Consider the following 72,089-nt stretch of genomic DNA (forward strand, 5'->3'; position numbering starts at 1 on the left):
GCTCTTCAACAACAAGCACCACCATATATCATTGAACTTTTACAGCCCTATGCCCCTAGTAGGTCTCTGAGGTCGAGTAGTCAGGGCCTACTTGTCATTCAGTATACGAGACTGAAAACTAGGGGTGATAGAGCTTTTGCTACTGTGGCCGCCAGACTGTGGAATTCCCTTCCTCAGGACTTACGATCCGCTGATTCATTGATTACTTTTAAAAAACAGCTAAAAACACATCTTTTTAAAACTGCCTTTTGCTAACTTTGTTTGTATTTTGTCTTTTTAATCTGTTATATCTTGTAAAGCACTTTGTGATCTCTATCTAGAAATGTGCTATACAAATAAAATTTTACTTACTTACTTACTTACTAAATAACTGTGATCTATCCTACATTATGGAAATAACAAATATACAGGTTAAAGTAACAGCATTTATTATGTTTCTCATTTCAGTGTCATTTAATTAACGTAACAAACCTTTACAATTCACAGTTCTATGATGCTCACTAGAGAAAGCAATATGACATTTCCCCAATGTCGTAGTTGCAGAAAAGTAAAAAAGTTCGTCAGGGATGAACTGTATGATGTACCAAAGACATAATGGGCCCTAAAGAGTTCATCAAGGGCTCCTACAGAACCTGTCGCATTACATGGAAGTGCATGCTTCTCAATCACAATGAAGCTGTGAATGCTGCTTCTTGTGGATCCCTGAGTAAGAAGGTAGGGCTGACTGCTTCGGGTGATGTTGTCTAGATGCTGCTGTACACTGGTTCCAGCCTACAACAACACATTAAACAACAGTATTAAGTGACTATCCTCTGACAGTAGATTAGCTCAACTCACTGTCCATGAAAATAGAGGTGATGGAAAGTATATTTTAAACAACATACCTTTGGGAATTTGATGAGGTTATTGACAGCTTGAGATGCAGACATCTTTCCTGGTCTCTTTCGCCCTTGTGCAGATGGTGGTAGCAGATGTAGCAGCAGCAAGATAGTAGACAAGTCACTGTCCCAGCCTACAGACGAATAAATAAAGAATTATTCCAAAAATACATTGAATTGACAGAATTACCTATATAACCAACAATGGCAAATAAAAACAGTCACAATCATACCATTCTCAACTTCAGTACCTGACTCAGCATTGCACATTAACTCCAAGAGCTCTGAGGTGGGGACAAGTCCATGACTTTTCTTTACAACCTTTGCTTTGAGATTGGTGAGCCACCTCTCCAAGAATTTGCTCCCAGTGACCTCACAAAACAGGAGTCGGAAATCTTGTTCTATCAGTACATCAGTATCATTTAAATGATAAGTGAACTTACTTTTGGGAGATTTGCAAACTGAGACGCTTCTTTCCTCCACAGCTTTTCGTTGAATGGTCTTCAACCGCCATGCAATGTATCCTGAACTGCTCTCTGGATCGTAGTAATGTTTCTATGTAATTAAATAAATGAAGAAGGACTATGTTATCAACATTTCTGAGGGCAATTATGTATTTAATGTTGAAAAGTTCCCTTTACTTACATATCCATGTTGTGAATATGGGTCTTCCAGATATGGAGACAGAGCAACAATGCCCTGCGCATACATCACTCTTACGCTTTTAGGGGGAGATGTCCTAGTGTATAAATTCAATAATTGGCATTAAACATCACAATTAAAAATAATACAATGTTTAAAATGTTTCTTTATATCTTACATTTTTGATTCTTACCCATGTCATTCTGTCATCTCAGCCTCAAGTATGTTTCTCATCCGTCTTCTGGTTGCATCTCTCAGAGATTTGGTTTTTGCGTACTCTTAAACGTTTCTATAAAATAGAAACATTACTTAATATTACTTAACATGTCATTAACATTGCTATCAGTTAATTTACACAAAATACATATTTCTTACTAAATAATGAGCAAAACTCTAAAGTAGTGTATGCCTTTGGCATTTGCTTAAAATAATATAAACCAGTAAAGTTAACTTTATGGTAATGTTACCCACTTTTTCTGAAAGTATGTTCGCTTATGTAAGCTAATTAGCGATTATTAGCTTACTGATAAACGGCAATTTAGTTGTTCAAACTGTGCGATTTGACATGTGACAATGATATTATTTAGACAGCATTTAGAAGAAATACATAGTTAAAATGTTTTAGGTTCATATTAACGCAGTGAGAAGATAACAAACATCTAAACTTTTAGCAACTGCTAGCATGTAGCTACTGGAATGCCATTAAAGCACAGCGTCTTACCAGTAGTTTTCTTGGTGACTGTGGTACCTACTACTTTCTGATCATTAAGAAGCTCTTAGCTTCTCACCAAGCTTCTTAATGATGGTATTGTAGTCCATTTCAGCCAAGTTTAAAGTCCCTGACAGCCAATCGTGGAACTCAGAATTCTGGCTGGGTTGTAGGGGATCAAACTCCTGATTTCACTCAGTGACATGCAGGTCAGTTTATACCTTTTCTTTAATGTGGTTTTTTTTTTTTGTTCTGGATTTTTGGTTGCTATTCTGTCTCTCTTCATTATAATTATACAATAAAAAAAGAGAGGCTTTATTTCCATTTGTTTGAAAGTGAGCAAGCTTATAAATTCATAAATAAATTCAGCAGGGGATAAACAATAATTCCCAATTTATCACAGCATAAACCAAACCCACTAAAATCCCCAAACCAACTTTTGCCACAGAGCTCCTCTGTTATCCATGCATGATTAAGGCCATGCCAAAACGGACTAGCTGACATTCTCCTTCATTATAATGAACATGACACATTCACCATCATGCTGCCAGAAAAAAACCCTCACCAGAATATCAAATATGTATTAATCCATGACCAAAAATAGTCCTTCAAATGTCCTTTTTCTTTGTTTTTCTTTCTTTTCTTGTTCTTAAAAACTGCAGCACCCAGCTGTTACAGGAAGGCTTTCAATGCTAATACAGGTTAAAAAATAAAGTGTGGACTCTGATTTGTGCTGTAACTTTGCATGCATGAGTGTTTTGCACAGAAAAAAATAATTTATATACAGTATTATGTACTAAAGTAGTCTTCAGGAGTCGTTCTCCAGATGTCTTGAAAAAGCCCACCTTTGAAAGATGGCTGTTCTATTTTCTGTCCAAATGATCCCACACTAAATCTTGTGCTGATGAACTCAGTCCTATATTTCAGGTTATTTTTAACAAATCCTTGCAAACACAACATGTGCCCTCTCTTTGGAAAGAAGCAGTCGTGGTTCCTGTCCCTAAATCTAGTCGTCCAAAAATTCTAAACGACTTCAGGCCTGTTGCCCTCACTTCAGTTGTCATGAAAGTCTTTGAAAAAATCATCAGAAATGTGATTATGAAAGAGACTGAAGGTCAGCTGGATCCAATGCAGTTTGCATACAGGCCCAACAGAGGAGTGGAGGACGCACTTTTGACTTTACTAAATCTAATTCTTAAACATGTAGAGAGTAAAGGGACTTTTGCAAGACTTCTTTTCATTGATTTTTCTTCGGCTTTTAATACAATACAGCCCCATATTTTAATTAAAAGACTTTTAGAACAGTTTGAAATCAGGAAAAACCTGGTGGGCTGGATTTTAGATTTTCTAACTGACAGGTCACAAAGAGTGAGAATAAATGGGGTTCTGTCTGACCCAGTGTTCTCCTCCACAGGTTCTCCTCAAGGCTGCGTCCTATCGCCCTTATTATTCACTCTCTATACAAACATGTGTCAGGGCAGACATGAAAACAGGGTCATTATTAAATATGCAGATGACTCTGTTATTGTCAGCTTACTGAAAGAGGGTGAAATTAACCACGGTCCAGTCATTGATGACTTTGTTCAGTGGTGTGAGGAGTCTTATCTCCAGCTGAACATATCTAAAACAAAAGACATGGTTGTTGATTTTAGGAAACAACAAAATGGGCAAGCAGTCACTTTAATTAAAGGTCAGAAAATAGAGCAAGTACAATCATATAAATATCTTGGGACCATAATCAATGAAAAACTGAACTTTGATCAAAATTGCAAATCAGTTTGTAAAAAGGGTCACCAGCACCTTTATTGCCTTAGGAAACTTGTTCATTTCCACATTGACCAAAAAATTTTAACTTTGTTTTATCGTTCTTTTATTGAGTCTGTTTTATCCTTTTGTTTGGTGGCATGGTTTGGTCAGACCTCTGTCACAGAGAAAAACTCTCTAAATCAGATAGTGAGATGGTCCAGTCGTCTGATAGGTGAGCCACAGTCTTGTTTAGCCTCCCTGTACTCTAAGCAGGTACAGAGGATGGCTTTATCAATCCTTAAAAATGGTTCCCATCCTCTAAGGGGTGAATTTCAGCTTCTTCCCTCAGGACGGAGGTTTCTATTTCCAAGATGCAGGACAAAGCGTTATAAAAATAGCTTTGTCCCCGTTGCTGTCACTGAATTAAATAAGAACTGTTTTTGATTCGAAATATTAAAGTATGTGTCACAGTGAGTTTTATATATTTACTAGGTATGTGTGTTTTTAAAGGGATGTCAAATGCTGTCATTTTTCTGTAAAGCAAATTTACCTTGCCTTTAGGTATAAATAAAGTTACCTTACCTTACCTTACCTTACACTGCTTCAATAATGTCGTTCCAACGAGCAACACCTGCAGTTGTGTGCTTTGTGTTTACATTTAAATAAGTGTATTTATGTCAATTCTCTTGGTAAGATTATCGTGGTAGTGCTTCTTTGGACATATCTGGTTGTTTGTCATGTTGGCCTTGTCTCACTTTGACATCAATTTATGCTCCTCTATTTGTAAAAATGTTGTTAAAAATAAATACATTTTATCTCAGGTTGTTCTTCTGTTTGCTTGGGACTTGTGGCCGATGGATGCCTTTAATGATGTTTCTTGGTCACCTCTAGAGGGGGCATAACACAAACAACTGTAAGATTTGTCAGTGGAGTCAGTCAAGAATCACATATTTGCTTGGCCTTGATTATTCTTCCTTTGGCTGAGATTTCTGAGGTTTAGTTATGATATAGATTTTGCTGTGTGAGCAATGACAGAAACCTACTTTTTCTTTAAACTTACACTACATAAAAGTCTGTGGGATGGCTGTCTGATGTATACATTACCTGACTTTACAGGGTTTGAGACAGAAAATATGGGATGAGCTTGTAAAATGTGCAAGAGAAGCATTAATGAATTAAAAATGCTCTCAAACCATTTGTGTGTTCCTTAGTTAACTTACAAAATGGTAAAACTCTGCCTATATTAGCTGTTAAACCAGTTTAAATTTACACATAGTAAATTTAAACAAGTACAGCGGTCCCTCGTTTATCGCGAGAGTTACGTTCTAAAAATAACCCGTGATAGGTGAAATATACGAAGTAGCCAGCTTTATTTTTTAGAGTTATTATAGATGTTTTAAGGCTGTAAAACCTCTCACTACACATTTTATACAATTTTCTCAGACAGGCATGAACATTTTCACACTTTTCTCTCTTGTTTAAACTCTCAAAGTTCAAACCTTCGCAGAAAAATAAGTCCAGTATTATAGAATGAAACCAAAGATCAAACCCTGTTTTAGGTCCAGAACATGGGAATAGAGCAGCTGCCAGAGAATTCAACATTAGTTAATCAATGGTACGAAAGTAGAGGAAGCTGAGTAAAGTTTGACTTATCTGACTGTTTTGTTTCGCTTAATGCACCTTATAATCCCGAAAAGTAACTTCTACCTTCCTTTAGCATGTCCAGAAGTCCAACTTTTTGTGCGATGGTTATCATCTTCCTCTGCCTTTTGGGAGCTACCGCAGGCGCCTTTGACGGTGCAAAATGTTTCGTCGACATTGTTGTGTTTGTTGGGGAGAAAACTGACAAACATACAGTGCAGCACTTCAGAGTCACACTGCTAGCGATCAAAGAGTTATGTACATTTGACAAGCTGAACGCATTCTGTACTGGACAGAAGACATGGCAGTAGACTGATTGACTATGGTCTACAGCCAATCAGGACTCAGAAAACAATGCGCTGTTAAAAAAAACAAAAAACAAGCAAAGTTGCACAAAAAAATCCACGAAACAGCGAGGCCGCGAAAGGTGAACCGTGTTATAGCGAAGGACCGCTGTAGGTGTTTAAGAAAACTGCATGTAATCTTCTGCAAAATCCACAGTCACACATTGAGGCATCTAGAGGTCTGTACACGTGACAGAGAAAACAATGATTTTGATATAGCTCGCAGCTTTTGCCAAACATGAAAGACTTTTGAAAATAAGCATTTTGATAGTTTTCAAAGCGCTCAAGAAGCAAAACTGGTAAAAACCACTGTTAGATCATTCAAAGCTTCCCCCTCTGAAGCCTCTGAAATATTTAGCTCAAAATGGACACACAAAGTGTTTTGTGAGGTTTTGGATAAGGCCAGAATGGTGCAGCACTGGGGACAGTTTATTTGCTTTTCATAAAGTCAGAATCAAATCTAAAGTCTCCACTGGTTCAACGTTGTATTTGAAACCACCATAATTGAAGTTTATGTTTATGTTACTTTAAATAAGGGTCCATGATTAGTGTTTTCATGTCGTCTGGTGATCTCTGGTAAGAAAACAGACTGCAGGGCCCAGAGCTAAAGTTGTTGTGTAATCCCTGGAGAGCTGAGTAATGAGCATGGACTTCAGTCAGCCTTTAGTTCTGTTGCTCCTGAAACACTGACTGCAACAATAGCCTGTATATCACAAATGGATGCACGTTTTAGATGTTAACTAAAATGAAGTTGTGTAGTTTAAAAGTTTAAAATATTTAATTGCTATACTTACCGTAGCTATATCACAAATTGAATTTCTTCAACAGGTTTAGCCTTGTGCTGCCTCCTCCACCACCACACACCCTACACTATCCTCACTGGTCTCTCTAATCCCCAGTCACAGACGGCTGGCTACCACAGTCTGAAATAGGATAAGATGCTGGTATTATAGAAAACACGCTGTCTAGTTCCTATACCAAACATGCTGACACCATCTGAGTTTAAGAAACTATCAATCAGTTACTCTCACATTGTATGTGATCAAAGTGCTGGAGAGACTCCAGGTGAAAACATCTCCTGAACCCTTCTCATTTTTTTATACAGAGCAAATCGGTGAATGAATGAAGCAGCCATCCTGCAGAGAGCTTATGCTTATTTATTTTAGGTAGTAACAGCTGCACGATCCAGGTCACCTTCTTTGAGTTCTTAAGTGTATTTTACTAGGTGGGACCACATCCTCGTTTTAAAGTTGACAGTATTTGTAGTAGCTAATGGCTGATGGCATGAGTATGAATTGCAGTTGCGGTTTGAGGAAGGCCTCAGAGGGGAATGGTGATGGCTCCTGGCTAAACTATCTCCAATTAACACAAGAGAGAGAAGCAGCAGGAAACATCAGGAAACACATGGATGAACCATCTCATGGATCACTGACTACCAGACAGACAGACTGCACTGTGTGAGATTGGGCTGTTTGATTTGGTGATGTGCAGTTCAGGAGCTACACGGGGAACTGTGGTGTCTCCATTCCTGTTCACCTTGCACACCTCAGACTTTAAGACTCGTACCACTGACAGAAATGAGCAAGGCACTAGTGTGGTTGACGAGTTGACAATGACATTGTTTTTTTTTTTTTTATCTGTAACGTTATTAGCTCATCCAGCAGGCATGTCCATCTTTTAGATACAGTCTGTGGTTTAAAACTACAGAGAATGTGAAAAGCTAGATGAATTAATGACATAAACTGAAGTTATACACACGCCGTTTTTAATCGATCCTTTCCCCCCTTTTTGTTCCGATTTGATCTAAAATTGTGCTTTCGTTTGTTTTCACGTGTTTTTACACACTTATTACGAATTTTAATTTCATGCACAGAAAAATAAGATATTCATCCAACAATTAACTTGTGTAAGTTATAAATCAACAAATCCATTTTTGGATCACATATTTAAATGTGTTCATTCTATGTAAAATCCCATGTGGAAAAGGAACAACGGAGGTTTGTTTCATGTGTTTTATATCCTCTTGCATTTAAATGACCTGAGAACAAGTAGATGAATGGATGGATGGATGGATGGATGGGTGAATTTAGTGTTAGAGGTAACGGGGCTCTTGATATATTTTCTGGAATGGATAACCCATCATTTGACCAAATGCACTGAATGATGCACTTGGCTCATTTTTAGGTATTCTCTCTCAGTGCCCCATCCAATGACCTCTGGCTGCTTATGGACTTTGAAAATATAATGAGCACCCTCTCGAGCAAACTAAATGCCAGGATCACCTGAGCTGCACTTTAGATTCATTTAATTTGCGGTGGAAAAAATGCACAAAGATGAATTAAAATGACCCCAAAATTGAAAGTAATAAATGTAATGAGAAAATGCCCAAAGAAAAGCAGAACAGAAAAATTCTGTTAAGTTCACAGAATAGAGCCATATCTGTACTTTGAACAAAACTAATTATGATGTGACTGGTTGCATAAAGGTAACATGTTGCTGTTTGGCAGGTTTGGTTTTTGATCATTTGATTATAGACAAAGGCATGAAATTGACAATGTCTCATTGCAGCTTGAAGAGACGACTGATGAAATCACTTGAGATAATCTCTCGAAACATTTAGAAGAAGAACATGCAAAACCTGCAAAAATTGAAAAAGGAATGTTTTTCATTATTCATTGCATCTTTAAAGTTTCATTGAGCTTTTGCTGTTAAATGTCATCTTTACACGTGCCAAGTCAGTGCTACCATATGTAGAAGCGTCACTGTGCTCCTTTCAGATTAATCCTGTGGATTGAGGTCAAATGACCCAGATCGGGTGTGTTTGATGTCGGCCGTTTTGTACACACAAGAACATTTTAGAGAAAGACTAAAACCCTCACATCACAGAAAAAACAAAGGTCCCTGTATGCAGTAAATCAACCCTCCACTAATTTCAACTTGAGTTATTTAGTCATGTCTTACGTTCTTCTTTTTAGAATAATGGAATTCCACAAAAAACTATATATTATTTGATATAAACTTTTACAGATTATTCATAAACTGACATTTTTGGATTCCTTCCTCAGATTTTGGGTATATTTTTGAGGCTTTTCATCAGTACCAACACTTCCACTCCCCTCAGTAGTGACAGATATCAGCTTCTTCAGACACTGCCATTTTTAATGCCCATTGACTCTGGAACTGTTTTTCTATTGTCTCTTCAATTTGATCCACTAGTGTTGCTGATTTCAAGACCTTTGCATGCACATTTTCTGCAGTGAGCATACTTTTGTAACGTTTTGGGATTTTGTAAGATTGTCTCTCTTACAGGCTGCACAGAAAAATGAAGGGAACACTAAAACAGCTTCTAGGAGCCTGGTGAAAGCAATGTTAAAGTTAAAAATTTTTACTGATACAGAGCAAAATGTTTTAACAAAAGTTCAAATCTGAAATCACAGACCAAGCCTGTTCAGTTGTGTTCATATATGCCTGACAGCCCCTGAGCATGTTTCTGATGAGACAGTGGACGGTGTCCTGGGGAATCTCCCAGAATATTTGGCAGGGTTGACACACTGAGGCCTTTCCCTTAGAGAGAGAGCAAAGAGTTCAGTCATTTGGGAGGGTTTTAGAGTAGAGCCGTTATTGGTCCACATTGAAAGGAGGAACCATCTCAACTACCCCTGCGATCTGGCCCCCGGATAAGAGCAAGAAACTCCGGTTACACGAGGCCAGGCATTGCCCTTTGTCGGGAATCCAGGGCCCACTGCATTAGCATAAACTCTCGATGATGGATTCCATCCCAGCACCGTCGAGTACTTTACGGTGGCACCGACCTGTGAGCACTAAATGCCACCCTCATGGATTCTGTATCTGACAGTTTATTTGAATCAGGCACCTGAGTAGCCTGCTGGAGGCCATATTGTAGGTCTCTGGCAGTGCTCCCCCTGTTCCCCCCACAGTTATTACAGTTTGAAAATGTTAAGCTTTAGTTTAGCGTCTATTAGTTTGAGTCTTAGTTTTAGGCTTTAATGATTATTTTTGTATGCAGGGAATATATCAGAGGCAAAATAGTACAGGTATTACAATAAAAACACACAACCTTTTGAACGCAGTTGACTAAAAGTGTTGCAGACGTCCAAAGTCTCAATAAATATATCTGTCAAAGCCTCACCAGGCAAGTTTTAATACATGTTTTATTTATGTATTTATTTATACCAAATTAATTAAATCATTTCAGTCCAAAATTCAAAATTTTATTTGTATTTTAGTTAACAATTTTAAAAAATATATATAATTTTAGTTTTTAGTTTAGTTGTAGTTAACTGTAATAACCTTGGCTCCTCCTCACACCAAAGAGCAGAGAATGGTCCTGCTGGTGGTGACAGTAGGACAATAATGGTACATCTGATCAAACATCTTCCAGTTTCAAACTACCTGCAGGAACACAGCATTTAAACACACATCTGTGATGTATTTTATTTGTCTGCTAATTTGAAATCCAAAGGTTTGTACATATGTTTAATTATCTGTGTGTGCACTGCACTGAGCAGAGGGTGAGGACTTGGCAGTGCCTGCAAGACTGTTGGGCACATGACTGCCACCTCCCTTATCACGGCCACCACAGACTGCTTTTCTTTACAATCCTTCAAAGGGCCAGAAACTTAGTCAGTTGACAGTTCTCAAAGAAGATCAGCCATAGAGTCAATTGGAATCTATTTGTTCTAGATGTTAGTAAAACTATACAAATCTAACAAATTAACTTTTCAATCATCACTATTTCTGAATACCAGTATGTGCATCATAGGTTAGTACTTACTGTGCTATATCATCATTTTCGAATGCTTGCTTACAGTCAGCTTAAGTTGTATCAGGTAACATCAGGTAGTTTTAAATGTTAAACCATACAGTGGTAAATGGTAAGATAATGAACTGTGCTCATTTGTGTCTTTTTTAAATGATCTGTTCCCAAACTTTCTGTCAGGTCCCTTTCATCACTGCAATTTTTAAAAAAGCCAACCAAACCTAAAAACCACTGTATGCTGTAACTTCTGTTATTGGCTCTACAGTTCACCTGTTGTCATTTTCATTTGCACCTTCATTCAAATGGACATGCATGAGCTTTCTTTTTTAAAATTTTATTTTTAGGATGTAGAGCTCTTCTCTTCCTCATTCCATGTCTCCTCCATCAAAGTGACCTTTAGACTGACACAATCTGTAAGTCTTAAGAAGTCAAAGTCCCAATTCCTAAAATGCGTCTGAAGGAAAGAGGGCGCAATGGTGTTATCCTTAGCAAAACTCTTTTCAGCACTACCAGTTATAAAAGAGGCGTGACTTGCAAATGTAAATGTATAAGTAATAATTATATAAAATGATTTAACATTTCTGTTACCGGTGGTAGAACAATCCAAATATCGATAGTAGCAATACTGATGGTGTTGGTGTTGAATTGATCCAAGCACGATAGGATCAATACTTTGTCTGTCCCACTGAATTGTGTTAAGTAAATTATTTTAGGGGGAATTAAAAAATATACCTCACGCATTCATTCTGAAAAATGCCGCCTGCATCTTTTTGTGATGTCATGTCTATTTTATTTGTAGCCTGTAGCAGTTTGAACAACAGAGGTTCACCCGAAGTGTTTTAGAGACATGTACATTTACATTCCAGAGCTTCAAAGAAACAAAACCCTGTTTTAGAATACATGAATAACTGGAAGGAGTGTTTTATTCTTTGTTGTGTTGTCTATTGTGGATTTAGTGGTCATTAAAATGTGTTCAGAAACTGATGACAACTCATGTAATAAGTCCTGCCACTCTGATCTCCCCAACACAAGCTGCTTATGATGGTTATCAGTATTGGTACTGGCAATACTTACTTCAGTACTTGGCATAGATCATGCCAATATTTGCAGTAACCCACAGCACTACTCTTATCCTTCTTTGTGTGTGTGTTTGTAATAAACACACAAAAATGTATAACATCCTCATTTTTTCCTTACATTACAAAGAGGAAATATAATTAAAGCTAAATTCATAACAATGCCAAGCTCATCTGACAGAGATTAAAGTGCAGCAGTAGACCAGACAGACATTTTCAGAAGCAATCCATATGAATTTAATATAATTAAATTATAACTAATTATTAATTATAATGAATTATTAAAATATTATATAACTATTAAATTATTATATTAAAGACATGTACTTTGTTTAAACGCTTAAAACGCCAGAATCTATTGTCTTTTTCTCCGCTGTGGTGTTTCCACGCCACTCCAAATCAGGGTCTAGGGATGGTGACAAAAAACAAAAAAGCTGGGCTGCTCGGATCACGATCTAAAACGGAGACGGGGCAGGCAGCGCCGCCCTCTGTGGTGCGCAACAGCTCAACGTCAGGCAGCGGCTCACTCAGGAAATTCAAATAGCGATCTGTCCACAACACAGCCGCACGCATCTTTATGCTCCAAGGTCATCGCAGCCGGCAGCCCGCGGAGGACACGCACGCACGCACAGCCTCCTTCAGAAGGTAAAGTAACATCCAGTGGCCGGTTGTCATTGACTGCAGTGAAGGACGCGCCGACGTTGCCGGTGAGCCCGAGGATTAACCGAGCGATGCAGGGATTCGTGTGCGCTGCGGTGAATGAGCGCTGTAGCCTGTCAAGACAGCGGCTTGCGGCGCTGCAAGTGTCCCAGTCGGATGGGTGACCGCATTTTATGATGCGTTCAGGAGCCTTTGAAGAGAGGAGAGAAGGGAAACCCATCTGCCGCTTTTCTGTCAGTTGTCGCAGGTGGAAGAGCTGAGGTGCACAGTCCTAAAATATATTTGCACTGATTTTTGGGCTGTTTTGAAGCATCCGGTTTAGCAGGCCGTGAGCATTAAGACTGGCTTCATCCGGTCAATATCCGGTCTCAATCAGCAGCATCATATGATTAGGCTGCAGTGCTGAGGAATCACTCTCCGGTTCCTGCGCCTTTCCAGCTATAGGCATTACTGATCGAGTCGAACTTTGAAAGAGAAAAAAGTATATTATTATCTTAGGATGTCACAAGTATTTATGTCCACGTCAGGTCTGGTTCACTCCTGCTCAGTTGGTGATCTGTATGAATAACTTCACATTCTGCATGTGATGAATACCCTATGTGTATTTAGCTTAAATGGCAAAAAGCTTACACGACCCCAGTTTTAGGTTTGAGTAGAAGTGAAAAAATGAAGTCTGTAGTTTGTAATCTATGATCCTGTCGTGCAAGTTGGCTGTGACAGAGCATCTTAGCAGGTTATCAAATATGTGGTTGTAACAGCGCCCTCCGTGGTGAGATGCTAAAATGCTAAAGCACAGGCAGAGTTGTAAACTGAAGATCATTAAGTTCTAGGTGGCTTACAGTAGCTAGTATAAACCGGATTTATCAAACCACTTGTGGCCATAGGAGCAGAACTGAAATGTTCTGAGTCGAGTTTCAGTGTGTTAAATGTCTCATGAGTACAACTTTTCAGTCACAATTTGTTATTAAAAAGTAACGTCATTTTAATGACATTTTGCTAGCAGATGAAAAGGTCTTTTGCATCCATTATTTATTTGCATTAGATTTACATGGGACTATGCATAAACTTTAAAAAAAAAAAACTTTAAAAAGCTCACAATTTTTGGAAATACTGTTTTTAACTTTCTTGCTGAGAGTCTGATAATAATATTGTTACCCGCACCAAAAAAATGAAACTACCATCAGCAGCTAGTTAGCTTAGTATAGCATATAAACTGGTCAGCAGCTAGCTTGCTTTGTACCAAAGGAAAGAAAAATAAAACATGCTTCAGCTCCTCCAAAGCTCACCAGTTAACATGTCAAATCTGTACATCTGTGTTGTTTTATGAGGAGATGTGTGGGACAGTTTTTTGACCAGGTGCAAGCACGGCTAACCAGCGAAAACTTATAATTGCTATAAAGTAATACGTGTGATATTAGTCATCTGTGCTCCTTTAACTTACTTTACTGATATGTCCGGAATTTTCTTATGATTAGAATTTCCATTTTAGCTTTTTTTTAATATCCTAAGTTTGTCATATCATGCCCTTCCATCAGAAACGAAGTTAGCATTTTTCTCTATTTAGTCTCCGTCCTATTTTTGTTGCTTTTAATGTTGTCTTGTCTGTAGATTTAACCTAAACAGTCTGCAGTTGACAATGTCCACACTGTTTGTTTCTCCGAAAGCAGTGACCTTTCTGACCATGTGGGCAGAAATCTTAAAATGTGTGTTGTTGTTTGTTTTTAACTAAGTTACTCTTTGGCTAGCATTTATGTCTTTGCCCGAGGAGATTGTTGTTGTAAATGTTATACTTACAGTTGTGGTCAGAAGTTTACATTCACTCTTCATGAGCATGAATGTCATGGTAATTTATTTGAACTTTTTTTCTGGGTGGAATGATTGTACAGCATATATCTTTAATGTCTTTTAAGAAAAACAAGAATCAGGTGAACAAATTTGAATTCATTTTATATTTGTCTCTAATGCACACAGGGCCAGTATTCATAAAGACTCAAATATATAGATTCATTTAAATCAATTAATAATTGAATTGGTTCTAGGGCTAGGTTTCAAAGGCTTATTCAGTTTATCTTTGCGAGCATAAAACGTATTTGTTTGACAGCATTCCAATACTCAAAACAATGGGGAAGTCCAGCTAACTCCACAATTTTCAAACTGACACAAATTAGGAAAGTCTCTTGAGGTTCATAAGTACAAGTTGTTTTTATGTGTCATCACTTTTCCAAAATCTGCATGAAGAGCTAAACCGTCAATCTAAGGTGAGAGGAAATTGGTTAGGAGAACCAGAAACAATCCAGGAATCACCACGGCTCCGGCTTGCCATGAATTGAAAAGTGCTGAAACCCCACCATAACTGTCCACATAGAAGTGAGTTTTAGATGGACATGGGCCAAGGGTGCTAACCAGCAAAAGAAACCCTTGCTCCAAAATACACAACTTCAAGCTCAATTGAAATTTGCAGCTATACACATAAAAAACAAAATGCCTATTATAGCTTTTTTTTTTTTTGGTCACATTAACAAGAGGTACAGTATGTTTGAATGGTGTCACGGTCCTGGGTCTTATGACCCAGTGTTTTGAGTTTCAGTTCTTTTGATGTTCATAGTGTATGTTTAAGCTTATCAGGTTTCCTAAGTTTATTTGTTATCATGCCTAAGTGTTTCTAGTTCTTATTATTTCCCCCTCGTGTTCCAACTATGTTAAATCTCCCTTGCCCTTCGTGTGTTTCATGTCTGTTGTCTTATGTTGTTATGTCTGCCTCTCATGTTCCTGTTTCATTTTGGAGAGATCTCGTGTTTTTATATTATGGATTATGTTTTGAGTCCTTTGTGGTACTGTTTCGTGTTTCCCTAGATCTCAGTTATGGTTATCTTAGGTTTTGCTCTTTGGCTTCGTCATATGGCTTCCCTGTGTTCCATGTTATGTCCACTGTGATGGTTTTGTACCATATTTCAGGTTCCTATATTCTGTCTCCCCAGTTGCTGTTAAGTTTGCATGTTTAGAATTCAGTCAGTGTGTTTCCTGTTTTACTTTGAAGGTCCATGTCTCATGTGAGTGTTTCTAGTTTTGCTTCCCTTGCCTCGTCCTGCTTTATTACCCTCAGCTGTTCCTCCATGTGTTCCCACTTCCCCTAATCACCTCCTGTGTATTTAAGTCCTCTGTTTTCAGTGTGTGATTGTCAGGTCGTCTGTTGTCCACGCCATGTTTCCCATGCCATGCTTCCAAGTTTCTTGCCTAGGTTTTTCTTATTGCTTGTTTAGATTCCCCAGTTTAGGTTTGTGTTAATTTTGCTTCAGTTTGCCTTGCCCTTTGTTTGTACCTCTTCTACTAGCCTTATTAAACGGCTCGCCTTTTGTTAACATTTCAAGTTCTGTTCCCTGTTCCTTGGCGTCTGCGTTTTGGGTCCTTTTTCAATTCATACAGTCTGCCCTCGCCAGACTGTGACAAATGGAGTTAAGGTGAGGCTGTCAAACCTGAGAACACTGTTCCAACTGGGATGATCTGATATCCTCGTGTCGATGTTGTTCCCAAATCATCATAATAAATGTTGTTCCAGGTTCAACATTGCAAGTGACCAATCACATTGTTGTGACGTCCCCCTTTTGTGCCTTTGAAAAATACTGCCTTAAAAAAATCTACTTCACTTGTGACAGGAGAAACCGCTTCTGTCCGCCGATCCAGGAACTTGAATTCTTTGCATTTCAGGATACTTTCCTTTAATAAACGGTAAGCATTATACATATTGTCCTTACAGAGGCGGTTTCTCTTCCCGCAAGTGAAGTAGATTTTTTGAAGGCGTTTGTTTTTTTTCGAGGTCGCGGATGACGTCAGCAGAAGGTCACTTGCAATGTTGAACTTGGAACAACATTATTTATGATGACAAGGGAACAACACGAACACGAGGATATCAGATCGTCCGTACCAACTGTCAGGCACGGTGGTGGTATCATCATGCTCTGGGCCTGTTTTGCACAGTGGATGGAATAATGAAGAAGGACTACCTTCAAATTATTTAACTTCACTTCACATCAACAGCTGGATGATAGAAACTTGGACACAACTGGGTTTTCTAACAGGACAGGACTGTTTTGGAAACCTGCTAAACCTCTGGATTAGGTTTCATTAGTATGACCTCATGAACACTAAACATGGCGTATACTCCACACTGAGAAAATATGTTACTTACTTACTGTTAATCAGAATCAGAATCAGAATACTTTATTGATCCCTGGGGGAAATTATTTTTTGTTACAGTGCTCCATTTTAAACCAACATTAAGACAAGACAGACAATACGCTAACTAAGAATAGTACAATATATACATACATACATACATACATACATACATACATACATACATACATACATACATACATAAGTCACTCATAAATAAATATTTGGAAAAGAAACATGTGTAGCTGTAGCAGCAAACAGTGTGTTAAGTGGATGCGTTGTACAGGGAGATGGCCACAGGCAGGAATGATTTCCTGTGTCGTTCAGTGGTGCTTTTCGGTAATCTCAGTCTCTCACTGAACGAGCTCCTGTGACTGACCAACATGTCATGGAGTGGGTGGGAGGTGTTATCCAACATTGTCTTTATCTTGGACAGCATCCGCCTCTCCGACACCACCTTGAGGGAGTCCAGCTCCATCCCCACAACATTGCTGGCCTTACGGATCAGTTTATTAAGTCTGTTGGCATCTGCGACCCTCAGCCTGCTCCCCCAGCATGCAACAGCATAGAGGATCGCACTGGCCACAACAGACTCATAGAAAATCCTCAGCATTTTCTGGCAGATGTTGAAGGACCTCAGTCGCCTCAAAAAATAGAGACGACTCTGGCCCTTCCTGTAAAGTGCTGTGGTGTTTTTAGCCCAGTCCAGTTTATTGTCAATGTGTACTCCAAGGTATTTATAGTCCTCCACAATGTCAACACTGACCCCCTGGATTGAAACAGGGGTCAAGTGTTTCCTGGTCTTCCTGAAGTCCACGATCAGTTCCTTGGTCTTTGCCACGTTGAGCTGCAGATGATTCTGCTCACACCACGTGACAAAGGAGTCGACCACAGCCCGGTACTCTGTCTCATCATCCCTGCTGATGCATCCAACCACCGCAGAGTCATCAGAAAACTTCTGAAGATGGCAGGTCTCTGTGCAGTGGCTGAAGTCTGTGGTGTAGAGGGTGAAGAGGAAGGGGGAGAGGACAGTCCCCTGTGGTGCCCCTGTGTTGCTAATCACCTTGTCAGACACACACTGTGGGAGATGTACATATTGTGGTCTTCCTGTCAGGTAATCAACAATCCACCTGCATCGCTGCTAACTTATCACCCAGGAGGGTCGGCCTGATGGTGTTGAAAGCACTGGAAAAGTCAAAAAACATGACCCTCACAGTGCTCGCCGGCTGGTCCAGATGGGTGTAGACACGATTGAGCAGGTAGATGATGGCGTCCTCTGTTCCGAGACGAGGCTGATAAGCGAACTGAAGGGGATCCAGATGTGGTCTTACTATGGGTCGCAGCTGGTCCAGGATGAGCCTTTCCAGGGTCTTCATGATGTGGGAGGTCAGTGCCACGGGCCTGTAATCCTGGGGGCCACTGGGACGAGGCGTCTTTGGTACAGGGACGAGGCATGATGTCTTCCACATCACCGGGACCCTCTGCAGACTCAGACTCAGCATAAACAGTTTATGAAAGACTCCACACAGCTGGGGGGCACAGGCCTTGAGGACAAGGGGACTCACTCCGTCTGGTCCAGCAGACTTGCCTGAGTGAAGTCTCCTCATTTGCATCTCAACCTGGTATTGAGTGAAGGTGATGGGTGGGGGAGGGGTGTCAGGAATCTCACAGGAGGCAACATGTGAAGAGAGAGGCTGGCACAGTGGTGTGGCTCTGGATTCCAGGCTGACTGGAGGTGAGGTTGTGGGGGTGGGAGCAGACACTGTGGTGTCGAATCTATTGAAAAACAGATTCAACTCGTCGGCTCTATTCTCACCTCCCTCAGCTCCCCTGCTGTTGGTTGGCCTGAATCCAGTGATGGTCTTCATGCCCCTCCACACCTCTCTCATGCTGTTCTGCTGGAGTTTCCACTCCAGCTTCCTCCTGTAATTGTCCTTAGCCTCTCTGATCTTGTCCTTTAGTAACACCTGGATCTTCCTCACCTCCTCTTTGTTGCCCCCTCTGAAAGCCCTCTTCTTGTTGTTGAGGAGGGCTTTGATGTCCTTAGTCACCCACGGCTTGTTATTTGGGTAACAATGAACAGTCTGAGCTGGAACAATGGAGTCGGTGCAGAAAGTTATGTAGTCTGTGATACACTCAGTAAGCCCATTGATGTCCTCGGCGTGAGGCTCACAGAGTGTTTCCCAGTCGGTCACCTCGAAATCACTTAACATCCAGAATAGTCAAACTACAGCCAGGCCTTGGGTTTCAGCATTGTTATTTTGTCATGTAAAACCCATGTAACTGCACTCTGACAGCAGCTGCCTCCTCAACAGTGTACTGCAAATCACGAAAACACAACAGTTAAGAATAAGTAAGAGGGTCAAAGATTCCAAGTACGGAGCAAGCCTCCAGACTCCACAGATCAGCTCGATAAAACGTCCACAGGATGTCCCTAAACATGGCCTATCCAGAAGCTTAACCCACAAGACCCAAAGGATCTGGTACCACAGGTCACCCTCAGAAGTTCCATACCTTGATGGATCAGCAGTACAGTTGCAAGGGTTTGAAAAATAGTGATAGTTCACAAATGAAAAAAAGTTAGCTCCCTACATTAAAAAGAGAAAAGAAAGAGCAAAGAGCAGACTCAAACTGATTCTACCTGATTCTTATTTGAAAGATGGAAATCATGCCAGATGTGAACCCACCCATGACACACCATCACAGAACCACTCGGCACTGATCAAAAACTACAAAAACAGTTTCTTTGGACTCTTATGATGGCTAGTTAAGTTTTTTTTGTACCCTATTCGTCAAGTAATAAGGTACAAAAAGTACAAATATTCTGAGCAACAGAATTAGTATCATTACATAACATTAGTATCCTTCCCCCCATACACATTTCTAGACATGACTAACGTTTGCTGTCTGACTACTAAATATAACATGATTACAGTTCTGTGACCTTCATGACATGGTCAGAGGTGTGTAGCGGAGAGCGAGCTCAGGATTGGATGTTTAATGTGGGTGTTGGCAGCCCATATGGAAAAGTGAATAAGCCTCCCAGCATGCTCTTGTGTCCACACATGAAATTTATTTTCTAAATCAAGGCATCCCGGAGTTAGTAAAAGGCCAGAAGCTGAGGAGAAAGGGAACTACAGTGTTAGTGTACTTTATGGGGAGACCCTCTGCCTGATGGCCTTTTTAATCAGAAAGCAGATTTTAAAGGAATTATTTCTTTGTGAAAGAATATGGGCGAGTGTGTTTGCCTGACTGCTGAAGTGAGATTAGATTGTTGTTGTGATGATAAGAAGATGGCATGTGTGCTTTAGTCAACATTTAGAGAGGTGTTTATTGGGTTAATAATGAACTTCTATTTTAACAATGGGTGTACTGTTACTTGGAGGTTACCTTAGAGCTAATCTTCCATTGCCATAACTTCAAGTCCCAGCATGAGGCTTTGGCGGAGTCAGGAGGAGGCGGGGGGCATGCTGGCAAGCTGAGTGTAGAGGTCAAGTTTCCTTTTGTACTTACAGGATATGTTCACCTGAATAGCTTTTAAGTGAAGCTTTTGAGTATTTCTTCTGTTCAAGGTCTTCACAAATACAGACAAATCCTACGCTTTAATTTATCTCCTCCAGGTAAAACCGGTGTCCTCTTGCTCCGTAACTCTGATTTAGTTAACCTTCTGTTGTCCTTCATTACAATTCAAGTCTTACAAGGCTCCACAAAAGCCCATTAAAAAACATTAGTAATTGACCACTGCTCAACCTTCCACTATCAGTAAAAGTGGAAAAAGTACTTCAACATATAAGAATTCAAAGAAAACTTTTAATTAGATGTGAACATGAAAATGTGGAATTGTTGCTCTTCTGAAGGATGTCTTTGCTGTTCTTTTCATCCTCCTTTAATGGCCCCTGAAGGCTACCTTTAAAAGGTGTCTGCAATATCTCTCTCAGGAAACTATAATTAACTTCCATCTAAAAATAATAACTGGATGTTGAAGTTGTGTTGGCAGAGTTTGAGAATCATGATTCCCTTAAGGAGATATTAAAGTTTAAACCTGTGGTAATCAGTGTTTTTGTAATAACAATAAATCAAGTTCTCAATGTGTTTTGTACAAGGAGTTGTTGCACTTACTGTTTTAGAGTCTTTAAGCTTTTCTAATGTGATTTTTTTATGGCCTCTAGCTTTACTGCAGAGCCGATATAGGATATTTAAGCCTGATACAGATATCAATATTAGGTAATCTGATATAGGGGCATTGGTACACTTTTATTTACAAAGCTATGCTTGGATTGCTGCCTCCTTATATTTGTACTTTGGTCACAAGGACAAATAGTGGTTCTTACTCCTTGCGCTCAAATGATCAGCTGCTGTTGTCTGTTCCCCTTGTCCGCACAGAGCTGGGTAAGAAAGCCTTTGTCCACTCTGCGCCTTTTTCATGGAACATGTTTGTTAAGTCTAATTGTTGAATGTTGCCATTGTGTTTCTTAAATTTGTACAGTCTTAGTTTAAGCAGTAGGATCAAAGCCATTCCTTTGATCCTGACCACCTCTCCAGCCACTCTGTGCTGGGGGAGGTTTTATTGTAGATACATCCTAACTTGAAGATCTGTTTGATGTTTGGTAGAGCTTCCTACCCTTTGTATGGTTTCACTGTGTTATCTTTGGTAAACCATACATTGGGTGTGGGGGAAGACTACCCTCTTTATGACCAAGGATGTTGTTCCTGCTTTTAGGTTTTATGACCCTTTGACCAACACACACACACACACACACACACACACACACACACACACACACTCAGTGTATACATTTACATACAGTGCCTTGTCTTTGTAACCAAAGGGGGGTTGCAAGGGGAGGTGCTTTGTAAACTATTGTTTGAAGTTTGTCAATAAAAGGCAGCGAGAGGAGGCCACCATTTTGGGGTTCTTTGTCGTGCTGGACACAGACGAGGCCTCCCTTGTGCAAGTAATGGATCGATCGACTGTCTTGTTTTCTTCATGATGAATAAGTCTCTAGAATTAGCGGGGTTTGTGGAAACACAGACCCAACAATGTTACAGAAAGACTGGAAACTAACTGAATTGTTGTCTTTAAATGTTTTTAAAACTAAACTCAAAGGCCTACAGGCTGCCTCAATAATGTGTAATTGTTTTGTGTAATTTTAACTTTGTTTGTTCGTATGTATTTGTCTTGAAATGTGCTGCCTCTTGGCCAGGACTCCCTTGAAAAAGAGGTCTTTGATCTCAACGGGACATTCCTGGTTAAATAAAGGTTAAATAAAAAAAAATAAAATATGAGACAATATTATTTATTTTTGAGATACATCAAATAAACAGTTTTCACTTCAATTTGTTATGTTTAGTTATTTATTTACTCATTTTAGCTCTGCACCATTCTGCCCGGATCATCTGGTTGTTGTGTTTTTGGTGTGGATGACAAAGTTTTCAATGTCAACACACGTGACGTGGCTGGAGGATGTTTCTCTCGTCTCGTCTGCTTCTTCATCATTCAGTTATCGGGTGTTATAAATTCAGATACTAATAGATTGGCAGAATGCTAATGTCAGATTTGGATCTACACATGATCATATGTAGTCATTGATTTGCTGCTACTACCGTTAGCAGGAAATGCAGTAGGTCTGGTGTGCCAACTCAAAGAGGGCAAAGTTCATTTATTCCTCTTTACTGACATGAAATCCAACACTGAGTCTCAGCTTTGTCCTTGTTGTGAATGAAACCTGACATTCTTCTTCATGTCTTGGCTTCCTACCAAGGCACTAAGTGATGTCTTTCTAGGACACACACATACACATTCACACAAAAACACAAACACACAGATGTGAGCAGACCTGTTTGCACGGAGAACATTTCTTGTCATAATGCACAGTTACTGTAACCTTAACCTGTCACGACTAACCAAACTCTAACCTTACCCTACAAACAAAGACTTGTAGCTCAAACAGCACACACATTCTGTCCAGTATGTAACCCAGCTTTTGCCAGTTCTATGATTTGATTATAGAAACTCTATTTTGGTTTCTGCTCCCCTTGCCGTGTCCTTGCTGCCCCCTCCACTGAGCTCTGTTGTCCGGATAAGACTCATCAAGGTGAAGTCAGGTGGTCAATTCAAGTGCACTGAGATCACACAGGCCCAAAAAAACTCAGTCTGTTCAGCTTGAGCGACTCTGTGCATGGCTCCACACTTGTTGAGAAATGCGGTTTCACAGTCGCTCTGTAGAACACTTTCTAACATGGTGACTTGTGATGGATTCTTTGGGGGATTTATTATGATGCTTGAAAAATGCGGTTAATCCAAATCAGTGCCAGTTGGCCAATCCTTCCTCTTGGGTCAGAGTGAGATATCTTTAAAAATACTTGGCAGATATTACTGGAAAATAATGAATTCAGCTCATTTTGACTTGTCTTCTATTGCCGTCTTCCAATCAAGATTTCTGTTTACGTTGGTTTCTGCCAAAACACAAAGTAAGCTTCATGTATCCTTTGTGTTATTATTAGATAGCTGTTTCATGTCACTGAGCTAATGCTAGGTAGATAACATAGCAGTCATATATATATAAAAAGCAAAAGAAGAAAAGTGCTAATATGTTTCCTAATCATGTTTCCTGAACTCAGTGGAAAACATTGCTAGGCCAAGGAAACATGCTAAAAAAACATATAATAAGAAGACATAAGAACTTCAGGAAAGATTGTGATTGAATCTTAATTCACTGACATTGGACCACTAAATAATATGACTGTGGATCTTTCTGACATGGTTCTGCTAGAAAATGGACAATGGGCTTTTCATAGGTTTGGGCTAAATGATCGATGACCCAGTGAATGTATACGCAGATGGAGGACAGAAGCTGCTCTGTGTCTAACATGCTGCTTTGGAAAGACTTCACAGCTACAGTCATATTTTATGACCACTGTAAACGAGCCCTTATTTATTATGTGAAACATACAAATACTCACCATGGCAATCAGCCCATCAGTGCTGGTACTTAGTCAAACTAGCATACTGGTCTGTAACTGCTGACCTCTGTGGAAGACAAATCTGAAAAAAATTCCAGACAGGAGTCAATAAAGTTTTATTAGCACCTTGACAATGAATTATGTTTGGTTGGTGAGTTGGAATGTTTTATTCTAAAAGTGGTCTTTCAAGTGGGTGTGGTTATACAGTCCTGTTGTTGTCACCTGACTTGTTCCTTGGCACTGTTTTATAACCCACCAGCTTTGACCCAAGCAGCAGTCAGGGCTGTAGTAGCTGCTCTCATGATCACTGGTGTGAAGGGCACAGGGGAGACGGCACATGACACTGATCTGGAAGGAAGTAAGTGTTGACTTTGTAACGACCGAACAGTGACTTTACTTTGTTTGACTTCTTGTGTACTTATATGGTTGATCATAAACCAGATCCATCAAGCTTGTGCGGACAATTCCCTTTTTTTACCTACTAGATCTTTTATGACCAATCTGTTTGGAGCTTCATATTAACAGCCATCAATTTATAAGCTGCTTATGGGTTCTGAGGATCCTTCGTGCACTGTTGTCACGTTCAATCAATCAAAACTAGTATTTCCACCAATTGCCGCTCTGGACAGTCTGTAATCTGATTAGCACGGATTAGACCTACTATATGAAACTCCGGGAAGAAAGACTAATCTTTAACTTTGATTAAAGGGGCAATACAAGATATATATATAGAGGACAGTTTTTAGCACAAGTGATGTTTTGCTTAAATCATTCACTTATTTAAAACACAGTTCCACAACTATTGAATTCCAAAATAAAAGCAAATGTAATCATTCCCCTTTGGCTTTTAATTATTATTATCTGAACTATACAGGATTTTTAAGACCAGTACCAATACGATATCAGTTTGGATATCCAATATATCTGCCAATATGGTAAGGGAAAAACAGACAAAAGGAAGGAAAAACACAATATTCCTTTTGCTTGCTAGCCAGGTAGAGTCATTCATCCATCAACACAGTGCCTGTTTTTTATCACTTGAACACAGTGATGCACATTGAAACTAGTCAGTGCCTGTGTGGCTCATTTAGTCACAAAAGTCCATACAACATTGTTAGTATAGTTTACTTGTTATATGAGTTGAAAATCTACTTGGAGGAACTGTTCTAGTTGGCTAAAAGCGAAATGCATCTACTACACAAAATCTCTACAGACTTGCTACAGCCGCACGTCTCAGGGCCCCTGAAGTTTCTTATTTACTGGTGCGTTCCAGTTGAAGTGGAAAGTTAGAAATCCATAGACATCCAAGTCGAAATTCCCAAATGAAACACCGCTCCGATTCAGATTTCTTTCTGTGAACTTTTTAAGCACAGAACAGCAGGTATTGTGCTGTCATGCTAATAATGCACGAATGGCTCTACATTGCTAAGAAACAGAACAAATCCTGTTTGAACTTGCTTTTCCAACTTTGCTACTGTAGTTCGTTCGTTTTAAAGCCTTAAAAGTGTTCATTGTGATGTCACTCTCTGGCCTCCTGCCAAGAAATAATCTTGTCTTTTATTTCCTGCTTCCTGACTTTCTTTAGCTTTTCAAAATTATTGACAGTAGCAAATGTACGAGTCTCCACAACAATGCAGTCTGCTCATACCTGAGCTGGAACAAGGAAGCAGAGTGACATCATTTATTTACACTGGTCTTTACGAGTCATTGATGCACTCGGACAGGAGAACCATATGTTTCCTGGTTAAATCCTTTGATGTTCTTAAATGAAACTTGCTCTGGTAAGATGTCGACTCAGGGCCGGTACGTTTGGATCAGCCAGCTGAATATTTTCATGTAAAAGTTAAAAACAATGATGTTGTATTTCACTTAAAGTTGTGGTTTGAATTTTCCAGTGGTTGCCTGTTGTGTTGTAGAGGAAACTGTCAGAGCTGATGGTCGAGTCGCTTGATCAGATACAAAGCTGGATAGTGAGGTTTCGTATGATGTTTATGTTTAGTCAATTTTCTGCTTGATCAGTCAACTGGCACGGGGAAGATGTTATCATTAAGCGCACAGACAGGTGAAACTTGATATGCACTGTGCCGGTCTGAGTTTTAATCGTGACCATTGTTTTTTTTCTAAATAAATAATAAAACACTGACAATTATTTAGATGTCTGAGAAATAGCGGGTGACGGCTACCCCAGCAGCAATCTCTTCCCCTAAACAATGAATCAAATGCAGAATGCAAAAAACTGCAGTTCCTTTAATGGCCACTGGAGTCTGACTCCAAAAAGAACTCCATCCCCATAAATGCCCAACTTCAGCCACAGTCTACAACAAGAAACATTTTAGCCCTCGGTCAGAGAGGCCTAGAAACTGTCGCTAGGTAAAAATGTGGATTTCTTGGTGTGCAGCTGCTGGAGGTTGCTGGCAGATACCTGTACTGAATGGAAACTCTCTGCCTTATGCAGCATGCTTCAAAACTTGTAAACCTTACCTTGAAGCATGCTGTCCATTTTTGGTTTTGCAGCTTCACTACCACTGGACTGTAGATGGCCATGGGTGCCAAAATGAATTAGCTAAATACATAATTAAATAATGGATTAAATTACAAATAAAAGTAGAAAATAATTAATAAAATATTAATTAATTAAATTTAAAACATTTAATAATTATGTATTTTAATTGTAATTCATTATTGACACATTTAATTAATTAATTCCTTCCAGTTTGAAAGAATTATAGACACGTTTTATGGTCTATTCATGACAAGTAGCTGGTAAGTATTAGCAGTACGCAACCAAAGTGCAGCACCACATAGCTCTTTGCAACCAGTTACACCTGCCAGCAACTTCCAGCAACCGCTCACCACATGTAGGAACGCAGCTTCCTCCCTAGAGACTGGTGGTTGCCAAAGGGACGCCGACCGTACTCTCGGCTTGTATGACTGAGACCTGAGGTCTTTATAGCTAATTTCCCCCTTACTAACAACTTCATGGTGGATTTAAACGCTTGGATTGTCTTTAAGCTTACAATGACTGTTCTGACTGGCAGGTATTCTAGCAACCAGCTATTGCTGATACCTGTCTGCTAGGAACAGGTCATCATTAAGCGATCAACAGGGAACCAGTTTGACTTTTAAACCTTAAAATGGGTCTCGCTCTCTAATGAAAACATAATAACACAAAGCTGAAGTGAAATCAGCGGTGCCAATTATTTCAGACTCGTACCCGGTAATCCGAGTCTGGCTGTGTTAATCTCAATAATTACTCACTTGTGATTCTGCACCGCTGACATGAGCAAACATGTTGACTCTTCGACAGGTTGCTCATTTCTGTGACGCCACACTAGCTGCCATCATCTCAGTGGGTGCCTCAAATTAATTATACAGCTGTAAATTATACAGCCTCACCTCTGACTGATGACAGAGGTGAGGCTAATGAGCTTACACAGAGCTAAAAACATAGCAGCTGGCCTTTTTGGTTTATCACGTGTCCGTGAATATAAGTGCATCTTTCTTTACTTGACTTGTAGCATCAGTACAGCGATGTGTGGCAGTAGATAGTTTCCATACTTGTTTTTTTTTTTTCCCTTACGTATAATTAGGTCAGGTTTACTCTGTATACACACCACGTGATTTTAAACTGCCACCACACTTCTGTAAGTCAAGCTCTACCCTTGTTTCATTAATGCCTGTGGGAAGGAGGTGTGCTCACGGTGAGCAGTGGGCGGGGGAGATCTGGCCTCTCAGGTATAATGAGTGCATGCCCTCTGGAATCTCGTGATCCTGTGTTTGCCCACACCCTATAAAGGATAAGGGCCTCTGGCATGTCCTCCTTGCTCTTGTGTCACATTACTGTTTGCAGCTGCGCATCTGAAAAACAGAGAGAACAAACATTTGAACCTCCTTTGTCATCCCACAGGTGTCTGTATACTGTCAATATGAGCTACAGCTTGTGATTTATCTACAGGATATACTACCCCTAATGATCGATGACATTTTCCTAGAAACAGAACTTCTCGGGTCATTTTTTCCGTAACCTTAAAGTTCTCTGTGAGTTTTGATATCCTCCTTTCTTTCTTTTTCCAGCGTTCAGCAAATCTGCATTGAGTTGGGCCAGTGATGCCAACCCCAGCCACAAGTCCTGCTGTGCCCCCACCAGATGGTGGGTGGGGGTGGGCTGTGGTACTTGGATCTTTCATCTCCATAGGATTCTCATACGCTTTCCCGAAAGCCATCACAGTCTTCTTCAAAGAAATCCAGAACATTTTCGGCGCCTCCTACAGTCAGATCGCATGGATCTCCTCCATCATGCTCGCCGTCATGTATGCTGCAGGTAAATAACTGGTTAAAACAAAGGAAAAGCTAAATGAAATTTTTCTAACATAGTTAAACCTGTTCATGTTTCGAAAGCCTCTAATAATAATTTGGTATTCTAGAGTGGGGTTGTCATGGGTTGTTGCTACAGCAACTACACGACGTAAAACATAGATCATTTAATTATTGCATAAAAGTATTATGGAAAAGTTACAAATGAATTTTGTATAAGGCGTCATATTAGTTATGCTAAAGAAGACATAAAAACAGACCTCCCACTATGAAACTGATTGAACCGGTCTCTGTCTGCATTTTCAAAATTTAACCCAGAGAACGTTTAATTAAATCATTGTTAAAGTAGAAAAGAACAGGCTTGTTCTCCATATGTCCATAATCTGCTTTATCGTGGCTGCCTGCAATAACTATTTCTCTTGGATCTAACTAAAGTCCACTTGCTGCTCCGTTAACAATAACTGATGGCTAACACAGCTATGGGTTAATTGCTAATTGTTAAACAGCGAACGTCAACATGTCTGCCAGCCAGATTAAAATTTATGATAACTGTTTAATACTTTACTGCTGTTGAAACGAGAGCTTTACTGACTTCTGAAGTTCTTTCTAAAGTGTTGTTCAGTGTAAACTAGCAGCTGTTAGCTAGCAGCCTTGCTTTGGGTTGTTGTGTGTGAGCTGACGGAGGCAAAGATGCTATTGTTGGTATTGATACAGTTGCAAATTAGTATTTTTATTCAGTAATAATTTGTTATTAATTAATATCTGAGTACTTGTGTTTTTGTCAATGCTACAACCTAATAATGCTAAATAACTTGAATCTAGATAGTTGGAGTTAGCAGATGCACCATCTGAAATCTGAAAAGCACGATATGAGGAAAGGCACATAGGATGGGACATGGTTTATTCAATAGTTTCTCTCATCATTGTCACACTGTTTCTACCTGTAAACACAATATGCAGTGACAGAATTGAAATGGAACTAGTTTGTGTCATTGGATCATGACCTGGATTTGAATCCACACGAGATGCTAGCAAAGCATCACATGCACAGCCTGCAGATAACCAGAGAAATTGAAGCCGAACAACAGCAACAACAACAAATTGTAATTCCTTGTGAGTCAGAATCACTTACAGCCTGGAAATTGGGAAAAAATAATCTATTGGTTGTTGATTGGATTTTGAAATAAATTGATCTGTCTTCTGACATGGAAAGAGGCGAATTTTCATTTCACTGAGGCAGAATTTTTATTTCCGCGTACTAGAATTTCTAATAGTTTTCAGCCTCTAATCAAATTCAGAGCACGATTCAGACAAATCCTTTATCTTCTCAAAATGCTGCCACATTGCTGCAGCTGGCCCCTCATTTTGTTTTGAAAAAAGGAACCTTTGAAGGGTTGGAATTTGTTTTCAGCAGGTCGCCCTCTCCACCATATTGCTCTGATCACCTGCTGTATTTCCCCACTTTGGCTTCAAGCCTGCAGTTTCCCGGCTCGGTAGTGCCATCTGTCCACGCTGTAATCCTCCTGTCACTCTGTCGTGTGCTGTTGTCATCGTCAGACCCGCAAAGCTCATTTCCTATGTTGTGTTCAATTGAAAACAAATTTTCATTCAGTAACTATAAGGTAAAGTCTTCTGCTCAAAATTAAGTATTGTGGTCTCATAAAGTAATTTGGGATTGTGAGTAATTCTGATTATGAGTAAACACCTTATGGACAGGTGGCGTTCATCAGGCTGAAACAAGCCAATGGTTGCTGTTCTGGTAATGACACAACCTCTCTAGTGTTCCTAGCGAAACATATTTATCAAACAGTAAAAAACTTGAGTGGTTATTGCTGATTGTCTTGGCTTTTTAACCGATCGCTAACTGCTGCTTTAGCTTAGCAGTGTCTATATGCCGCTATCACGTGGTTACGGCATCAATACATGCGCTTACTGAGCGAGCCGCTCTTGTTTCTCATTCGTTCACATTGATCGCAGCCATTCAGCTATTCATTAAACACCTGCTCTCTTGTTCTGACTCTCACGCTGATGATTCAATCAGAGTTTAACACCTTTCTAATTCCCCACTGCTGCTTTCGTGTGTGTATTGGTGTTTGCATGGCCCTGTCATTACTGTGGAGCTGCCTGGTAATGAGCCGACAGCCCCAGACACCCATAAGTAATAATCTAATTGATCCAAATGACTGAAATGACCTTTTACTTATTACCTCTACCCTGAGCTACCCTGTGTCTCTTCAACCTGCTAAGCTTTTTGATGAACAAAATACTGAAAATGATGGTTTTGGCTCAGTGGATTATAGTTTATAAGCCAGTTAGGTCACATTTGTAAAGTCCCACACGACATGAGATGTGTGTGGAAGGTTGCTGGTTTGATCCCTGGCTCCTCCAGTCAAGGGCGAGATACTAACCCCAAGTTGTTCTGCGATGCATCAATCGGCCTATGAATGCTGGTGAATGATACATAGAAAGCAGTTATAGACAATGAGGCAAGTTGGGCTATTATTACATTCACAGAGAGTTGGGGAATGGCTGCAATCACAGAGATATAGGATGGTGACAGATGGACCCTTAGGCCATCTGTCACCTCGATTCAGAGATGGTCTTTCCCTTTAAACGTAAATGGCCTCCTTGACTCCGCCCTCAAACCAGCGTTCCTCCCTGTCCAGGATGTGTCCACTGGCCTGTAGGTGTAAATAGACTGTTTAGTCCTTAGCTCTTCTGTGTTGTGCCATCTGCTTGTTTGGTTTCCTCGATGTGTAAGACCTGCTGGCACTTAACATTGTACACTACATTACTCTGTTTGTGCCACATAAGGGATCACTACAGGTTTTCACTTAGGCAGGAATTATCTTTCTTCTCTCCTGGATCAGCTGGAGCTTTCTTTAGGCGCCTTCCCAGCTTTGACAAATGTCCAGCTGAGATAATCACATTTACTCAGGGACTTCTTGATGTGATGTTCTTCTGCTTCCCTGGCCGCTGTGTCTGTGGGGATGGTGTTCGCTCTGTGTTGTAGCGTCCTGATGGCACCCAGTTTATCATCCACATCATGTCAACCTTAGCATGCTAAGCTATCCTTCTGTCAGAGGAGGTTAGCATTAGGCTTATACTTCAGTTTCACAGAACCCCGCTCCATATCGCCACTTTGGCTACTTTTTGATATTTGTATTGATCTCTTTTGTTGTTATTTTATAGGAAAAATCAAAAACAATAACTAAAATAATAAATAATAAATAATAAGCTAATCTTTCGCTGCGGGTCTATAGCCCTGAGCATTCAGTTATGGAACCAGACATTTTGAGTGGCAGTACAACTGTGTAGCTACATTTCAGTTTCAGTTTTTGCATGACAGAGCTTCCTCTACAGAAGCTCTACAGATATTGCTACTAAAAATTTGCGTAGTCATTTGCTTGCCCTGATGTGCATATCACCTGGCTGACAACATGTTTTCCAGAACAAAAGAACTATCGATGCTATTCTTTTGTTTCTCTGTAAGAGAAGGTGTGGTTAAAAGCTGTAAACCCAACATGGGAAATCTTTTGTGACGGCCTTTGGCATACTTCAGCCCTAGAGTGCAATCCTGCCTCGTATTACATCAGGCAGCAGTGAAGCAACCGCCAATGATCCACTCAGCACAGCGAGTGTCGCACTGTGATGATGTGTTTAATCTGCATGCTGTGTGTTTATGTTGGATTAGTGTCGCTAATCCACAGTGAGAGAGAGAGAGCGCTGACCTTGGCTGTGGAAACGCTGCACACTGTATCACTCTCACGGTTAGTCTTAAAGACAGGATACAAAGGCTGGTTTCTCATAAGGAATACAGCCAAATATTTTGTTTTTAATGTTTTACCTGGTCATTTTAGAAAAATATTAACAATAATATTGCTTATGATGATGAGTAAATATACTTTTATACATTCATTTACTCTTATTTCTCAGTGGAAAAAGTCAATGGGAACCTTGTTTCTTGAACTTGAGATGTCATTTCCACCTCATTAACACCTTAAGGTTGCTGTATTTGCTGCATGTCAAAGTGATTGAGCAGTCCTTTTTACCACACTGCACAGTAGCTGAAAAGAGAACTGTTGCCAGTGACGTGCATGAATTATCATTAGAAATGTGGATATTGTGAGGAAACATGTAAGTGTTGTCGTCTCTTTAAAAATGAGAACTTATGTAACTTATTCAGAAGCACCTCTGTGGTGAAAACTTTACCCGCCCTGACTGATCATGCCAGTGAATTTCAAGTACCTTTAAAAATCTGCATTTATTTTTTTTCCGGCTTAAAGCCACCGTGTTAGCATCATCCAGGATGTTGCTGCTTACTGCTCTACAAGTGTAAACTTTACATCAAAGCCTCTTGTGAGCCCGAAAATTTGGATAAACTTTTATCACATAAATAAACTGGGTTTCGGGCTGGTTCACTCTCCGTTATTTCCCTTAAAACATCCGTGTAATGGGTCGGCGGTGAGTCACTTCAAAAAACCGCAGAACAGCTTTTAAAAGTTGTTTGCCTCCATTTCTGTCAACTCTTTATCCTGTTTGAAGTGTGATGGATAGCCGGCATCTATCGTGAGCTGAACCAGCCTCTTCGCTTGCAGCTCACATTAAAGTCTCGTGGAAAAAAAAAAAAAAAAACCTGTTAGACGCGTCTCTATATGTGTCATTCCCTTTTGGGATCTAGGTGCTTATATTTAGTTTGGGTCTTTGTCCACTGTGTAATGAAGTCCACGCTGTGTCTGGCCAGGAGATGATAAGCCCTTTTGCAAGAGAGGTAATGTGCAGGCTCAGGGGCTTCCTCATCTTGGCCGATTCGGGTCCCGCCAAGCCCCCGAGAATACCGATCACTGCTGCGGATGCAAATGAGGGGAACTTTCCTCAAGGTCGAAAAAAGATTCATGCAGAGCAAATTAAGTGAGATGACTCCTCGCCCAGTGTGGCTTTTTAAATTGCATTGGGCCTGGCAGAAATATGATACACCTTCTGCCTGGTAATGAGAGCATTATTCAAAAAAAGAAGAAGAAGAAGAAAAAACATCTTTCATTACTTTTCTCTTTCTGTTCGATTTACACCTCCTGCACTTAAAATTCAGCAAAAAGGTTAGGAGACGGGGTGAGTTAAAAGATGCTTAGATTTCTCAAACAATTCTTATTGCTGCCTCATTATAAGCAGGGTGCTTTGTACAGAGAAAGCAATCAAATGTTCTCACACATCTCAAGTGGAACAAAATGTAAACAATAGAACATAAAGTGCCACAGCAGCAATATAATCTGAGTTGTTGAGTCAACCATTTTTAGCTAAAATCAGTGAAACGAGCAGCAAAGCAGAAAAATGTGAATGAAAATTCATTCCAGGCCCAACAGAGAATAACAAACAGTAAGTCATTAAGTTAGAGGAGATTTTCCCATCACTGTTATTAGAACGGAAATGGACTTTCTCTGCGTTTTTTTTTTTTTTTTTTTAATGCAGGAAGAACTAGATTTTAATGACAGCAAGAAGCACTGCAATAGCTTTGAAGTGCACTTAAAGCAAGTGCAAGATGCAGGCTTTTGTTATATGAATCCCATTTCAACATTCTTGACATCATTTTGTATATAATTGTTATTTGTTTATGTGGATGTAGTACATTTGTAGCATTCATTTCATTGTTTAGTAAAATTATTAGTAATGTTGTTACATATTGTTGGTTACAAGCTGTTACTGTAAAGTACATAACACCTAACCCCAACCAATCACAGCAGATGGCCCCGCCCCTCCCTGAGCCTGGTTCTGCTGGAGGTTTCTTCCTGTTAAAAGGGAGTTTCTCGATCCCACTGTCGCCAAAGTGTTCGCTCATAGGGGGTCATGTGATTGTTGGGTTTTTCTCTGTATGTATTACCTTACAATATAAAGCGCCTTGAGGCGACTGTTGTTGTGATTTGGCGCTATATAAATTGAACTGAGTTGAATTAGATAATAATCATAAACAGTGTCATTTCCTATATGTTGCTAATACGAACAAAAAGGCAGAATTTATTTTAAGCATAGTTTTTAAGATAAAAGATATAAACGTTTGACCTTATTTGACCTTGACCTTGAAATGTCATATGATTTTAAATCATATTTCGGTACTTTTTACATGTTGACAATACACAGCACCTGCACCAATCATAGTTTATAAGTTACAAGGCTTTTTGTAAATTTTCCACCAATAAATCATTTAGTTTATTTTGAAAACCTTGGTGGATGCAAGCTAAATTTGGATGGATTGTGACCCCACTCTACTCCCCTTCAAAGTTTTATCTGAATTCATTCAAAGATTTTCAAGCTATTGTGTTTAGAGACAGAGTGACATGCACACCAAAAACACAACCTCCTTGGCGGAGATAATACAGTAAATACCTGTGGTTATCATCCTTACTAATATTTTAAAATATTTTCATTTTAACCCTGAATAATTTGATGATTTTTTTGTGTTGTTGACCCAACTCCAGTTTCTATTAGCTTAATAGAGCGATAGCTTCAATTTCCATCTTTCAACTTGTCTTACTTTCTGACTCTATACACTACAGCTATAGCTTCATGTTTAACTCTTATGAGTTTTGCTTCCATTAGCACCAGGCATCTATTTCCATTATGGTAACTAGTAGCATACAGTGAAAACTTTGTACTAACAGTTAGGACCCTGATTAAGCTGGCAAAGCGGTGAGATAGCAGTTAGCAGCTAGAGAGCCAGATATTTTCCTTCATGAGTTGCTGAACCAAGGCTGAGGGTTAATATTGGATTCAAATTTACTAGTCTACTAGTCTTATTAGATCATTATATGTCAGTAATGTGATTACATGGTGTCCTGTTGACCACAATTGTCCAAATATACTACAGCTTTAAAAATTAAAGCCTGACTGATGTGGAATTTTTGAGACTAATGACGATAATGGTGATAAAAAGAAAAAAATGATTCTTGTTCTTTCTGACACATGAAATGTAATTCGATTTCCCTAACATTTGTTATGTGTAGTTAAGCATTTGCTTGTTTACACTCTTCCCAACTCTGCTGGGATCAACTGCTTGTTACATTTGTAGCAATCTAAACAGTGCTTGAATGCTTGAAGGGTGTTTCTCCAGTCTCGACTTTTCAAAATTTCTTTGCCCACAATTTTGTTCTACATGTACAACAACAACAAAAAAAACCCTATTCTATTCAATTCTCTTCCATTATAACGTTGGCTGATAATATCGATGTGTGAATAAATCAGGCAGGCTCCACTGAAAGTCTTGCTCAGTGCTGGATTTCACATTGGAAGTGCATCCTGGCTGATGAATTCAGTGCTGAGATTCATGGATTTCATAATGAAGGTGCATTCGGAGATTTATTACAAGTCATACATACCTACAGCTCATAGCATAGTAAAACTATGGAAGTGCCTTTGTGAGATCTAATCAGTCTTTTCCTATTAACATTTGTTTAATAATATTCACACAGACCTCTGTTTTTTCTTTTCATTAAGTCATTTAGATAACATGGTTACATTAGGGATTTCTTATAACCTAATTAACCTAATTTAAGACTTTGGCTGTGAGCTTTCAGTGTCATTACATGCTGAAGTTGCATAATTAGTGACCTCACATGCTCGCAGTAGGCGACTCTTTTGTATCCCTTACAAATCTGGATTCAGTGAGTAAACTGAATGTTTTCTTAAGGCTGTTTGTTTGCACAGCCTCTAAATGTGCAGCCGGGAGAATAAAACATTAGTTAATGTATTTCGACACAATGCATTTTTTTACATAACTTAAACTTGTCAAATGGAATTTAAAAAGTAATTTTACATGCAAGTCTATTCTGTTTAATCACACTGTCACTTTACTTAAATTAATTTGACACACGATGGTGGGAGTGCCTCGTTTAAAAATTGAAACAACCTAGTTTCTGCTATTAATAGCTGCTGGGTTCTGGGTGGTGTTCGGCGCTAACAAGATTAAGTCATTATGCGCTCACTTTCAGTGATCCTGACAGCTGTAAACATGCAAACATGTGGTTTGATTTTCTGTCTTCTATATTTTGCAGGTCCCATCAGCAGCATACTGGTGAACACATATGGCTGCAGGCCCATCGTCATGATGGGGGGCTGCCTCTGTGCCCTGGGCATGATCTCAGCTTCCTTCTGCACTAACGTGTTGCAGCTTTACATCTGTATGGGAGTTGTTACTGGTAAGTCCATCTGAATCCGTTTAAATCCATTTTGGGTTAATTTGATTATTCATTGGAATCTGGTTAGAAAAGAAAATAGTTTGCTGTATATATTTAAGTCATTTTCTTTTATTTAAAATTTTGTAAGATTAATCATTTCCATATTTGGACGTGGCACTTGTTTCATGTTTTCCAGAAATCAGCTACAGTACAGTACAACAGTATCAATACAGAGCATTAAAATGTCACAAATTTACCATCTAATGATCAATATTCACATGTGGGGAACAAACCATTTAGTGTCCTGTTGTACTGTTAAACTATTTAATAGCTTTTTAAATCATTCGCTCGCAATGCATTGCATTAGGAAGGGTTTTTTTCTTACCTCTTTATGAATAAAACTCAAGTGCAACTGAAGAAAACACCATCAAATAGAAAACTGTTGCAAAAGCATGAAAAAAACATACAAAAACAACAGAAATACTAAAAACAGCAACAACAAAAAAAACCAGCTGCACTTTCCTTATGTTTTGTGATTTGTTTTTGTTTTTTACTTCCACTGTGTTTTATTCATTTTCCATTCTATTTTTTTTTTTTTAAATATATCCAGTGTTTTATTCAAATTGTTGTGCTATTGCAGCATTTTTCTATTTGCTGGTATTTTCTCTGTGCAGGCAGTGTGCACACTGCTAATGCTGTTCCACAGCAGGGATAATGATGACCTTTTTCATTTCGTGCATTAGCCTGCTAATATCAAGCCTCCTAATAAGCACAAATTATAGTTGTGGCTGACAGGAATGTCCTTAGTTTTATAGATTCAAGCCAAACTGCTGCTGTAGCATAGCTATAAGCACCAAAGCAACATCAACAAAAATCCTTTTTTGCTTAAAGCTATTCTTATAAGTCTTTTTTTTTTTCAAACTTTATTTTAATTTTAGTTCTTATTTAGGTAAACAAAAAAATAAAAGTAGTATTCTGTAGTATTGATTATTGTAACTGCAGTTAAAGCACAGTTGTTTCAAGTTCAATGCCTTTCTTTCAATATAGGACTGGGGCTGGCCTTTAACCTGCAGCCAGCGTTGACTATGATAGGGAAATACTTCTTTAAGAAGCGTCCGATTGCTAATGGGCTGGCAATGGCAGGCAGTCCAGTCTTCCTCAGCACCCTGGCTCCTCTCAACCAGTATCTCTACAATCAGTTTGGCTGGAGAGGAAGCTTCCTCATCTTGGGTGGCCTGCTGCTGAATTGCTGTGTGGCAGGTTCGCTCATGAGGCCTTTAGGACCTCCACCTGGCAAGGTCAAGAAGGATGAAGAGTTGGCCGCCATTGCTACCACGAGCAAGGAGAAGCGCAGTTTTTTGCAAATAGTTAACAAGTATCTGGACTTATCTCTGTTCAAGCATCGTGGCTTTCTCATTTACCTGTCGGGCAATGTCATCATGTTCGTAGGCTTCTTCGCACCTATTGTTTTCCTTGCTGCCTATGCAAAGGACATGGGTGTAGATGAGTACTCTGCTGCCTTCCTGCTCTCAATCCTGGCTTTTGTGGACATGGGTGCCAGGCCTTCCATGGGGCTACTGGCCAACTCACGCTGGGTCAGACCCAAGATCCAGTACTTCTTCAGCTTTGCTGTACTGTACAATGGAGTATGCCATATTCTCTGTCCACTGGTTGAAAGTTACACTGGTTTGGTGGTGTATGCAATATTCTTTGGCTTTGCCTTTGGAATGGTCAGCTCAGTGCTGTTTGAGACCTTGATGGACCTGGTTGGAGCTCAGAGGTTCTCCAGTGCTGTGGGACTGACCACCATTGTGGAGTGCTGCCCAGTTCTCATTGGGCCACCATTAGCAGGTACAGTCTTTCTGTTTTTGAGCATATTTCATTCATTTACCTGTTTCCATTCAATTTAATGCTGTCAAGAACAACGAATGATAGCATCTATTTGCAGTCAATAGATCCTGGACTACTGCAGCTAGTTGAAAATGATACCAGTCCTGAAAAACACTTTAGTATTTTGCCCTCCACAAGTTAACCAGCTGATTGGTGGAATCCCAGAAATGGAAAATAAATGATTTGGCAACACAACTTTAAGGAAAACACTGACCGAACCCACAATTCAAAATTAAGTGACATTAGCTGAAACATGTTTTCGGTATAGTGTACCTCAGTTTTACATGTGATACTCTAAAATATATATTATTTATATCTTAATATTTTCTGTTGTCTTGCAGGGAAACTGGTCGATGTCACAAAAAATTACAAGTATATGTATTTTTGCTGTGGAGCTATTGTGATTCTGGCCAGTATTTGGCTCTTCATCGGAAACTTCATTAACTACAGACTCTTAGATCGTGAGCGCAGGCGTGCAGAGATGTACAAACGGACTGAGACAGAAGATCCGGACCAAACTCTGGATCAAAAGGAGGCTGATGGCGAAGCCCAGGCCACTGAAGAACTGGTCGACGAAAGTCAGAAAGACGAGCAACCTATGCAGCGGGAAACCAACATCTAGATTGTACTACTCTGCAAACACCTCACTGTCACCACTGCTGCAATCTTGCCACACCCTCCACTATGATCAGACTGAGCTCCGAGCTAAGAGGTGCCTCCCGGTGTTCCGCCAGGCTCTATCTGGGGTCCTCTACTTCTCTAAAGCCAAAGCAACAGCAGTGTTGTAGGAGAGGCTGTGAGGGATAAATTCTCTTTGACAAAAAGTAAAGTGTAACATACTGTTTGCATGTGAAGAGGCTAAAAGTCAAAATGTTTGTGGTAGTACTAACTGTATTTTCTTTTTTCCAACATTGAGCTTGTATCGGATATACTATAAACTGCGGCGTGTGGAGAAACACTCACATGACACAGTGGCTGTTTGAGTCAGTACAAGGGAATATTGTTTCTGTCCTATAAAACTAGGACAAGTGGGAGCAATTGTAGCAGCAAATTAAAAAAAATTGGCAGATAATTTTGAAACCTTCATCAAAGATTTATCTGCTGCCGTTTATTAAAATAATAATAGTACTGACTCTGTTTTAAATAGATTTTCTGTGTGACCCAACAGAAAATATCTTTCCATTCTTCCTGCTGCGTCTTCTGACCTGAATGCATCATAATTCCAACAGCACCAGCAACCACATGTTTAAAATAAATAAGCCTCCTTAACAACATAACTGGTAAATAAGATAGGGGTTTTTTGGCATTCAAAGACATTTCCGTCACTTAAACCAGTCTCCGTTACTTGTGATGTCTTGACCACAGACTGCTGATAAAAGATGGACATAACTTCTGATTCATAAACGCAAAGCCAGTATGGAAGTGCCTTAAATATGCATTTTTTTTAATGGCCACTGGGGGGTGCAAACAGTAGTCCAGTTTAATGAAGGTCAATACAGATCACTAGATCTTATTAAAATGACATAAATTTTCATTAATTATTGTGCATATAAAACTTAAGAGTATCCTTTTGGGCATGCTTTGTGATTGACACATTGTTACATTGCAGGACTTCCTTTTTGTGGGAACCAATCCTTTCAAAGCTCAAAGGTAGCGATGGAAAAAATGCTTAGCTCAAGGCTTCGCATTGGGACTTCTTTAACTGATGCTTAATGACATGGTGGTTAAATCCATCTTTTATATACAGTCTGTTCTTGAAGTTGAACTAATTTCAACCTCTGGCTTCAGCCAACAAGCAATTTCATTGCATTTTTTTCAGCATCTGGGTTGTTTGAGGTTCTACACCCATATTGGACAAGCTAAATGGAGGGTGCTAAATTGCTAGTGCAAATAGCTTACCAGAAAAGGCAGATGAAGGAATCACCTTTGGCCATAGTAATGAACACACCCATTCTACAAGTATCAACATTTAAATGCAAAGTTGTGAAGAATGGGACTGTACCTAATTGCACTGTGCTTTATATGGCAACTGGGTGCCCTAAAATTCCAACTTCCATAAATAAGGTACAGATGTGTTCACAGCTGGCGCCTGTGTATTATGCTGTCCATCTGAGAACTCTAACTTTATGCAGTAAAAGCTGCCAAAAAGTCCAAGCTCTGATCGGGTCATAAAATGCTACGTTAAATGTCTTGGGTCCCATATTCTTATACTCACATATACCGTGTGCCGCACTAAAAGTGAAATGGCCACACTTCATTCCAGACTTCATTATGAAATTGCTGCAATTCAGTGAATTTAATTATGGTTGAATGTAATTTCCTCTGTGGGCCTTAAGAAGGTATTAATGACTAAAAACCATCGATTACGAGTGGTTTTCTACATATGAAGCCCATAAGCAATATGCTCACATTGTAACACAGCTATACAGGGAAACATATTTATAGTGACCATTGCCTCTCCATACTGTGATACATTGCCTTAAATCTAGTGCAATCAGTGCAGGGGAGACAGTGAAAACTTGATGAATCTTGATAAATCTTTGTGTTAAACGTGGTCCACCTCTTTGGTTTGATTAACTTCCCAACTCATGAGAAATCAATGTAACGTGTGTATACTACGTGATAAAGCTTTAAGTAATTGTATTCTATATGCTGTAGTCATTAACAAACTAATTCACTAACAACCCGCGCACCAGTATGTTAACAAAATGAAGGAACACGTCACTAATTAAGAAAAGCTAATTGTGTCCAAGTGTGTCGTGTTCACTCAGATATTTTGGTTGTTATAAATGTCAGTGTTGTTCAGTATGATATCCATTACATGTGTATTTTTGTAAACGTCACCCTGCTGTGCTGCTGATCAGTTTTTGTCTGAAAACCTGGAGCTAAAAATGACCAAATGATATCCTGCCACAGATAAGAAAGCCAAACACATTTGCAAGTAATCATGAACATACACACTGGTCCCTTTATAAATGGTGGGATGTGTATTCAGAACTCTGAAATCCTGATATCAAGCTGTGTATCAGTGGTTCAACCATATCTTGTCTTTATCTAAGACTCATGATAATAGTGCTGTGATATCCTCTGTAGGTGGGTTTGAATCGGCTGCTGTTTTGCTTGTCTGTGTGAACTCTGGTATGAGTATTGACCACTGCTGTGTTCTTTGTTTGTTTTGTTTCTTGCAAGTAAGATTGTTCAGTTTCTTTGAGCTCTTTTTTGTCCTGGACTTAGTCTCACATATATTTTCCTTTAAGAATCACTTAATCTGAATCTCCTGTTATGGCCGCTTGTCTCCAGAAATGCACTTTAGTTCATCAGCGTTTCATTCCCGTATCACACAGTATTTTTATATACTGTCATGTCTGTACCCTCCTACATTTAAAGTCTGTGAATGTTACTTTATTCAGCCTGCACTTAATTAGTGGAAAGAGGTTCACTATGAATGCTGCAAAATCACTTCTATCAAATAGCACTGCCCCCTGCTGGTTTCAAGCCACATGAAAGGTCAAGAAAGCCAGGTTGTTGTTTGTTACATTTACCTATTTATAATATCAAAAACAATTAATTTTTCATGGGATAAATGCATGAGCATTTTTCTTTTCTAAACTATATTTTCTTGATATTTATAGGTTGAATTATACACAAATAACAAAGCAAAATCTTGTCATGTGAAAATAAGGGGAATATAAATTAATTTCAGTTTCAGTTTCATTCCTATTTTTTCCAGTGCCCAATTTTCCCGGTAATTAAAATGATGCAGTATGGATAATGTTATTTATGCAAAAAAAAAAATCATATACCATTAAATTTAATGTGTGATAAGGTAAATAACATGCTTGGAATGTTCTTATATTTACATATTGACATCCAAAACAAGCATTTTGTGCATTTTTTTAAATTACGTTTATTATCAATTATAAGGTGTAGCATCTCAAAGATTGTGTTTATTTTCTTTTTATGTGTGTATATTTAGAAAGAAGACATTTATTTTGAAGTTTGCTTAAAACCAATTTTAGCAGAGCGATGACATTTAAGCGAATAATAATGACTCCTCCCCCTGTGGCATTATTTTTTTAAACACAGTTAACTATTAAGCAGCTTAATTTATTATCCTGGTGTGTGGAGGAGGTGTCACTTCGCTGTAAGATATATGCAGATGCTAACGTTGTTGGACACTGGACAGCACTTTGCAGCTAACACCCTTAGCTTGTTGAAATGACAGCAGATTGGAGCTTTTCATTCATATACTAAATAATATAAAACAAATCGTGAACTGTTAACTATAATGATCTGTTTTTCTTTGAATAATGTGTATTACATTTCAATAAAATTATTTTCTTTTTGTATGAGAATTTGGGGAATTAGAGGTTTATTCTCAGTTAAATTTGTCTTTTTGTGCATTTCAAATTACCTTTAAAAAACACAAGCAAACAAAATTCCAGCTTGCAGGTGGAATCTTCCCACACGTGTATCACACTGCTTTATGTTGATGTGGATATCAGTATGTGTTGCTGCTGATTGTATAGAAGGTCATTTGCTTCTGGGAGGAGGAGGAAATGTAAGCTAACTGTGCCTTATTGTTTTAAACTGACAGATATAAACATGGACAATAGTGCAACTTCTCCCCTTGCTTATGTTGTGTGTATGTTTACACATCACTGCAGTCCTTCTTTTTACTCTAAACGATCAACTTGTGTAAAGGAAAGGAAAAAGAAATTCACTCCATATTTAAACCACATATGAACAAATACGCTGATGATGTGAGAATGTGTATGCACTGAATCTGGAAAAGTATTTTTTGTCATTTGTCTGACAGAACTCACTATGTATTGTGTTTATGGAGCTTTGTACACATAGTCACACATCCAGATATTTCTGTGTATGTACACATGTACGTTTTTTTGTGCGTGTGGTGTGTTTGGACCTTCATACTGTAGTTTGTCTCAGCAGTAATCTCAGTGTCTTTCATCCTTCGAGTACCAGATGTAATATGCGCTTTCAATCAGGGCAACTATCCTGTACAACATGATCCTTTTTCAGATTGCGTCACTTATTTCCACTACCTCTGCAACTGTCATGTCAGAGTGGGGAACAGAACCACACGGGTATAGAAAATTAAATTATGTTTTTGTAACTAATATAAAGATATCACAAATCACATTAGCTAAATAAACTATGTATGTATTCAAATGAACGATTGTCCCTGACTTTGTTTATGATTTTACGTTTTGACTGATAGCTAATGAAAGTTAAACCAAGCCACAGACTGGATATAAAGATGGACATAATGTAGCCTCCACCTGTGAGGTTTTTAGCAGTATTTTACCTGCACTCTCTCTAATGGCCAACAGGAGGCGACTCCTCTATTGTCAGAAAGAAGGCTAGTTGATCTAGAACATAGTTACCTTTCCACGTGACTTAAATTAGCTCTTCTGTAAGCAAATGCAAAGACATCATTTTATCACAAAGCTATAGATCTGTAGATATATGAAGTCTGGCAAGTGCCGAGTGATGTTAAAGGGAGTGAATGCTGACGCCAGCCGAGCAGCTGAATTCAACAGGTGACAAAAGCAGGAATGAGCAGTCATGTAGCTATAATGCTACATGTAGCATTATAGACTCCATTTCTGTCTGATTCTGTTGATACAAGAGTTGCTTTTCCTCCTTCTTTGGAATGTTTTTCACCAACTTTTATGTTTACTTTGTTACACTTAAGGATTGTGTGTGGCCTGATTAGGGTAGGAATTATCAGTGATTGGGACTGTAACTATATTATACTGTTAATTTTTGAATTATGCGATTTTGTATCTCAGGTCATTTTGCAGGGTGACATAAAAGTAATGTAATGAGTAGTTTAATGAATTAGGCTACGTCCACACGTACACGGGTATTTTTGAAAACGGAGATTTTCCAGAAATGAAGGAAAATGCTGCTAGGAACATGCCAAAGCAACAGGTGCCGATATATTCCTAACCGTGTAGAAATGTTGGCCAATCAGAAGTCTAGAAGCCTCGGTGGGAAATAGTAAACAAAGATGGGGCATAGAAGCAGAACCGAGTCGTATGTGTGGAGGGACAGTAACTGTCAGAGGTGTGGACTCAAGTCACATGACTTGGACTCGAGTCAGACTCGAGTCATTAATTTTATGACTTTAGACTTGACTTGAAAAAATGTTCTAAGACTTGTGACTTGACTTGGACTTTTATACCAATGACTTGGGACTTGAATTGGACTTGAACCGGTTTACTTGAAAAGACTTGATATTTTACCCCAAATATAAAATTTAACATGCATATTATATAGAGATTGAAAATGTGACGTCATTCACGGGTAGAACCGCAAAGGATTCTGGGAACTCGTGGCAAGCGGTACTAGCGCACGCAGGCTTTCAATTAAAATCAGTCACACAGCGATAAAAAGAAACACAAAAATGTCAAGAAGCTGTTGTATTATTAACTGCAATAGCCGGTCGCATGACAGCCACGGGAAGCCGACGGGTAAAGAGATCGGTTGTTATCGGATTACGTCGTTGAAGAGAAATTGTTCGAGCCATGTTTCCGAAGTAACAAAGACGCGACGGATGGCCTGGATTGCAGCCATTCAAAGATCAAATATAACGTCCCAGAACACTCCAGCTCACAGGTTAGTCTGCTCCAAGCATTTACACGAAGGTCAGTATTTTTTAATAGTTAATACGTCATTTTCATAACATAATTGGTGATATAGGTTACAAGCAAGTCTGGCGCTGAACAGAAATTGTCGCGCTATGCTCCTTTATTTATTGTGCATAAATAGTGAATTGTCCTGACACAATATTGCGTTTCGCTTCTGTTATTATGGTACATTGACAAAAACATATACTTTTATTCACAGGATAAAACAGGTTTTTTGTATCACTAATTGCCCAGTACGATTACAGCATACAGTATTATTGTCACTGCTACATTTCTGTGATGGGTACCAGAAATTATTTCCACTACTAATTAATTACCGTTGAGCTCAAAGGTCCTATTAATAAACGGTTAAGGAATGTGTATTTATGACGACAGTTTGTGAGACTGGTAAACTTATGATACGTACGATGGTCTTTCGTTCTACACGGTGCATTTCAAGGTCCTGCACCCATCTGTCGGTAAACTGTACCTGGGCTTGTTGCAGTGACCGGAAGTTACTAAACTTCATGAGTGTATGCACTCACTCCAAGAACCGTATGATTATAAATATGCATATAAATATGCTACGATGAGATAGCTGACTTCATCTAACTAGCAAATGTTGTCCAGGCTACGTTGGTGATACAGTTTTTTTTAATGTGTATGATATTTTTGTCATGCGATTTTAAAGCTGGTCCTACAACCGCATCCAAGAATAACATGCAGCTTATCTCAGAACTGTTGGTGAAAATTATTCTTGGAGCTAGGTTTAATTGAGCTGCATTTTAAAGAGGTGCAATTTCACAATTTGTGTATATTTTCAAAGTTCACTATTTTGTCATGTGTTGAGAAAAACACAGATTTTAAAATTACATGGTCTAATATTTACATTTAGCATAACTGCAACATTATTTTTTTCGTTGTTTTTTTTAAAGACTCGAAAGGACTTGAAATTCAAAGTTTCAGACTTGTGACTTGACTCGGACTTTTACACCAGTGACTTGAGACTCGACTCTGACTTGCCTGACATTACTTGAGACTTGACTTGAGACTTACTTGAGACTTGCAAAACAATGACTTGGTCCCACCTCTGGTAACTGTGTGTGTATATGTGAGCATTTAAACACTGCAGAGAGTACAAGTAACAGTATTGTAGAAATTAATTTCACCGAAACAATAACGTGGCGCACAGTGTGATGTCAAAAAAGGCGCACACCTTTGACGCTGCGTTTTCTCCGTTTTTCTCATCCACACGTAAATGCAAAAACGGAGTTTAAGAAAATCTCCACCCTGGCAGGTGTTTTTAGAAATCTCCGTTTTCAGTGACCGAAAACGCCGTTTACGTGTGGACGAAAGGTGCAAACGCATAGAAAAATCTGCGTTTGCAAAAATACCCGGGTACGTGTGGATGTAGCCTTAGTGTCTATAGCAGGGCCGATATCCTGAAACTTTTCCATGTGTCCGTGCTGCAACACACCTGAATAAGATTTGTAGGTGATTAGCAAGACTTGACTGCATGCTGAGGTGGCAACACCTAACCTTACTTACACTTTTATTTAAATGTACTTAAGTTTTTTTTTTTTTTTTTAAAAAGCACTTCTAAAACTAGTTTTATTGAACCATATTCATTCATGAGCTGCTGTAACATGAATCAAATGGCTGAATTGCCACCTGCAGTCAAGTTCTATAGTCTTGCTAATCACCTACTAATTTTATTCAGGTGTGCTGCAGCAGAGACACATGGAAAAGTTTAAGGATACCGGCCCTGCTATAGACACTAATTCATTAAACTACTCGTTACATTACTTTTATGTTACCCCGCAAAATGACCTGAGATACAAAATCACATAATTCAAAAATTAACAGTATAATATAGTTACAGTCCCAATCATTAATAATTCCTACCCTAATCAGGCCACACACAATCCTTAAGTGTAACAAAGTAAACATAAAAGTTGGTGAAAAACATTCCAAAGAAGGAGGAAAAGCCACCTGTGGTCTGTAGGAAGCAAATAAGTAACATAACCCATTTAAATCAGCATGTCAGTGACATAGTAGTACATCTGCCTCATGATCCAAACCAGTTTCACCCAAACTGTAAAGACCACATGTGGTCTTTACAGTTTGGGTGAAGACATATTAGGCAATCATTCATTATATGCACATTTAATTAAGTTCCTTCCAATACTGCAGGAGGACTAATGATTCTCGTGACTTGTGGAAGGATGTAATTCATTACTTTCTGTTAAGTAAAACTTTAAACACTGTCCAGCACGTACAGAACATGGCATGAATATCCGTTGCAGCTGGTGGTTGCAAAAATAATAAACTGGAAAATGTTAAAAAGCTCAGAGCTTAACAGAGTGACTCTGGACACATGAACATACTGATAATTATATCAAAATATCAATTAGTGCATCTTTAATTTATTAAGTGTTACTTATATGTTTATGATAATGTTGGCTGTGGTTTTCTTTGACAATAACACAGATGTGCACTACCAGTCAAAGGTTTGGACACACTTTCTCAGGTATTGTTTTTTCTTTATTTTTACTACTTTCTATATTGTAGATACAAACTGGAGATATCAAATATATCATGCAAGATATATGGAATTATGTAGCAAAGAATAAATTCATAAATAACTCTACATATGTCTTATATTTTAGATTTGCACAAAGTGCCACCCTTTGTTGACAGCGCTGCAAACCCTTGGCCTTCTCTCAATGAGCTTCATGATGTTATCACTTGAAATGGTTTCACTTGACAGGAGCACCTTGTCAGGGGTCAATTGTGAAATTTCTTGCCTTCTTAATGGGGTTGGGACCATCAGTTGTGTTGTGCAGAAGTCAGGTTGTTTCACAGCTGACAGCCCTGTTTGACAACTGTTAGAATTCATATTATGGCAAGAACCAAATTCCATTATTACTTTAAAAGCTGAAGGTCAGTCAGTCTGGAAAATTGCTAAAACTTTGAATGTGTCTCCAAGTGCAGTCGCAAAAACCATCAAATGCTACGAGGAAACTGGCACACATGAGGACGCCCCAGGAAAGGAAGACCAAGAGTCACCTCTGCTGCTGAGGATACATCTGAGTCACCAGCCTCAGAAATCCCAAGTTAAAGGCACCTCAGATTAGAGCCCAGATAAATGTCACAGAGTTCCAGTAGCATACACATTTCTACATCAGCTGTTCAGAGGAGACTGTGTCAGACCTGAATCAGACCTTTATGGTCAAATAGCTGCTAAGAAACCACGACTAAGGAAAAGCAAGAAGCAAAAGAGATTTGTTTGGACCAAGAAACACAAGAAATGCACATTAGACCAGTGGATATCTGTGCTTTGGTCTGATGACTCCAAATTTGCTTCCATCTGCTGTGTCTTTGTGCGACGCAGAAAAAGTGAACGGATGGTCCCTACATGCATGGTTCCCACCGTGAAGCATGGAGGAGGAGGAGTGATGGTGTGGAGGTGCTTTGCTGGTGACACTGTTGGGAATTTATTCAAAATTGAAGGCCCACTGAACCAGCATGGCTACCACAGCATCCTGCATTTAGTTGGACCATCATTTCTTTTCCAACAGGACAATGAACCCAAACACACTCCAGGCTGTGTAAGGGCTATGTGACCAAGGAGAGTGATGCGTCAGATGGCCTGGCTTGCAGTCACCTAACCTATGACAATGAACCGTAGACTAACGGCAAAGGTGCCAACAAGTGTTCAGCATCTCTCCTTCAAGACTTTTGGAAAACCATTTCAGGTGATGACCTCGTGAAGCTCATTGAGAGGACGCCGAAAATGAGATGAACAGAATCAACTTTTGGGGATTTACTTACCTGGATGACTGAACATGCATCAAGACATTAATATTCCTAATTTTAATTACAAGTATAATTATATATTGATTCTAAGTTATAATCCACCAGACTCTCTTTGCTATATTAGTTTGATCCCATCAAAAAAATGATCAGTGGTATCATTAGTCTGATGCCCAGCTTATAAATTGTAAAAGTTTTTCAAATATCAAATTTCCTGCTGACACAGAGGCACAAAAACAAACCGCCAAATGAAAACAGAACCTCCAAGGTGGAGGCAATAATGCTTCAGCAAGTCAGCAGAATGAATAATAAGTGTGTCTTTCCATTAACAGTCAGCACACAAAATCACCTGGATGGGACCAACAACTCTCACTGCACTCACAGTGCAGCTCCTCCTGCATCAAACTCAATAATTAACTCACTAATAATCACGCATCATTCTCATATTAATTCTGGTTAATGGTGACCAATGAAAACTCACACTTCAAAGATACCCCCACCCCATCCTGTCGCCCACTCCACATGGCCCGCTCCCCGCTGTCTCATTAGTATGCAATGCATCAGCGAGGCTATGCGTGCCGATGATGGCTGAAGACCCTCAGGCAGAGTTTCAGGCTAGATTTTAATGGGGCGGTGAGGGTCACCAAGCAAAGAGAGAACAATACGCCTCTCCAGTTTCCTGTGATCGCCTTTTCAGCAGGATGGGGCACCCCAGGGGGAAGGACCTGTTGGGGTTTGAATGCAGAAGAAGCTGACCTTCAAAACAGTGTCAAACCATATTCCCTGTAAAGCTGCAGAGTTTCAGGTCAGCCTCCTTTGAGTGCTGCCGGTTGGCAATTAGCTGTCATACTAGTGCTCAGGCTAAGCGCACTTCACTAACAATGTTGTGATATTAGGTTAAACACTGAAGGGACACGGGCGGCCCAGCGGATATGTAGCCATTCTTTGATGTTGCATTGAGGCTGTAACCGCAGCACATCCAGCTGCTTCCAATCCTTTTTTTATTCCTACGCTTCTCTTGTCTCTCGCCTTTTAACAGGACTCTATAAACACACTCCAACCACTTTTTTTATAACCTTATGAAAGGTAGATTTTATGCAGCAAATGTAAAATATGCCTCGAATGCGAGCAGCAGCCAAATATTTATGGAAAAATGGGGAAAAGTTAAAGATGTATAAAGCATTCACTGGTTTTATATATTATTCATGACTCTGAATGTTTTTCATGCTTTATGAAAACACTCAAGAGGAGCTTCTATCCCCAAGCCATCCGTGCCTTAAACACACACACCCGCCCTCTCACATCATCTATAATTGACTGAGACAGGACTCTTCCAGACACTAAACCAAGGCACAATGTACATTTCAAATTCCTTTAATTTTAAATATGTTTATATTGTCTATCCTGTAAAATAGTCAGATGTCTATTCATATTAATGTACAGAATTCACCTGCTTGCTGCTACTACTGCACATTCACCCAGTGTATATACTATATATATATATATATATATATATATATATATAATGTTCTTCCTCTACACCCCCCCCCCCCCCCCCCCAATTTTTGCACATGTCGAGGAGCGTGTCAGGCTACATTTCACTGTGTGTTATACTTGTATAACTATGCATGTGACAAATAAAGAACCTTGAACCTTGAACACTAACTACACAAGATCTGTGCTAAACGTCGCAAATCTCTCACGTCAAAACACGGTGTCACTCCTAAAACTTCCCCCTCCCTAAACAACTAAATGCCATGTTGCCTTATCATTTTTTTGATTGGTTGACATGGTACATTTTTCGACCAATAGGAAAGGGTGGGGTTTTTTTGGTGTTGTTTTTGCTCACAGCGGAGCTTTGGAGCGTTTTCCTTATAAAACACAGTTTTTAGTTTCTTCCCGCAGTAAATATAAACAACGATAGTATTCAGGAAGAAAAACAAACATTGCATATAATTTTATCATAACCGATCAACACAATTTAAAAACTGGTATAAAATCCACACTGTGGTGGGGGCCGGTTTGCAGCATAATTTGCATAGTACAGTTTTCTGGTCCGTGTCATACTTTTCATAACCAAACCATGTCCATGCTGCAGAGGTAGCCCCACGTTTAGGAATAAGGTCCTCAATGTATTTGGACTGGTCCTTCTGTTTGGACCTAACTGGTTCTGCCTCATCTTTACTGGCCATGCTGGTATTCTCTGTGCCTGCATCCACGTGGTGACCATCCAAACGATGAAAAAATATTTCCGTAAACAGTGTATTTTGTGACAAACGATAGCCTATAATATGAAACAATAGATCTTTTAATTTTGTCATCGAATATATTTCGTCATATCGAACAGCCCGACCGAAATCTCAAAACTTTGTGATAAACTGATAAAGTCACACAAAAAAAGATTAGTTCACATTACTGCTGCTAAAGGCTACAAGCTACTGAACGATAGTGTACTTGGTTTTTTACAGCGCTGTAGTTCTTAGTAAGACAAAAGCATCCAACTGTGTTCATTCCTGCTCCCTCCTCTCGTCTTTACTCGCCTCATTCAAATGTTTGTTTAGGTTGTAGGAAAACATATTCATTGTTAAAGATGAGGTAGCCTTCTGTCCATGAAACAGAGAATCCAACAGCACTGAACAACTAGCACGGTGTGCAGATGTGAGAGGGACTGTTTAGAAAAGATATGAACAGTTTATCCTTCATAACTACTAGAACAACAAGTCCTTGTTTAATCAAAAATATCAGTATTTCACAAAGTCCACTGGATCATGCACACACTGAAATACCACATAAAATTTAGTATAAAATGAACCTTGATACCATTCACATGCACATCCATTAAATGTAAGGCTTTAACCAGATGCTGTTAGCTTAGCATAATGGAAGCTAGCTGTTTGCCCAGAAGCAGTGGCGTACTCTATTCAGAAATGGGAAACACATTTCCTGATTTGTCATACTTAAACCTACATACCACCAGATAAATCCTTACTTATCATGTAAAGCAGAACTAGAAACCCCTCTTTTAAAAACAGAAGCTTTACTGCAGCGTTTCCAATCAGTTTCTTTGTGTCAGCGATCCCTGAGGGACTCACATTGTATTAGATGTGGTTGATAGCAGCTGCCTGATATCTAATGCATATAAAGCCAATATTGTCTGCCCCTCATATCACAGTCTATGCATTGATGCTATATCAGAGGAAAATGTCTCTCAAAGCATCAGCTACGGAGCGAACCAAACCAATAAAAAGATGGCCCGGAGGCGTTCTGACCCAAACTGGACCTCAAACTGATATGGCCAAAAGCTACAAGCTGCTCTGGTGTCTCAACAAGACACACATTAACCTTTCCTCCGTTATTTTTCTGTGGAGATCTCCCACTTTGAAGTGCTTCCATTTAACCTTCATTTAACTTTTGTGTCATGCGCTCCCAGGCGCCCCATTTTGACAGCGGAAGCCTTTAGAAGTCAGAAAAGGCCTGCGGCTATAGATGGCATATCAGCACATCTGTCTGCTGCAGTGCCAGGTTGGGGAGTGAGGAACTGGCTGTTCGTTCTTCCACAAGTGGTCTGTCATTTTCTGGCCAGATCCCTCTTTAGCTCAGTGTCAGAAAGACACTTTAAAAAGGCATAATCCTGATCTTACACTACCAAGGAGTCAGAATTTTCTAGGGCTTATTCAGACAGCATGAAGCCAGGCGAATATGAACTAAAGCTGGCATTTCTTCCAGTGGTCTATTTTAGTTTGAAACATATTTTTAAAAAGAAAACCTTTTCTGACTTGTCTGCTTGGGGGACACGACTCTAGAGTCGCCCACAGAAGGAGCAACATTAGCACATTTGACACTGTGTTTTTAATCAAGGTCAAAAGTCACTCTCATTTTAACTCTGTTTTGGTCTCCACCGATTTCCAAGGGTAAAATATTTAACTGTTGCTCACTGAGTGTTGAACAGTTAGTCAGTGACTTTTGGGGTTAGTACAAATTGTTGTGTTTAGCAACTTTATCTAAAAAGAAAGACTAAAAGGCTACAAACAACGAAAGACAATCAAATGCTTTTTTAAAACTGCAGAGTGCGGTTGTAATTTTCTGAAGGCTTATTGCAATCCGGTTGTTCAGTCTGACGTCACTAGCCGTGTCTGGGTCTAAACTCCGCTGCAGGTCCATATATCAAACGATCACTATGGCATTACTGAGAGTTGAAAAACTGTCTAAAGTCTTTCATCTTTAATAAAATGATCAGCGTTCTGCTCTACCAGGTGTAACAATTGAGTTTAACATCCAGGCATCCATGAAAACGGAATTTATGACATTTAACAGAGTTAGAAGTTAGCAGGGAGTTAGCTCGCTAGCTTCTATCTAAATACAATATAGCATGTCCTGACTGCCGGGTTTTGGAAACAAATTAAAACGTACAGCTCTGTTATCACTTCCAGCATAAATGAAGACAGAAAACTAAACAGCAGTGACGTTTGTAGGGTTACTGAAGTTGGGCTAGCTGGTATATAATGATGTGCTACGTGACCGCTAGCGACACAGCTATGTTAGCATAATATAAACAAGCTAACTTTTTTTCCACTCGATAAAAGTTAACGTGAGTGTTCTCGGTCAGGAACAAATGTAATCGCATGGCAGGATGCTGTAAAAGGACCAAACTTCAGCCAGGAGAACAACTGAGATAATCCATCCACAATACGAGGTTAGTCATTCATATACTGCTGCATGGGCTGGGCTGTAGTTACATCCTAAGGTTTTAAAAACTGAGCTTAAATAAATGATTAGTGGTAATAAAAGCCGAGGGAGGTCAACAGTGATCGCTGACTGTTTTAGGAGCTTTTTGAGATCAAATAGAAGAAAATACATAACATTAAACATGTTAACAACACAAAAGCCATATTAAACACAGACTACTTTAGACCCGGAAGTAGGATTCGTCGCGGCATCACTGAACAACCGGATAAAGAGCTGTTTTCCGTTACACACAGTCATTAGATAACATAATTACTGACAGGTGGAGCTTTAAAAGAAGAAGAAGAAAATTCACTTCCCCCATTTTCATATATTTTGGGAAACTGACACAAGTTTTAGAGCACGAAGGTACTATTAATCCTTTAGCTTGACAATATCAGTAACCACTTTATTAGGTACACTTATCAAATCAGCTCTAATTCAGCAATTTTCCAGTATGTATTTTTATTTTGGGTTAACAAACCTGCGGTCCATGCATAGATGGCACAGTGGTGAAGTGTTTAGCACTGTCATCTCACAGGAGAAAGGTTCCTGGTTTGAACTCCAACTCTTGAGTCTGCATGCTCTGTGCCTTTGCAGGTTTATTCTGTTTTCCAGCTTCCTCCTGCAGTCCAAAGGCATGCCTGTGAGGTTAACTGGTGATTCAAAATTGTCCAGCACTGAAAGGTAAATAAAGTGCTTCAAGTGTAAAGAATGAAGCATTTTACAAAGTATGAGAACAAGACACTTTTAGCCAAAGCACTTTGTGTGGTCAGTAATACTAGACAAACATTATATATGTATTTACTTATGTCTGTGTTGTTTTCTGCATGAGGACACTTGTACTGTGCCAGTATCTGTCAGTTTGACAAAGGTCATTTGCCTGAACTGAATTTGGTAAAAGAGCTTTTGTCCATTTAGCACCGTCGGCTTGGAACAAACTGCAGAACAAAAATGACTGAATTCATTTCATGAAGTGCTTTTAAATCTAAACTACGAATCCTTGAGGCCAAGTCCATAACATGCAACTGTTTCAATTCGATTGATTTTAACTGATTTTTTATTTGAACTTTATTGAATTTTATTTTTTATTTTTTCGCATGTGTGTTGTTGCTGCCTGTGCTTAATTGAGTAATTTCTGTAACTGTGAGACACTTGCTGCCTATCTTGGCCAGGTTTTTAATCTCAATGGGATCTTCCTGGTTAAATAAAGGTTAACAAGTAAATAAATAATAAAATGAAACATTTAACTCCAAATACTTTGATAATTTATAGTAATAATAATAATTTTAATAAAATGGTTTCTTTGCATTTCTTTGTTCATTTTGAAGGCATTTAAAATTTCACACATTTTTTTTATTACCTCACAAATGTCTGTTTTTTCTTGTGATTGTCTCATTAGCATGGGGCTAGTAGCCCATACAACCATGCACTCACATAAAATACATTATGTAGGCAATTATATAGTATTTGTATAGAGTATGATCCAGTCGTGGGGGACGAAGGGAGAGGAACACTATTTCTACAAAAATGGCAATAATATAATTGCCTGTAGCGCCAGTCTTTAACTTGGCTTTAGTACAGCCAATAAATGACTGCATGTTCAGACCATTTGATTTTATTCAGCCAGCACACAGCTGTGTGACTTGGTCTGTGGCTGGTTGTACAATTCCAAAGGACACACAGTATGGTCCAACCACATCTTTAAAGACAAACAGATAATCACAAATAATATTTGATTTTTATATTCAGGAACTGAGCAGAACACACAGGTACAGGTGCATTGTTCAAAAAGTGGATTTTATTTGAAGAATACCAAACAACTGCAGGTAAAATAACCAGAACGCTGCTTTAAACAGACCGTGAACTTAAACTGACCAAACCAAAGCAAGAACTCAGCCTATGTAGCAGAGCAAACCACTGTAAACACAAAGTGATTACACCACAGCGCGAATAAGTAAACCAGGCACAAAGAACCCTCCTTCCCTCTGTCATGTCAGCTCCACCCTCACGTCCTCTTTTGTTCAGCCAGGACAGACCGGAGCACCAGATACATAATAGCACATAGAGATAAGAGTAATGGTGACAAACCAATATAAATTTAGCACCATCACTGTGCATCCACTCGCTTCTGCCTGGACCTATCCCAGCTGTCTTAGGGCGAGAGGCAGGGTACACCGTGGACAGGTCACCAGTCTGTCGCAGGGCTGACACATGGACAGAGACAACCATCGCACTCACAGTCATCTCCACTTTCACACCAGTGGGCAATTAAGTGTTTCCAATTAACCTGTCCCCACTAACTGCATGTCTTTGGAGGAAAAATATTTTTTATTTACAAATATTAATGTTGTTATCAAAATGATAGATATCACTTATTTACTAACAAGCAAACAAACAAGATTTCTATTGATTTATTCAGTACATGTGAGGTTTTTTGTTTTTGTCATTTTACATTTTCCTGTTTTTCTATACCTGGTTCATTTATTTATTTATTTATTTATTTATTTATTTATTTATTTATTTATTTTCCCATTTGATTCACCTTTTATTGTTTATTTTATTTTCACTTACTGAACATGGGACAGACTTGACTGGGGGAAAGAAGGGGAGAAAGAAAGAGGGAAAGAGAAAAAGCTGAGAAGAGGGACGGGGGAGAAGGGCAAAAACCAAAAACCAACAGAATGAGCAGAAAAAGAAAAAAAGAAAAAAGCATATATCAATCACCTGGGTCACCTGCTGAGAAAGAAAAAAGAAAACAAGCAGAAGAGAACAAGAGTAATAGAATAAACAACATCACAATGATATATGGGAATATGACAGTAAATACTAAATGTTAAACATTATTGTGCAGCACATAAGATCAACAGAACACAGTGTGCTTTGAGGTAGGAGCCAAAAAGGGTGTCGTTTGTGGGTGTGAGCACCCGTGTGTACACCTGTGAGCATGGACGCGCTTGTTTTTTGTTTTTTAAAAGGTTCCTTCATGTAATGATCTGCTAGAGGGTGTGGGGGGGCCACAGCCCCGTCCTCCAGGGCATGAAGCAGGTATGGAGGAGATCAAAACTCCAGACATCCAGAGGCCCCCAGAACACAAGAGACCAAGGAAGACCAACAGAGGGGCAGCCGCGCCACTGTCCCAGAAAGAGCTGAGGAGAGTCCCAGATTAATGTTGTTATCAAAATGATAGATATCACTTATTTACTAACAAGCAAACAAACAAGATTTCTATTGATTTATTCAGTACATGTGAGGTTTTTTGTTTTTGTCATTTTACATTTTCCTGTTTTTCTATACCTGATTCATTTATTTTTAATTAATCAACTTATTTGTTTGTAACCAGGTTAAGACTGTCATTTATTAAAATGTGTTGAAATATTAAAACCGTTGAAATCCATGTTAAAATGTAAACTAATAATGGTTAAAGTATTTAGTAAACCTTTAAGAGGACTACAACATAGTTTAAAAGAACATTTACATTAAATATGGCTCGTTTTTATTTTAGTGAGGTTTGTATCCTGTTTTATTGTGAAGAGGAAGTCAATGTGGTTGTGATCGGTAGTTGTGCGTATGCATGAACTGGGCCCTGTTTCAGGAAGCCGGTTTAGAAAACTCAGAGTTAAAAATGATACGCAGGGTTGAGTAACCCCGAACTGTCCAACTCGGAATATTCGGTTTCAGAAAGGCTGATAACAATTAGTTCAGTCAACGCGGAGTTGCTTTAACCCCAAGTGAAGCGCGCGGACGAGGATACATAAAGCCCTGATAAGCGGAGCACAGATTAAGCGAGTCACCATGGAGACGGAGGGAAAGAAGGCGCGGTCAATGTATTTCACAGCGCTTGAGGCCGAAATTCTGATGGCAGCATATGCCGATAACATGCAAATTTCTCAGAAAAAAAGTAACACAGCCTCAGCTGCAAAATAAAGGGAGCATGCATGGCAAAACATAGCCGACAGAGTCAATGCGTGAGTGTTAATTTAAACATTGATCTAGGGATTTCCACCCATTTAACACGTTATTTTATTATATTTTATTTGTTATTTTATACATTTTATTTTGTGATGTGATGTGAGCGCAGGTGCAACCCAACAGGCCCCAAACGTTCCTGGCAGCAAGTAAAAATGAAATATAAAAATATAGTCCAAACAGGTGAGGTGTAATTGTATTATGAGCCATAGTGCTTGGTCTGTTTGTCCTATGTAAATCAATTGCAGTTGGAGGCTACATTAATTTCCCCTCTGTAAGCACTTATTGGAATTATCTGAGCACATTACAAGTACATATTTGCTTACTCTGTATGCTCAAATGTGGCCCGTTATAGCCAACAGAAAAAAAGCGGAGGCCCGAAAAACAGGTGGGGGTCCTCCACCACCACCACCACTCACAGAGGCTGAGCAGTTGGCCCTCAGCCAAAACAGTGGGCGCCCTGTGGCCGAAGGCATCTCTGCGGGGACATCCTCTGAGTCAATAACCCCGCAAGACACAAGTGCCTACATAGGGGGTAAATTCTAAATAATACATGATGTGCATACATCCTTTCTTCACAGTCACCTTTGCAGTGCTACTCATTCATTTGATAAACTCTTTACCATAATGGATTATTTTGTAGTGAAGTTATTTTCCTACTGATTTTGCCTTCCCTCAGTCTTGGTTGTCTTTGAGAGCATAATGACAATGAAGTGTAAGGTGATTGGTATGTTTGTTAATTGCCATTTGGTCCCTTGTAAGTTATAAGTGACCTGTATAAACCTCATATTCTATCAGTTGATGGTGGTGGTGTACTGCATCTGGTGCAGCCTCCTGTTGAGCCACACCAACATGCAGTTGTGAGTAATACTCCACAGATTATATGAGGTTACAGTAGAACAGCAATGTTGTTAACTTCTTTACTACAGGAAAATAATGAAGAAACATTGACAGCTGTTACAGAGGAGGAAGCAACAGAGACACTTTATGAGGTTTACATCTTTTAATACTTTGTGTACAGGAAATACAGGCGACCAATAAAGCCAGTTGAACAAAAAATCAGTTTATTCTTCTTTCAACATGTTGAGATGATGGGTCAAAAGAAATGATTGTGACATATGGTGTCTCTGACTGCGCTTCCATCTTGTATGTCCGTGGGAGGGTCAGGATGTTCATGGTTTGGATCACTGCTGATGTTTGGTTCAGAAGGACAGTGTTCTCCTCTAATTGTGGCAATGTTGTGAAGAATCACACATGCCACAATAATGTCACATGCCCTTTCTGGGGTGACCCTGAGTCTTTGCAGGCACTGGAACCGGGCCTTAAGCATTCCGATAGTCATTTCAATTCTGGCTCTTGTCCTGCAATTAGCCAGATTAAATCTCTGCTGTGGGCCCGGTTCAGGGTCAGGGTAAGGGGTAAGCAAATAGGGTAAACATGGATACCCCCTATCACCAAGCAAGTAGCCAGTGAACTCTCCTAAGACAGAAGGATACACTTCAGTTCAAATGTCCCTGAAGCAATTGGTCTTTATATATTTTAAAGTATTCTCAACTCACCATGTCCAAATTTTGTGCTCAGTGTACATTCACGGAATATTTGTGAGTCATGGACAGAGCCTGGCCACTTGGCTTCCACATTTGTGATAATGTTGGCAGCATCACATATGATCTTCACAGTGCAGAGAACACAAATTAGCATCCATTACTATAATGAAATAATTTGTTAGTTTGAAATGCTACAGGGAACTATGTACCTGCACATTAATGCTGTGGAAAGACTTCCTGTTCACATAGTCTCCTTCATTTACTGAAGGAGCAATGATTGGAATGTGAGTGCCATCTGTACAGCCAATCACGCCTGGGAACCCTGAAAATAAATGTAAAATTTAAGTAGTAGTCCAAGTATCACCACATCATAAATTAAGTTTTGGTCATCCTGATACCTGCAATTTTGTGGCATCCCTCTTTGATAAATCTTGTGGGTCTATGACCGGGGAACACCACAGACGAGTACAGGAGACGTTTCAGTGCAACTGTAACATTCCTGACTGCCCGACAGACGGTAGCCTTGGAAACGTGCTCAGCGTCACCAATATTATACAGAAAGCTCCCGTTTGCAAAAAACCGAAGTGCAATACAAATAATATGTAATGAACTGAGAGCATGTCCGCGATGTGTCACATGCGTAATATATGGCCTGAGGATGTTATTCAAATAAATTATAGATTGTGCTGAGAAACGGTAACGTTCACACAGAAAATCATCAGGAAATGATAAAATGTCCAAACGCGCTCTGATCACTCTCTCCCGGCGGAGAGCTCTGCGGAGAATTTGGGCTTCACGATCTACTGGCTCTTCAAGGAAGGGGCACGCCATGTCTGACACTTCCTACTGTCAGGTTTCCGACAAAGGGGCGGAGACAGTCAGGGTTAGTTGTAGTAAACCTGCTAGGGGGCAGGTTAGCTTCACGGAGTGTGTCGTCATAGTGACTCACTGAGGCTTCATCTGAACTCGCTTTGTGAAACCGAAAACCCAGAGTTTTCGTTAACTCAGGGTATACTTACTCAGTTTTTCCACTAAACCGGCTTCCTGAAACAGGGCCCTGGACTATCTGCTCGACAGTCTTTATCGATGCACACATTTTGCAGACTGCCTATGAGAAGCTGGAGACGTCCACCGTGCATCTGCTCACTTGGAGATGTCCGCTGATCAGTCTGCATTCCTTCACACATAACTGTTTCTACAGAGCATATACATGTAGAAGCATTTTAAAAATGAGTCTGAGTTTGACAATGAAAAGATATTCACAGCAACCACATCTGGACAATAAATAGCCCGCCCACTGAGCTCCTACTTACGTCAACACTAGAAGTTCAATAGACGTCAAAATCCGGTCTTCAAGTCTCACATCATTATCCATTTCCATGTCCAAACTCTGTTTCAGGTCCCAAAGTCAAACAAACGCTGCAGCTTCACTGAGAGTTAAACACTGTTATGTGAAAATGTGGTTTAAACAGCAACTTAGTCACAAATACAGCAGAACAAGATGAAGCAGAAGACTTACTACCCGCTCTTTAAGTCTGATGTCATTAGCTGTTTCTAGGTAAAAACCTTAACCTTAAACATCCACAGCAATAATATTGATCCACATAAAACTGACAGGGAAGATTTTTTTCTGCAGAACAAATAGTTTTATTTTTGATACTTTGATAGAGTTGTGATTTATATAATTAGCCAATAATGCAGTTAATTTACGGTTAGTTTAATTGCTACTATTGCTAAAGCCACCACTTGTTATTGTCAGATTTAGTACTAGATAAGCAGTAGTGCAGGACTTTCTGGATCAGGAGCATATCGTGACACTTCCCTGCCCAACTGCACTCATCTAGTAATGGAGAGCCATTCCTGAACAAGAGATCTGGATACATGTGCAGAAGACATCGTACCTCATAATAAAGAAGTTGTACATACATATATTATACTGCCAAATACACTAATTATTACTATGTAACTCCAACAAATGCAGCAAAATTAAAGTTAAATGTGGTATAAATGTGTGATAGTGTGACATATCAGCCTTTACATATGATTGAAACGTTGAGTGTGAAATGAATGAATATAATAATTATCATGACTGTGAATAGAGAAACGTATCCATGTAAAACAAAGGTAAAGAAAATTTTAATCTCTGTTCATATTTGATTCATTTCAGTGTTGAAATGAAGTAAACAGGATGCTTACTGACTGTGAAATCCTTTAGCCTCCTTCTGTTATCAATCATTACTTTTTGGTGCATTTCATTCACATTTTTGTGGTTAGAGCGCTTTCTCACAGTCTTTTTTTTACATTTTTATATCAACACAATTAATTTATCTAGTGAAGCTACAGCTATGCTATAACCACTCTATACCCTTCTTAATTGAATCTACACTTAAACAGACAGCTTACTCTCTTAAATTTGCTCTTGAAAAGGCACATCTTATGATTTTTTTTGGTAGTGCACCTGTTTCCTTGATATTTATAGCTTCTTTTCATGCGGCTCTTAATTGAAACGGTTTGTCTGCGGTTGACAAACCCTGTCTTCATCTGGCTGGAAGGAATCAGCTGGGATTTTGACACGAGTCCAGATTTTCTGTCTAATTGCAGTTTTTCTGGCCTTGTAATTGACTTATTAAGCGTTCTTCAAACGGAGCACTGATTTGAGTTACACAAGCGTGACTAGTGTGTGTACCATCATCTGGTGCTGGAGGGAATAATTAGTCCGGAAGGAAAATCGTTTTTTGAGCATCTGAGGTTGTGACAGGGTTTCTTGGGCTTTAGCAGAGATAAACTCAGACAGTGAAGATCTGCCTCGCCTCTTTGATCTGGCCTGCCTTCCACTTAACTTGTGATGACACTGCACTTAGAGAGGGCACAGTGAATGTGAAGATTTCCCTCTGACTTTTACCTCAGGTGCGCTTAATATTGAGCCCACATGGAAAAAAAGGTGCAGTGTCTCAGCTGCTTAAGAGTCCGGTAGAAAGGAAAGCATTAATATACATCAATATTTGAGCCAAGTCATTGTGCAGCAAATAAAGCTCAATATCTGGGAGACGAGCCTTATTCCTTATAGTCACTGTATATTTTGCAGCAGCTCTGCATGACTGTATGACACATTTGTAGTCATAAAGCTTCAGCCTGCACATAGAGGGCACTCTTAGCTCGGTTTTCTCTGCAGCCCCTCTATGCAATACCACTGGGAAGTTATTTATAGAGGCTGGCTTCAAAGGAAGAGAGAGCAAGTTTTTATTGAGGTGATTTTGCTTTTGTGTTAGGGAGAAAGGACGGCTTGATGTCTTTTGTCTTCAACTTTACAGACTGCCACCACATTTCCTAATCTGTGTAATTTAGCAAATTGAAATCATGCATTGCTCATTTTTGATGGCTCCATAAGTTGTGAAATGTGTCCCATTGCAGCGAAAGCCCAGGCAGTGGAAGTCCAAGCTGATTTGCTGTTGGACAGTTCAGTTAAGATGAAGAGACTCCAAAATGTGCTGTCATCACGCACATGCTTTCTTTGGCTTTATTGACAGTGAGTGGGAGACCAAAATTGTGGACTCTTGTCAGCGCTGAGGATGAATTTTCTGGTTTATGGGCAGATTCTGTGCTGCAGGACTGACAGCCTGACTATGAATTCAGATGGGGGCGTAGAGGCTCTCAAAAAAGCAAAAAGTAAATGAACTGTCATGAATCTACCACAGTTGGGCTTCATGAGCAGTATTTTTCAGTCACTAATTACAGTATGATCTTTATCAAATCACCTAATGTTCCTATTTTCGGCACCACCACAGAATCACAAACCAGCACAAGGTCTGGCAGCTTCTCCCTGAATATCGCCAAAATTTCTCTCTCAGAAATGTGCCTTCCCTTGGCAGCAAGTCCTTGTTTCGTCCTCGGTGTGCGCCGTCTCTCAGCTTCACAAGGAGATTTTGAACTTTAATAACGAACAAGCAGAGCATACAACAAAGTATGACACATTTGTTATAAAGTTATTAGTGCCGTGGGCTGGGAGAAAGAAAGATTATGCTGGAGTTTGTTGTTTATATAGAAACAAACTTTTCTTTTTTCCCAGATAAAGGTTTTTTTTCAGTGCATAATATACGTATATATTCCAGTACAAAGTTTTATCTTTGTGTTTATCTTGTGCCATAGAACAAGATGCACTCCCCCAATATTATACGTTTGTACAATTTTTAACTAACTGTCCCTTCTTTATTTAAACTGTTTTTGTTTCCATTTTAGAGACACACATTGTCTTGAACACAGACAGTCCTTTCCACCCAAGCTGAATGGAAGTGCAGACAAAACCCAAACAACAACAATATGTAGTTATGAAACTTAAAGAAGTCCAGTTGAGTTCTTTCCAGGCTTCCTGGCCAAATAGCAATAGAAATGTCTTTATTTAACTTAAAAGGAAGACAAGACATTATTCATTCACTGGGGTGAAGGGAGCTGTTAAGGCCAGTGTCTGGAGATAGGTCCACTATAAGAGAAGAGAGCGGAGTTAATAATGCTGAACTAGACAACTTTTCACCTGGGCTAAAAGTGCGAGGCTCTACATTTCGAATTAGCTCTATAAACCAGGAAACTCTGTGAAACGACGTCACTTCCTTGTTACCCAGAACCAGAAGCCCGAAGGCATCAGCTGTCAGTTTGACACGAACATATTCTTTTCTTTCTTTTTATACAGTTATTACTTGCTAGAAGGCATCCAAAGCTGAAGAACCTAACACTAGTTTTGTCACGGTGGTTAGAGAGTAGACTCAGGCGCGGAGCTCAAAAATAATGACAGTGCATTTATTTACAGTGCAGCAAGGTGACAACAGTTCAAATGTGCGACAGTGGAGATAGTGCGTCCCTCCTTCCGTGTAAGCCCGTGCGTAGTAATGAGTGCCCGTCTCTCCTCCTTCACGGACACAAGGGAAGCCCCTTGTGTCCGTGAATCCTCCGTCAATCCCTGGGTGAACACCAACACACGACAGCAGAATGAGTACGACGATCGGACAGCACTACAATAACATTTAGCGACTCAACGACACTACCAGGCTTAGTGCAATACTCCAGCGCTGTCTGTCGCTCAGCCACACCATTAAGTAGTCCTGCTGAAGATGGAAGTTGATTGGCAGCAGCTGGTGGCTTGACTGTAGGTGTGGCAGGTCCGGGCGACAGCACCTCCGGGTTGAAGGTAGCCCGTTGCTAGGCTACCCCCCAACACATCACAGCGGAGCCGGAGGGGAAGACAGAGCGACAGGAGAGACACATACACACGCACACAGAAATACACATACACACACCGGCAGGTCGACCGGTCAGGGCACCGTCAGATCCTGACAAGTTTGCTCAAGTTTGCTATACATTGGTGGCTCACTGATCCTGCCATCTACATCCAGATAACAAGGAAATGATGTATTTCACAGACCCTAATGATTGGCAGAGCTAACATTGCTAAGTTAGCTAACTTACTAACTGAGAAGATAAACAGAAACTTTGGCATATTAACAAAATATTTTGATATATATATATAACTTGAAATTTCAAGTTATGGATGCAGATTTTTTCTTTTTTTATGACAGAAACATAGGTGACTCCTGCGTGGAAGTAGGTGGCTGGTTTGTTGGGTTAAAGGCAGGTATGTGCTTGGAATGGAGTTGCTAGGACCAGGAGGAGAGAAGCATTAGAACACATGTGCAAGAAGATTGCAGGAGAAACATTGGAGAGCTCATTTACTATTCTGATAGAGCTGAGTGTCTGGTGAAGACTCAGGGGCCCATGCAGGTCCTTAAATACAGCTGATGAGTTCTGATGAGTCCTGATGGGAAACGGGTCAGAGCGGCTGTGGAGCAGGAATCCACACTCTGCCGCAGAGAGTGGAGGAAAACCAGTCCAACCACACCTGGTCTGTGGGTGCAAAAACATTTCCAGACCTTTCAGCCACCATCTTAGTGACTTTCATGGAGGTTATAGGCCTGGTGCTAGCTCCGAGTCATATCACATAAAATGAGTCCATGTTGAACGTTTTGGCCATTTTAAGTCTCATACAGAAGCAATATCTCCAGTGTTAAATTAACACCAGAGAGTGTCTATATGGGTCCACTCCTCTGAGTGTTAACCTCCTAAGATCTGAACTCTTCCACAGCAGCATTTTAAATTTCTCGTTGATATTTGCGCTGATTGGGACCTGATGAATGTACAAACAAAGAATCACAAGAATTTTTTTTTTTTTTTTTTACCCAATTCTTGTTTCTAAGAGAAATGAGAGCCACATATGATGATATTCGTTTTAAATTTTCATAAAACAGAGGCAGTATGTCCTCATAAGTGGATATCAGGCCCTTGTAGAGCAAAATTTAGTATATTGGTCTAAATAACCCAAAATGTGATGTTCACATACGTGGACGGCAGGTCCTAGGAGGTTAAATATAACACTTTTGACAGTGTTATATTTTTAAAAGTAAAAAGTAACCCAACACTGGAACATTTCTAGCATTTTGAGTTATTTTCCAGTGTTAGAAAATCAGCACTGCTCAGTGTTAGTCATTGTTAATCTTCAAAACTGACTAGATTACGTTTAAAAATATAACACTGTCAAAAGTGTTCATTTAACACTCAACAGTGTTGTATTTAACACTCAGAGGCGTGGACCCATATAGACACTCTCTAGTGTTAATTTAACACTGGAGATTTTGCTGTGTATTATTTTTAATCCGAGGAATCTGAAGATTATTCTTTGCTGAGACTTAGCTTGTTGGCTAATAACTAGTGACATGTTGTTAGCAATGAGCATATGGATTCACAGCCAGATTCACCCTTCTCTTGTCACAGCCAGTATCAAAGCATCAAGATGATCATCTCAAGGCTTCCTAACACTTCACAAATCAATGGGTGACATCATGGTAGCTACATCTATCTTTTATACTGTCTACAGAGCTAATAGCTCCTTTACCACCTAAGACTTTACATGCAATATATTTGAACAGCTTCCTCTTCAATACCTCTTGAATGTGATGGGGGTGAAAAAATCTCTCCGCATCTGAATCCGAGTAACTCAGAATTGTGTAATAAAATAAATATGTAACCATATTACATTTTTTCTGTTCTTGTAGTGAGTGACTGGTGGACAGAACAGGGAGTCTTGGCTGGATTACCTGGATGTTCACTGGCTGCACTGGAAGCCACAAAAAGAAAAACGTAAGGAAAGAAAATCAAAACGATTCAAATCAAAACTTAGAAACAGAAATGATCTGAAAACTGGAACAAAATCAGGAAGACAGCCCAGCAACACTTGCTGACAGTATAATAAAATTAATGTTAATATTGAAAGAGATGGTAAAGTAGGACACGCAGAAGCTGGCGGGACACACACCAGGAAGTGTAGCGAGCAAACAGCATAACAAATAAGACCAGAAACAACAAGGACACCATGAGCACCCGATTAAGCATAAACTATCTGCTGACGCTGAAGCGACGGGGGAAACAGAACAATCTCGACAGGTTTTGGCAGCGGAAATTCTTTTTTTTTTCAAATGCACTGACTCTGCAGCTCACAAGACTTCTTCAAAACTCCATCAAACCTCTTTTTAGCGCCGTAACAATCAATCACAGGTGTTGGAGCAAACGGGGGTTGATAGTTTTGTTTTCAGTATTTTACCACCTGATCCACGGACCTCAGAGGCTGACCGGTGGATTTAAAAAAAAATTATATATCATTTTATTTTAGACTATAGTGATAAAGACACACAGCTGGGAATAAATCACAGTGGAGACAGTGACTGTGTTTTTTGGAAAAAAAACAAAAACGTCCTGACACACATAGAAGGAAGAAGGAGGCGTAAATAAGAAAAAAAAAGTCAACAAACAGAAACAATAGATGACATAGACTTTTGTCTTCGCTTCACGCTGGGATATCATTAATCACATCCTTCAGCTCAGCTGTGCTGAGATTATTTGCCAGAGTTGGGCAGAAGTAGGCCACCAGTTTCTGTATTTAATTACAATCAAACTGCTGATGTTCAAAATATTATACTGTAAGTCGCAGCAGTTTCTCTGATGCCTGATTCTAACTTTAATTCATTTCTCAACGTGACCTTGAAAAGACACCCTGACCTAACAAAACCTTAACTCCAATTATTGTTCTTCGCAATGCTAGCAGAACATCTCGATCTTAATTGGGAGCCTCTGTACAAACACTGAAGAACATGAAGCTCTGAGCTGCCTGTCATATAATTAGAGCGGTGTGCTCTGCGGGGACGTCACGACGGGATATTTGAAACTACGGGAAGAGTTCACTTCAGGCTCAGGTGCCAGCACGTCTCCTGCCCTTTCCCCATCGCTCCTCTGCACCTCTCAGCTTGCTAAAACCCATCCGGCTTCACTTAACGTCACTTCGCATCATCGTGGGGTTTCCTGACCGGACGCTTTTTGCATGAATTCAAAATGTTCTTTTATACTGATGGTATGCAAACAGAGGTTTGAGCAGGAGATGATGATACACTTTAATCACAGAGTTGTGATTTTCTTTCTGAGGAGCAGGCCTCGTTCTGACCTATAGCTCTGTGGGCTGCTATACTTGGGCATATCCTGTCTACGGGGGCAAGGTTACCCAGAATTCATGCAGCAGCAGGGTGTATCTTTCATGCCATGACGTGAGGTAAAAAGGTCACCTGTCTGGGCACCTGGTCAGACTGCGGATGAACACACACGCACACACACAGGCTCTTTCTAGTTTCATGAACTGAAGCAGCACTGGATGCTTGTGATTTATCACACGCCTGTTTTATTTTCATTCCTGAGTAAAGCAGCTGTAATTGTTTATTTTAAAAAATCCTTTTGACTTCAATCAGTTGCAGTAAGTATTTAATAAAAGGCCAGAAATCTTTTTATTCTTGTCTTCAACTTTCATCAACTAGTAATAGGTTGATTTCAAATTTCACCCTTTTGCAGATTCAACAACCAATTTAGTATTTCACACCTGCTGGAGCGGATCCGTCTCCCGGCCATAACCAAGACAACTCTCTTCACTCAAGTGAAGAAGTTCAGCCCTGCTTTCCCTTTGAGCTACATGGAGAACTCAAAACTGCTATTGCTGTTCAGATTTTGTCTGTACTTGAGTCTTGATGTCCAATAAAGACCACGTGGTTTTTATTGTACATCAAGACTGGAAGGAGGACCAATAAACACCTTGATCCATGGTCCCCCCACCACGCAGGCTAGCATTCAAATGTGGTCACTTCTTGCTAAAATATATTTTCAATGTACAAAGTGACTCTGAAGCAGTGAGTAAGTGTGACTAATGTGCTTCAGTACATTTGTGCTTTAAGATATGATTACAAAAGGAAACCAGCCAATCACAGAACATTTCCAATTTTCAAGTTGATCTTGCATTTTTTGACAAAAATTAAACATTTTTGTCAAAAAATGTTTAATTTTTGTCAAAAAATGCAAGATCATTGAAACTACATGATAAATGTGTAAAGGTACAGAAAAAGCTTTGTTAGTTCATTGACCAAACTGTCCCGTAATTACAAAATATAAAGGTGTTGTTAATTCAAAGAAATTGTCCTTTTCTTCTCTAAACTCACTGTTCAATTATTTATTAGAAAAACAGGAACTTTCTGTCATTTAATTGTTTACCTACAACTTAATTAATTTTGTGCAGTATGAATGAAGGCTTCTTTTTCAATAAGAAGAGCTGCTAAACTTAAGAAAATACAGCTAAAAGTTCAAAATCAGAGTGGAGTCTTTGCCAGAGAGATTCTGTGATTGTTAATTTAAACACACCTCGTCTTTTTTCATCTTATAAAAATGCTCTTTCTTGTCTCTTTGCATAGAGTGAGCATTACTTCTTGCAGCAGCACTGAAAGTAGTTACTGCATCTAAATCACGAGCATAATTACTGAGCTGGTGTCCAGCAAGTAGTCCTGAGAGGAGGAATAACATCAAAGCTAAAGCTTAAGGTAAGCTCAGTCTGTGGGGAAAAAAACGACTTCAAGGACAAATGTTGGCACGGGACTCGTACTCGCGAGGAGCACCATCAATACACTTCCCGTCTCAACAAGAATTGAATTTGCAGTTTAAGTGCATCTCTTTGCTAATCATATGGCCCTAATTGGCAAAAGTAGAAGCCATTTCTCTGTAATGAACACCTCTCTGCTCGTTATATAGAGAACAATAGTGTGTAAAAATAAATCACTTTCACTGTGCTCTCCAAATTACCTCGCAGCACTTTCCATCTTCCACAGCCTACAGCAGGTTCTAATGGCAGAGTCGCCGCGGTGCTGCTTCACGAGGTCAGATGGCATCAATGACTTTCTTCTCTCAAGTTTACACTCTGAGAGGAGCACCAATCTTTGCTTGAACCTTTCTGCCTTTCATGGATCTGACATGGCCTCCCTACAGACTGGTTCACACTCTACTTGGCTCAGAGAGGCCAGCTGTGGAGCGTTTGGTGCTGGTGGGAAAACTTCACCCACAGTCTGTTAAACGTGAAGGCAGTGTAAGAGCTCATTCAAAGGGTAAAATACTGACAAATACATCACACAATCCACCATTATTTGGATTCTGAATACCATAAAGTGTTTAATAAAGACCACCTGTCATAAAAACAAGACAGCTCTAATATTTTAGAACAGGGGTCTCCAATCCCAGTCCACGAGGGCCGGTGTCCCTGCAGGTTTTAGATCTCACCCTGGGTCAACACACCTGAATCACACGATTAGTTCATTACCAGGCCTCTGGAGAACTTCAAGACATGTTGAGGAGCTATTTTTTCCATTTAAATCAGCTGTGATGGATCAAGGACACATCTAAAACCTGCAGGGACACCGGCCCTCGTCGACTGGGATTGGGGACCCCTGTTTTAGAAAGTTGATCTGGCACAATCTTGGCAATATGCTCTCTTAAAAAATGAATAGAGGATCAATTTCAACCACTAAAACACTTTTTAGGAATCCAAGTAAATTATTTTTCATTTGGCACCTTAATCAAAAAAATTAGAATTTTTGACATTGCATTAAAGAAACAATTACATAACAGAAACAAAAACAATTATAATGGTAATTACTATATATATTTATATATATCCTAGCATTACAAAAATAGCTACTACTGACATGTACTAATTATACTAACTTACTTTCCATTTATCCAGGCTTGGGACCATCAGCAGGAGTACACAAGCTTGTGACCACCTGAGGTTGGGTTTGTGCCTTTCGTGTGTTCAACTTCAAGGAATTTTATTGTGAAAGGAAGGAACAGGAAGAAGCCCTTTTTCACAAACAAATAGATTTTCTGGTAAAAATCTCCAGCAGAGCCACAGACTATTATAGATGGATTATAGACATCTGGAGTGCAACCTATGTGAATGTGTTGGACACAGTAGCTAACACCCAGTTAGCATATGTATATGATTACACCAGACTCACGCAAATTATTTTCATTATTTGCTTTTTTTTTTTCTTTCTCATCCATTTATGTCTTTAAGCTGCACTGTTAGACACATGTGCTGCACCATACACTGGAAACAAGTAAAAAAGTGTGATTCAACAGATTCAAGCTCAGGTAAGGACGCTGCTGCTGTTGGTTCCAGTCTATTTGCAATATGTGACAGTGAAGTAAATACAGTGTGACCAAAGACCACAGCGGTGAGCCTTGTTAGTGCCGTAGCCTGGGGATGTGAAAAAACCTCAAAGGACAGCAAACACAGGAGGTGAAAGCAGCAAAAGAAGACATTTAATATATGCTGTTTGAAAGCCGCCTCTCTCCTCCTCTCACACAAGTCTTCTTTTGTTGTGGCAGAACTCGACGTGTCCGCAGGCCCGAATAACATTACACTACAAACTGTTTCCTCAAAGCGAGCCAAAGCTGAGGTCTCACTCTTCCTCCGAAAATGTTTCTCCACTCTGAAAGGCTTTACCTCTGTGACAGCATGGATACATACTTTCCTTACTCTTTAGCTGCCAATTTCCATCTTACTAAAAGATGCTCACTTTGTAATAGAGTTCCATCTCCTCATCTCCCTTTTCACTAAGTCCCGTGCTCATCGACAAACTCTCTGTCCTCTTATTATATCTCATGAATAATTTAAGGGCAACTGTGCTTTGTTTCCAACACACGACTGTAGCTGTGCATCTGGGCAATAAATCATCTTCAGGAGTTGATTCATGCTAATATTATGCTGGTGTTGTTTGAGCGAGATTTGTGTTAACACGCGTCCGCACTTCTTAAAGTCTGATGCATGGGTTACTTTAATCCACAAACCAGTCGGTTTTAATGTCTCTTTGTTGTGCTTTTCATAAAAGCTTTTCACCAAGAACTCTTTTAATACATCAACTAGTGATGTCTTGTGCACATATGTAAATAAATATTAATAAATGCTTTAATTAAACTTTCAGAACCGTTATATTATTCTCATGTGTTTTTGTTCTGATCTCAAAAAATTCCAATTAAATATGCCGATAGTCCCGGTCCTGCACATTGCTGCATACTTCTTTAGGAATCATCAAAATATTCACTATTAAATGACAATAACTGCTGATGGAAGAATCATTCAGACGTTTTTCTGTTTTCCGATACCCAACATCCACAATGACGGCGAAATACCAAGGGCTCAGAGAAGAGCTCGAGAGGATGTGGAGAGTGAAGGTAATGGTGGTCCCCGTGGTAATCGGAGCACTAGGTGCGGTGACTCCCAAGCTAGGCGAGTGGCTCCAGCAGATCCCGGGAATAACATCGGAGATCTCTGTCCAGAAGAGCGCAGTCCTGGGAACAGCTAAGATACTGCGCAGGACCCTCAAGCTCCCAGGCCTCTGGTAGAGGACCCGAGCTTGAAGGATAAACCGCCCGCAGGGGCGTGCTGGGTGGTTTTTTTTTTTTAATATATATATATATATATATATTTAATATAACTTGTCTGTGAAGCCTTTTCTTACTTCTGTACTTTCTTCACCTTCTGCTCTAACAATTAGCAAGAGAAAACCTACCTGTTGAAAAATATGCTAATGATAAATATCACAATTAAATGATGAATATCATTTATTCTGAGTCTGACAGTGTAAAAGATGGATGCAGTCATGGTAACATCATCCACCGGTTTTTCAAGTCGTGTTTTGAATTCTCAAAATTAGTGTTTTTGCTGTTGTCATCTGTTTAAAAACCAAAAAAAGTGCGATGCGGACTGTGAATCCACACACTGACTAATAACTCGGTCTGGCCATCAGTTCTGTTGGTTATGATAAAATCGTATTCAGGAAGGATATTCTTTATATATTTGAAGATCTGAAGCTTGAATGAATATCCTGGTTCAAAGCCAGATTAGCTACTACATTATTAAAACATAGAACAGAGAGATTGAGGGCACACCTAATGTTGCTTGTCATTTATCACTAGAAACTCTTGCTCACAAGGCTG

The 72,089-nt window shown here is 39.5% G+C and overlaps 1 protein-coding gene and 1 long non-coding RNA gene across 4 annotated transcripts; one reads left to right on the forward strand and one right to left on the reverse strand.

Annotated features, from left to right (window-relative positions):
• Positions 1–430: 430 nt before the first annotated feature.
• On the reverse strand, positions 431–2,146 carry LOC146689889 (uncharacterized). Of its 2 annotated transcripts, XR_014916004.1 has the most exons (5): positions 1,714–2,146; positions 1,524–1,617; positions 1,322–1,433; positions 885–1,012; positions 431–771 (listed from the first exon to the last, which is right to left on the reverse strand). It is a non-coding gene; the product is annotated as an uncharacterized LOC146689889 (long non-coding RNA). The 2 variants fall into 2 exon arrangements; XR_014916005.1 differs by lacking the exons at positions 1,322–1,433; positions 1,524–1,617; positions 1,714–2,146 and adding an exon at positions 1,130–1,313.
• Positions 2,147–12,190: 10,044 nt separating this feature from the next.
• Positions 12,191–43,178, forward strand: LOC146689890 (monocarboxylate transporter 2). 2 transcript variants are annotated; one of them, XM_085436411.1, is made up of 5 exons: positions 12,191–12,461; positions 27,687–27,933; positions 35,969–36,112; positions 37,139–37,942; positions 38,323–43,178. In XM_085436411.1, the coding sequence occupies exons 2-5, from the start codon at positions 27,720–27,722 to the stop codon at positions 38,601–38,603; spliced, it is 1,443 nt and encodes a 480-aa protein (XP_085292537.1). In that variant the 5' UTR covers positions 12,191–12,461; positions 27,687–27,719; the 3' UTR covers positions 38,604–43,178. The 2 variants fall into 2 exon arrangements, with proteins under 2 accessions (XP_085292537.1, XP_085292538.1); XM_085436412.1 differs by lacking the exon at positions 12,191–12,461 and adding an exon at positions 23,886–23,970.
• Positions 43,179–72,089: the final 28,911 nt, after the last annotated feature.

Source organism: Copadichromis virginalis, linkage group LG17 (assembly GCF_057382275.1).
Source record: "Copadichromis virginalis isolate Kocher_CV1m ecotype Utaka linkage group LG17, C_Virginalis_male_GT1.1, whole genome shotgun sequence".
In the NCBI taxonomy this organism is placed as follows: Eukaryota; Metazoa; Chordata; class Actinopteri; order Cichliformes; family Cichlidae; genus Copadichromis; species Copadichromis virginalis.

Excerpts from the sequence above, each read along its gene's own strand:
- LOC146689890 (XM_085436411.1), top strand. The coding sequence starts at position 27,720 with ATGCCAACCCCAGCCACAAGTCCTGCTGTGCCCCCACCAGATGGTGGG. Across the intron at positions 27,934-35,968 it reads CGCCGTCATGTATGCTGCAG|GTCCCATCAGCAGCATACTG; the intron begins GTAAATAACTGG and ends TATATTTTGCAG. Across the intron at positions 37,943-38,322 it reads CATTGGGCCACCATTAGCAG|GGAAACTGGTCGATGTCACA; the intron begins GTACAGTCTTTC and ends GTTGTCTTGCAG.